Genomic DNA, 72,089 nt, shown 5'->3' on the forward strand with positions numbered 1-72,089 from the left:
GGGAGCTTTCCTTATGCGAAACTTTGCTCCAGAGCCTTTTGTATGCAAGCTAGGAATGAAAAACTTACGAGGTTAAAGGGCTGAGAGCCTACAAACTAAGAAAATAAAAGGTCGTTTTTCACTTGCACACAAAAAGGTTTGCATGCCCCCAGGTATAAAGAGAAGTAGAGGCGATCATGGTGGGACATTTTTCCAGTCTCATCCCATTTTCCTAAACAGACAGGGGCGTCAGAGTAGTCATATATCCTACGTAGAAAACCTACGTTCTCTCTGGGGTTTTCTTGCTGAAGCAGACCAAGGCACATGCCCCCTGGGTTTAGTCACAATCATTGAATCACTCACGTTCATCAAGTAGACAGACTGGAGGTTGATGAGACATTCCTTGTGTAAAAAGACCAGTTAGGGATGGCATTTGACTAACAGCTGTGTTTGAACCAGAGAATGAAAGTTGGTCAACTAGTTGGACCACTCTACCTTCATGAGGAAAACACATCACTTGAAAGAGTGACGAAACAATAGATCCCATACTGTAAATGTAGTCACACCCAAGGAGTAGATTGTAATCTAGAGGCCCTTGGACTACCATCACGTTTAGATGAACAGTTTTCCTTCTCAAAGTTATAGGCAAATTTGGAAGGATCCCTAACGGTCGACTCGTTCCTTTGTTGAAGCCTGTCAGATTTTGAATCTCAGGCAGAAGCGATGGCGAACCTAGCGCTTTCCAAGTAGTTGAGGAAAGGATACTCACAGAAGCCCCTTCATATATGATAGTACCAACCATGATCATTCTGTAAGATTGTACTATGATTCGGAATGGTACATTATATGGTAGGCGAGGTCTCCCTAGTAGATTCCAATTGAAGGAAACGACTAGATTGCTTGGAGGAGGGACTGAATAAACGGCCGGATGAATCTCTGACGAACTTCCTTCCCGTGGTAAAGGAATGGGTAGATTGTCCCCATGTTCATCGTATTCTGTGTTAATGAAAAGAATTTGAACGGTGTCGTTCTCATTCTCTTTGGTGACTGTATCATCTGAAGGTGGACCTTCTGAAGACAAGACTGGGTCGACTACCGTCTCAACCTATTGACTTTGGTCCAGTGTGGACTTAGAGGGTTTATCTTCAATGATAGGTGCTTCGACCGACAACAAGGGTGTGTCAGTCGGATTTTCAACTAGCGGTGGATTCGGCAAGAGTTTCTTGTATCCAGGAGGAAGTCATTGTGGTGAAGCAGAATGGTTATCCAAGGATCTTTTAGCTTCGTCCAAGAAGGGACAACGGTGGAGGGCATGATTGTCTTCACACATCCTACAAGGAAATTTAGATCTTCCTTTCCGACCATTGACTTCGTTTTCACTAGTTGATTGTGTACTCTCAACATGATCGTTAGAGGTTGAAGACACAAGATTGTGGAAGCGGGGAGACCAGTCCCTCAGGATCCATGGGATGCAGGGAAAATCTCGATGATAGTGGTCTCCCTTGCAAATGACACATGGAGATTTAGGTTTGGAAGGTGTAGTGTGTGGATTTTCGCCAGACAATGCATGGTTGCCCCCTTTCACCACTGGCTTCTTCTTCTTCTTCTCCTTCCCTTTCTTCTTCTTCTCAGTTACTTGGTTTTTAGTGTTACTAGTTTTATCAAGCGAAGAGGAAGAAGGAGAGAGAGAAACAAACACAGTAGAAGGTGGGGGAGCAAATTTAGTATCATCTGGTTGTTGATTTGATTGCTGAGGATTTATGGTGTTTTGAATGACGAAGGTCGAGAAAAGCCGTACTGGCAGGCCAATTGTGAGTCTTGGAAGGGACAATGTAGCCATGTGTGGAGCACCAACATCTCCCCAAGAGGAGAAGGGACTAGGATTTCCCCCAAGGGGAAATCCTTGATTGGTAGACTCCATTTTCTTAACCTAAGATCAACGAGGGAACAATGATGTTATTTCGATTAAAATAAATTTTATGATGCTTTGACACAACTTGCTTTTTCAATTTTTAAGAGTCGAGAAAAAGCTAAAGATGACTCTAGTCACCTTCGATTTTTTAATGAGCCTGAAGTGACAAGTACTCAGATGGACCTTTTCCTTTAAGGAGTCTGAAAAGGAACAAAAGTGACTACTCTGGAAATCTAGACATAGGGATTACCAAACCAATCGAAAAACATGCAGAATACTTTTTACGGTACTACAGTCAATCTTCCCAAATGTTATGTTCAGTGCATTGCAATCAATAGGGTGGTAGACATGGCTTCCTAAGGATAAAGGATATAGTCTATTTTGGTCTCCCAATATATACTCGATGGTACGTGGGAGCACAAGTCTGTACTAGCAGTTGTCGTATCAAAGAGGAGGAATCACCCAACCTACGATGAAAACGATAGTTACCAGGCTTTACGATGCCGGAATACGTCTCTAGCCTAGACTTTTAGATGTTGTGTGTTAGGTTCCAAAGCATTTTTATGTTCATTTATTTTATAGTTGATCTTTCTTAAGAAGTTTGCCTTTAAGGTTCACCACGTGATGTAGATATACAATTCCTAAATGTGCAATCTAAGATGATAAACAATCGTTTACTTTCTTTCAACAATGAAAATCCTAGCTACTAAGGAAAGAGAAGTAAAATTCTTTCAACATAGATCAAAAAGCACACAGTAGATGCACTTTTCCTTAATCAATTACAGCATGTAGTCTAAATGTAAATTCACATGCATGTATTTGTTTTTCAGTTTCCTTAATGTGAGAATGACAAAAAGAAAACTAAGTATAGATCTGAACTATCTTCTTTCAAAACGACAGTACTAACAATTTTCTCTTCAAAAAACGAAAGGAAGACTAAGACGACACTTTGCGATTTCGAATTTAAAACTACTTTCGACACTTGAAATACTAATAATTCAAATCAAATACAATGGAAAAAGTGTAATTGACTATCTAAAAGAGGAATGCTTTACGACACTCTTTTTCTTGACTGAAAACAACAGTTGCGACCCTTTCAAATCAAAAGATGACAGTTTGATTAAGCTACTGTTTGCAAAGGAGAACTGTAAATGATGAAAAATACATAAAAAACATTCACAATTCTTTATCAATGGAGGCTGAATAATGTAAAGGAAGAGGGTTTCAACAGTGATATATTGATCATAGATAGCAAAAATACTGAATAAAGCTGAAGACAATGAAGAAAAAACCAAAATTTGGATGTAGAAACAGTCTTACTCAGTCATCGCACCTGTAACACAGGGAAACAAGGATGCATCTCACCTGCAACACAAGGGAGATGTGATGCATCTAGGTTGCCAATGAGAGACAGTGCAATGGTCCAGGGACGAGACTGAGCTTGGTTTTCACTCACATTTTGCAGCTAAGTTCAGGGATTTAGGCTGAGCTAATGATATTCAATAAACACAAAGTATAGGGGCTGATCTAATGAGGTTAATTGAGCTACCACTAGGGCACTTAGGATATTTTCAAGTTGGATGTTCAGTTCATAAACTACCTGGAGATTGACTCAAGCAGCATTGATCTACTTTGTAGTTGAATAGAAAAAGCAGTTCGAAGGCTAGCTGGCTTAACTTCAGGCTCCGTCTGTAGTTTATAAAGAAAAAAAACAACAGTAACAAAACAAACAAAATATTCGTTCCCCAGCGGAGTCGCCATTTTGTTATCGGGAAAATTAGTATCCATTCAGAGCTGCTAGTCCCACTAAGACGGGTAGCTATCTTAGAAACAAACAAACTAAAGTTACTTGTGTTTTCCTTTATGAGAGATAGATGAGAGAGAAGAAGAGAGTACCAACCTTAGTCTTTCGCCAGTCTCCTTACTTGTTTCCTCTCTCACTTGATAGAGCTTTCTCCACTCCTTTCTCACTTGTCCTGCTTCAAAGAACACCTGTAGAGTCAAAGCAGCAAAATACCTTCAAAGCATAGAGGTCTATAACCATAAACAATATAGGATCAGATGTATATTAACCATACAAATGCATATACAAATTCAAGATTCAGAGATATACAAGTATATGGAGGAAAACTCAAGTAGCTTTATTGATAAAAGTAGTAGAAGAGAGGATTACAACCAAGCTGTTTGATCCAGCATCATCCTCCCAGCATGAAAGCCCTCTTCACCTCATACAAAGCAAGATCACACAACAATACAATGTCTCAAAGAGAAACCAACAACACTTCCTTACAAATTACAAAATTCCAGCCTCTTGGATCTTTAGGATGAGGGATCCATATATAGATGTTTGCAAGAGAGTGAGTCAGCTTCTGGGATTTTGATTAGTGTCATTTCGCTGATAGTTCTTGGTTCCACTTGGAGATTTCATGATCTCTTACTCATCACTGGGCGAATTTAGAAAGGCAAGTGTCATATGAGTAGTTTCTAGAAGATTCTTTGAGTTTCCACCTAGCAAACTTCTTCTGTCATTTTTCTGCTCTCGCTCATCACACCCTACAGAAGGGTTTTTCAGTATGCATCACACCCCCTGTGTGTAACAGGTGAGATGCATCGTACCCTCAGCATGGAGCAGTTTGTATGGTCTAGTTTTGACCACTTCTGAGCAGCTTTTCAGGGAGAACTTCTGGGAAATGATGTAATCAGCTAACCTTGGTCCTTTAGGGTACGAAACAACATTTTTAGGGGTTTGAGATCCCTTGGTTTATGGACATATGTGATTGGGGTTGTAGTGCCCAAATATGTCTATAACAAACATGTTGAAATATATCAAACCATGGCCAATAATGTTCAACCATGGCAAGCCTAGGTCAACTATGGTCAATCATAATCATCTTTAAATATTATTAATATTAATATAAATGATTATATAACATTAATATTAATCATTTAATCATTAATATTGATATATATCATCAATAATAATAATAATAATAATAATTATAATTATAATTATAATTATTATTATTATTATATTCAAATTAATATTAAAAATAATATTATTAATAATACCATTAATATTATTTGTCTAGAAAAATAATATTACTAATTATAATAAAATTTTAAAATGGTTAGCATTTAATGTTATTAACCTAATAACATTAATATTGTTAATAACATTTAAATTATAATATAAATATTAATAATATTTAATTAACAATACCAGTATTATTAAGCACATGGTTGATATAAATAGATTTAATATTAATATTAATAAATAATAATAAAGTAATTAATAAAAAAATAAATATAAAAATTCTATACTATTAATTATATTATTAATATTAATTATGATATTTAAAAAAATTATTAATGATAGTATTAATGATATTAACATTAACATTTTTAATATCATTATTGCTCATTGTTGCCCATGATCAATGATGTACAAGCTTTGTTAGCTATAGTCAACCATGCTTAATCTTGGTCAACTATGCTTATCCCTTTCAACTCAGGAAACCTATTGCTTTACCCATCCCTAATGGTCAAACATGGTAAACCAAGCTTTGTATGGTTGAACGTGGTCAACCATTGTAAAAATGGACAACCATATTATATCATAGAAAATTATGGTCGACCATGCCCAAATATATCAAACCGCATCCAATCATGTTCAACCATGGTCATTCATGGTCATCTGTGGTCAACCATAGTCACAACCATGTTCACAATCTTGTGGTCATCTTTGGTCAACCATAGTCATAACCATGGTCATCTTTGGTCAACCAAAGAAAACCTAGAACATTTCAAGCTCTACCTTGGTTGAATATGGTCAACCATGGTTTGATATGGTCAGTCATGGTCAAGTATGGTTAATCAATGTCAAACATGATCATCCATGTTCAACCATGGAACAAGCAACATCGCAGCATGACAAGCAAGGTTGTCATGTGACAAGCATTAAGCAACATGAAAACCATTGCCACAATGATACATTACATGCAATTTATTCAATGTCATATTGCGACATTGAATAAATTATGGTTTAATATTTTTGTTTATAATATTTAGTTTTGGATTTAGGGTTTATAATCTTAAGGTTTGTAATCATACGGTTTATAATATTAATCCCAGGGTTTATAATATTAATAGTCCCTTTAGTTTATCAATGCGTTGAGTTTAAAATATTAATTCTTAGGGTTTATTAATCCCTTGAGTTTAAAATATTAATTCTTAGGGTTTATTAATTCAACCATGTTTATTTTAGTATTTTTAATATTTATGTTAGGGTTTTTATACCTTGGGTTTATAATATTAGTCCCTTGGGTTTAAAATTATTCTCTTAGGTTCATATTGCCTTGGGGTTTTAGTATTAATCCCTTGGGTTTATTGTTCATTTGGGTTTATAATATCAATCACTTGGGTTTATTATTCCTTGGTCAACCATGGTTTGTTATGATATCAACCATGGTCAACCATGGTCCAACATGGAATTGTGATAAGGATTGTGTCAATATGAATATCAACGATGGTCAATCATATTTATTTTAGTGTTTATAATATTTATCTTAGGGTTTATATATGTTGGGTATATAATATTATTCCCTTGGGTTCATAATCCCTTGGGGTTTTAGTATTAACCCCTTGGGTTTATTATTCGTTTGGGTTTATAATATCAATCCCTTCGGTTTATTATTCCCTTAGGTTTATAATATCAATCATGGTCAATTGTTGTCAATCATATCCAACCATGGTTAACCATGGTTGAATGTTGCATTGTGACAATGATTGTCTCACTATGAAAATAAACCATGTTTATTTTAGTGTTTGTAATACTTATATTTGGGTTTACCAATGTTGGGTTTATAATATTAGTCCCTTGGGTTTAATACTATTCCCTTGGGTGGTAGGGGAAAGCGCAAAATGAGGGTTTGGACCAATACGGGATTATTATTGGTAGCCATGGAGGGGCGAGGATGGGGGAGTTCCACTCCCTCCTACAACCATGTAGTGGAAAACAGAAGCAAGGAAGTGGGTTCAAATCGCTTCAAAAAACCAATGGGGGTAGAAATGGAGAGGATCATCACAGAAAAGCTGGAAAACATTAGTTTTCATGATTAGGAAGAGAATCATGAGGAAGTTAGAGGAGAGAAGAGAACAGGAGGGAGCAGTTAGAGAGCTGAGCGTAGGAGTGTGACAGGATTCTGCAAACCCAAGTCAGCTATTAAACCCCAGGTTGTTTTAAATAATCCAACGCTATAGGATCACAGGGATCACATGGCGACATATGCAGTTATATGTAAATTTATGGGGATATGGCCAACAGAGAAGGCTTTGCACGTTTGATAAGAAACCAAGGGAAACCTAAGGGGGAAATAACCCTCCACCTTGGGTCCAAGGGTTTCTTCACAGTGGTGTTCACAAACCTAGAGGACAAAGACAGAGTGTTCGAAGGAGGAACATACTTTTATGTTGTGGCCAGCCTCTACATGCGACCATGGGTGGTGAATTTTGTCCCGGAACGAGAAACATTCACATAAGTATAGGTATGGATACGACTCTACTCCCTACCTTTAGATTACTGGCTGCTTGAATCCTTAAAATCCATAGGCAATAAATTAGGTCATTTTTTAAAAGCATCAGAGGTGACTCTGCGAGGAAAATACACTTCCTTTGCTCACATATGTGTAGAAATGGACCTATCAGGAGCAATTCTGGATGAAATCATTATAGAATTATATGATGAAGAATGGGTGCAGGCGGTGGACTATGAAAATGTCCCATTCAAATTTCATAAACGTCATGAGCACGGGTAGCTTATCAGAGATTTCCCTTTAAACAAATTGGAGGAAAATATGAAAACCAACACAAGCAAAGACCCCCAAGGATTTACCAAGATGGGAGATAAAGGGAAATGAGGAAAAAAGTACCAAAGAAAAACTAGCGACGATAAACACCCATGTCATAGCAGTTTCAAAATTTTAGAAGAGGAAGGTGGGAACAATGAGATGAACCAAGCATCAGAGGATAATCTTGCAGAGAAGGAAAAAGATTTTAGCATGGAGGATGTACCTGAGAACAAAAAAGTAAAGGAAGATATGCCAAGCATCATGGAACTTGGCAGGGACCATGAGATGACCCCAATTGAAGGTGGAATAGAGGACCATGAACTATAGGAGATTCTTGAGAGGGAGAATCTCGATCTAGAAAAGTTCTTGGAGCAGGGAACCACCAAAGGGGTTGATTCTCTACCACAAGAGGAGTTTGACAGAGTACAACATCTCTTCCTCTGGAGATCTCAAGCAAAGGGTTCTGGAGTCAAAAGAAACCATGACAGCCAGGAAAATAGAGGGGTTAAAATGATGGAGGCAACATCAAGACACTCTTCCAAGAACCCAGGCAGGAAAAGAGGAAGGAAAAGACAGAATGAGTTGCTGACAGAGTGTGGGAAACTCATGATTAACTTAGGTAAGATGAAAGATCTTACTAGTTACTCATTTACAAATATTTCATAATGAAGCTCATGACCTGGAACATTAGGGGTCTAGGAAGTAAAAAGAAACAAAGAAATATTAGCAATAGAGTAAAAGAAGAAAAACTAGACATGGTGTTTATCCAGGAAACAAAATGTTCAATACATAGAATCCTAGAGATACATAGAAAATGGCTCATTAAGTATGAGTATCTAGAGGTTAAAGCAGACAACACGACATGAGGGATTCTCACACTTTGGAATCCCCAGAAAATTGGAATCCTAGATGTTGAAGCATCCAGGAACTATCTTTCAATGGTGATCCAACCTTTGGGTGATAAGGAAATATATATGATCACAAATGTCTATGGTCCTCAAAAACTTGAAGACAAACTCAGGCTTCTCACCTCACTAGAGGAGTTGAGAGAGATACATCTTGTTATGCCCTGGATTCTGGGAGGGGATTTTAATATGATCAGATGTCTTGCAGAAAAAAAGGCAAGATCAGTTGCCTCTAAACTAGATAGATTTATAATCTCCGAGGACCTCTTTCTCACTGGCCCTAACTTGACTGCATCAATCCTTCCTTTTGGAGGCTTAGATCACTCGCCTATCCAACTCGAAGCTTCTTTTACAGGCACTCAGAGGAATAGACCTTTCAGGTTTGAAAATGTCTGGCTCACCCACCCTGACTTCATCAGTAATATTGGTAAATGGTGGGTGGAATATTTTCCCGTTCAAGGCACTAATATGTTCCTTCTACAACAGAGACTGAAACACATCAATCTCAGGCTTAAAGAATGGAACAAAAAGGAGTTTGGCAATATTTTCAAAGCTAAAAGAGAGGTTGAATAGAAACTACAAGGAATCAATCAAATCCTTATCATAGATGGCTTTACCAAGGAATGAAAAATGCAAGTTGACTCTCTTCAATAGGAGTGGGAATATAGATGCCAGCAAGAGGAGATATTCTAGAGACAAAATTCGAGAGTGAAATGGCTTAAAGAAGGAGACAGAAACATAAAGTTTTTTCACAAGTCAACCAAGGATCACAGGCCACATAACAAGATTTAAAAAGTCAGAGACACTCAAGGGAAAGAGCTCAGTACCCACAAAGAAATGGAATGTGCTCTGGTTCAACATTTCCAAAGCATAGCAGAGGAGCCTCTCATAGACAGATCATAATCTATCAACAACTTCACAAAGTACATTCGAAAGCTTGTAACCAGGGAAGAGAATTACAATCTTAACAGGTCAGTGACTGAAGAGGAAGTTAATGAAGTCATCAAAGAAATGAAAAATGGGAAAGCTCCAGGACCAGATGGGTTCAATGTTGACTTCTTCAAAGCATGCTGGGAAATAGTCAAACAAGATATCTTTGAAGTTGTGGAGGACTCGAGAGGATCAAAAATCATTTTGAGGGTGCTTAATGCTGCTTTCATAGCTTTGATTCCAAAGGAGGAAAAATCTATGACACCACAAAGATTCAGACCCATAGCTTTATGCAATGTGGTGTACAAAATTATTTCTAAAGTAATTGCAAACAGACTCAAGCCCCTTCTTCCAATTCTTGTGTTTGAGGAGAAAACCAGATATGTGGAGGGAAGAAAAATTCTAAATAACATAATTCAAGCTCACGAGGTGGTTTATTCTCTCAAGATCAATAAGCATGTGATCATACAACTTGACCTAGCAAAATCTTATGATAAGCTAAGTTGGTCATACATCAGGGAAGTAATAAAAGTGTATGGCTTCGACAACAACTGGATAAGATGGGTAATGGCCCTTGTTACCTTAGCTAGTTTTTCAATCCTACTTAATGGCTCTTCATCCAGAACATTTAGGCCTTCGAGAGGCCTCAGACAAGGAGATCCACTCTCCCCTTTCCTCTTGATCTAGGTCTGGGTGCGAAGATGGACCTTTCCAAGACCTTTTACTTTCGTGATGTGTTAAAATTGCATTTTAAAAGAACATTAACAAATACAACTGCAGACTATAAAGAGGAGGAACATAACAATCATCAAAACATGAAAACAAAGCCATTGATAATGGAGTTTGTCCAGGAGGGACTACATCTCCCAGCCCTCTGTCAAGATGGCATAGGCCGCTGCATTAAGTGTTGTCGATAAGGTGATGTACACAGAGATGATGTCTTGATCATACAAGGAAGAATTCCCTCATGCAGGAGTGGCTCTAAGAGACTTCCGCAACTAGAACTCTCAATCAAAAGACTCCTATCAGTATGACACAAAAACATGCATGGTGTGCATCCCACCAACATGGCACAAAAGGGATGTCAAAACAAAACACATGCATGATGAAATGTAATAAATAAGAGTATCCCAACAACATACAATAAGGGATATCAAAGTATAACATGAAGAGTTATGACAACAAGTACATCATATAGAATATTCCACATCAAATCAGTAAGGATACATGACAACATTAAATAAACGAGATCCTGCATCAATATCAACCAAGGATCCATGCCGCATAATGTAAAAGAAGAAGTACATGGACAATAACCATATACCTCACACCATGGGCCATCTGAAGAAGTGGATATCTCACTGCTGAAGCTTCTTAGACCATCGATCTCAAGGCATCGACGAAAGAATATGGCTTCTCACACAAGAATGTGGAGATCTGAATCAGACTGTCAAAGTGTTGAAACTTGCTTAAACATCGATTTCATAGCATCAATTGCAAGAAGAAGAACCGATCAAAGAAGAATCGATCTTAGAGAATAATTGATGAAAAGAAGTAGAATCGATCATGAAGAGAAGAATCGATCATAAAAATGAAGAACTGCTCTGGACTCTCAGCTCTGTAGCTCGTTGGCTATTGGCTCTGTAGCACTATGGCTTATGTCACTGTAGCTCTATGATCTGTTAGAATTTCAAGCTTTGTGGCTCTACGTATCTCAAGCGTAGCTTTGGCTTCCATGTTTCTTTGTAGCTCTACAGCTCTGTGGATTTGAAGCGCTACTCTGGCTTCATGCTTATTTGTGTACTTAGGCTCTCGGGCTTCTCTTCACGCAGTCTCTCGGGCTCTCTGTTATACTTCTCTTGCCCTCTGTCAACCAGCCTTTAGCCTCCTCGGCTCTCTGCCTCCATGCTCTCGGAACTCTAACACATTCTTCCGAGATCTCAGGCACGCTCTGGCATGCAAGTTCTCTCCCTCCTCCATCCTCGGTTCTCTATCACCCATCGTGTTTTATAACACGTTTGGGAGAAGTTTGCTTCAAAATCAGAGGTATGTTGCTGAAGAATAGAAGATGTTTGTATAGAACAATCGACAGGCGCAACAAGCTTTTAAAAATAGCCTTTTATCATTTTAAAATGATAATACAAAAACCTGAAAAACACTAGAAAACATTGAAAAATCTGAAAGTTCGGATTTCAAATTTTATAAAATCAGACCTATAAATCGATCGGGTCTGCGCTATATCGCAATTTGGGATCGCAGATTGCCGATCGTGTCGGCCAGATAAATCGTTCTTGCGGACAACACCGATCTCCCTAGTATCTACAGATATCTAGAGACAAGCAAGACAAGAAAATTCTACCTTTCTCTAAATATTGTGATTTATAAATAAAAGCCAAGAGGTGTTTTAGACCCTACCTTAAGTCCAACACTATTTTGTGGCAGCCTCACTTCGACCGTCCAAATGAGCTTCCTTTTGAGAACCAGCAAACACAAACAAGCACACATCAAATAACACCTGCATAGCCAATATAATAAATTATATTTATCATGATGATCAAGGAATTCATGAAATAAACCATAGAAGACAGCTTATTGAGAAAAATGAATTTGATTGTATTAATATTTAAACAAAGAACAACTTTACAACCTTGGTGCCTTGATGTTGTACAAGCTCCTCCCAGGGTCCAGCAAGAATCTCCTCTACTTTGAAAAGATTCACACTCTTCCCAAAGAGATCAAAAGGTATGTAATCTCTCCTCTCAAGCTCAATTAGGAAGTCTAAATTCCAACAGCATTTACCCTAAAAAATATTCAGCTTTCAACCTCTCTAGTAACCAGCCCAATGCCTCATTTATAGTGCAGAGGAAGGAAGTTACCAGGTCCACCTTCAAAGGGATAGAGTCCTCCTTCAAAGGGATAAGCTCCTCACATCAAGGGGTTAGCTCCTTTAGTTATGGGATGCATGAACCACCAAGGAGCGAACTAACCACCTCAAGATTCCCTCTAGAAGCTTCCAAAAATAACCCAAAGTGAGTTTTTAAGAATGTACTTGCGCCTTTTTTGACTTTTACAGGGGTCCGCACCCTTTACACAGAAATAGAGCGGGCAGGTCCGTAGGGAACATGACCAGGGGGTGCGGGACCACAGGTAATGCTAAGAGAAAGTGTGGAACCAGAGTTTTAGAGATTTTTAAGAACTTTCTCTCATTTTTCAAGGCTTGACATGAAGAGTTGAGGTTTAAGACTTGCATAGGAGGAAAGTATGAGTGGTGATAGACTCACACTGATTGCAAAATGTCATGGTGACAATATTTTGTGCAACAAATTGCCCCCTAATGTGCGAAGTCTGTAATAGATAGTATTTGTCATCTAAGAAGAGTGAAGTACTTTATCATTTCGAGGATAATCCTGTGGAGAGCCTGGTTGGAACCTGTAAAAACGTTCAATACAAAATATATATATGTGATCATATCATCGCTGAGGTATACATTCCCATACTCAGATCAAAACTGACTAGAAAACTAACTAAATTGCTCTGATATAGGAATGATCTTGTAATACATCACAAGTATAGACATATGTAGACACAGTATGGACACAGCCATCTGTTTATGAATAGTCCACTGTATAATGAATAACAAAATTCCTCGCATCCTGGATGGTGGAAACTAGATCCAGGGTCTTGATTTCTACTTCCCGAAATAGTACTATTCTATTCATGTGAATGAATGTGTTGAAGTCGAACATGGTAGAAACCACTTGATTACCAGTCAATGATGTAAACTGTGAACAAGTGTGAGAGAAACCACCAGTAATGTAAATGGCTCTCAAAGTACTTAGTACAATTAATGAAATGTGAATAGATGAGCTGATGTCGAACATGTCATAGAATCCTTTGATCGAAGGTCAATGATGCAACTTGTCATCGAAGGCGAGAAACCTACCATTGAGGCATGCAGATTCCAAGGTACTGAGGATTTCTAGATCATCTTTCTAGATAATGAGCTGAAGTCAATAGAAAGCGATCCGTTGTAGGCAAGCCCACAACACGAAATCATAGATCAAATTTGAAGAAATATAGTTGCAAGGAATGACTCAGGGATGGTCAATATGGATGACAGATATTTTGCAGATGAATGGTTTATTTGCACTGACCTCTTGAACACATAACGACACTGCAGATGGTTTGGTGACAATTAACCCAAAGCTAATACCCAGAAACTAGCTAAAGACTTTCAATATGGTTTGATTAACTATTAGGCAAAGGATTTCCCAACCCAGGTGAACAAACGGTGTCATGTTCGAGAGTGGTTGAATGCTTTTCTAAGACACAAAGTATAACAAACAGGTTCATTTTTCTCTCTTTTATCCGACCATTTTTGGCAAGTACCTCTTTATTTTTGACAAGCTTGAGGAGGATAACATTTTCTTGGTTATAAGCTCATCCTTTGGATGAGTCCAACTTAGTTTAAATTCGAACCCTAAGAAGGAGTGGTCTATTCCTGTTTGTAATTGAACATGTCATTTACTATTAAATCTTAACAAGTCCAGTATAGGAGAAACTCAACATTTTTCAATTTTAGGGAGTCAGAAGAAAAACTTAAGAAAACTCCATGGTTGTCCTTTTTCGTAAATTTGTGTCTCCCAAGCCCGAAAAAGTATAAAATAATACTTGAGAGAACCAGTTGACCATTACGATCAAGGAGTACTTTTCATCATTAGTGTCTCCGATCCGAAAAAGTAAAAAAGTGAACAATGACATGTCGTTTTATAATCAATATCGAATTTGAAACGACAAAAATCTGGCAATCTTTTCATGTTTATATGGTCAGAAAAGAGCTGTAAGTGGACCATCTTTTTAATTCCGTTTTAACGAGCTTAAAAAAAACTTGGCAATCTTTTCATATTTTACGAGTCAGAAAAGAGCTTAAAGAGGACTCGTCCTAGAGGAACGACTAGTATAAAGGGTAACAACTGATTCCAGCAATGGAGGAACTGATCAAAACATGTAATCGTTAAGAGGTTGGCTAATAAAACCACTCATAACTGCGGTCCCTCAGGAAGGGTAAACAACCAAGTGAAAGCATATGATCAACCAAAGAGATGGGGGCGATGGAATGAAAACAATCAAGGCTCATCTAACAGAATTTAGTGGATAAAAAATGCAATCACGAGATGTAAAACGGGTATGGGTTCATTTTTAGACAAGCTTGAACCATAGGGAACTTTGCTTGGATTCAATTTGATGTTTACACAAGCTTGAAACGAAAAACTATGCTTGTTATAAGTTCACATGCCCCCAGCATAATGACGTGAAATGAGGTACATGCCCCCCAAGCTTCATTGCATTCAACCAGGTGGATGGAATGAAGGTTTACTTTCAAGATCTTGGAAAGACTCGAGGGAGTTGTTTCATTTTTTAGTGAGGTTGACACAGGAAAAATAGTATCCTCAAAACCCTTGTTTCATTTTTTAAATGAGCTTGACACAAGATAAGGAACTATGCTCATGACTCCTTGTTTCATTTTTTAACAAGCTTGACACAAGACAAAGAACTATGCTCATAAAATCCTTGATTCATTTTTTTTAACGAGCTTGACACAAGACAAGGAACTATGCTCAAGACTCCTTGTTTCATTTTTTAACGAGCTTGACACAAGACAAAGAACGATGCTCATAAAATCCTTGATTCATTTTTTTAATGAGCTTGACACAAGACAAGGAACTATGCTCGAGTCTACTCTCTACAATCTACCTAACAAGGAACTATGCTCTAAAATCCTTGATTCATTTTTTAACGAGCTTGACACAAGACAAGGAACTATGCACAAGTCTACTCTCTACAATCTAACTATATAACCTACTGATTCATTTTCTTTTTAATGAAGTTGACACAGGAAAAAAACTATCCTCATACCTGATTCATTTTTTAACGAGGTTGACTCAGTAACAGGAACTATCCTCTGACCAACTGATTCATTTTTTAACGAGGTTGACACGGGAAAAGAACTGTCCTCATACCTGATTCTTTTTTTAGCGAGGTTGAATCAGTAACAGAAACTATCCTCTGGACACCTGTTTCATTTTTCAACGAGGTTGGCACAGGAAAAGGAACTATCCTTGCGACATCTAGTTTCATTTTTTAACGAGGTTGAGACAGGAAAAAAATATCCTCGCAACACCCTGTTTCATTTTTTAACGAGGTTGACACAGGAATAAAACTATCCTCGCGACAGCCTGTTTCATTTTTTAACGAGGTTGATACAGGAAAAAACTATCCTCGCACTCACTGATTCATTTTTTAACGAGGTTGACACAGTGAAAGGAACTTTCCTCAAAACCCTTGTTTCATTTTTAAACGAGCTCGACAGAAGACAAGGAACTATGCTCGCTGACTCCTTGTTTCATTTTTTAACGAGCTTGACACAAGACAAGGAACTATGCTCATTGACATCAGGTTTCATTTTTTAATGAGGTTGAGACAGGAACAAACTATCCTCGCCAACTGATTATGGCTTCCAACTGGAAGAAAGACATGTCAATGGACACACCTTGATCATGGCTTCTAAGAGGTCTTCATTAGAAGGAAGAATAGTTCTCTGGAAGGAACACATGTCAAGGGACTCAAAAGGGATAAGAACATTGTGTTCAAGTAATCCCATAGAGTTTTCCATGTCAATTACTGGATCTAAATCAAAGGAAGATGAGCAAACAGTGAGAGGCTCACTTACATCGGTAACTGAAAACATGGGACCAGTTGCCACATAATTAACCCGTGGCGGGGTAGATACCACTTTAGAATCATGAACATTTAGGGGTGTCATATTATTGGTAGTTGAAACAAGACTAGGGAACGAAAGCTGGTCTATAGTCACAATATTTCCATTGTGAGGGAAATACATCACACGAAAGAGCGTCAATACGACAGCTTTCATTGCATAAACATAGTCTCTCCCAAGGAGTAAATTGAAATCCAAAGGACCTCAAACTACCATAAGATCAATACAAACAGTTTTACCTTCCAAGGTAATAGAAAACTTAGTAAGGATCCCTAAAGGTTCACTAATGGTTCTATTAAAAGCTTTCAGATTCTGCGTAATAGACACAAGCTGAGGGGAACCCAAAGATTTCCAAGTAGTTGAGGATAAAATACTAACAGAAGCACCTTCATCTACCTGTGTGCTGTGTATGTCCCTACCATCAGCCTTGACAATGATTTGGAAAGGATGGAGGAAGGAAGACGAGGTTTTTTCAGTCTATTCCAATCAAAGGAAAAGACCTCAGTACTTGGAGGGGGTTCTGTAGAAGCAGGTGAAATGCCCCCAGCATAGAAGAATCTAATATAACAAGAAGAACTTGAGTAGTATGAAGTTTAGTCTCTAAAGGGAGAGTGGGATCGATCGAATGTGAAATTGAATCGACCACTTGATCAACTAATTGATCATCAACCTGAGTGATATGAGTTTCACTCTCTAATGGAAGAGTGGGATCGACTGTACTTGAAATTATATTAATCACTTCGTCAGTTGACGGTAGGTTGGGAGAAAGTTTACAGTAACCAGTTGGAAATTCTTGTTGTGGAACAGTAAGGTTTTCCAACAATTTTGAGGCTTCATCCATGTGAGGGAAAATGTAAGTTTGATGACTCCCTTTGCATAACTTACAAGGAAACCTAACTTTACCCTCTTTCCCACGAACTTGACTATCTCTGGTTGATAGATCAATGGAAAGTTGATGAGATTCTTCTGACCATACTTCCAAGACCTTTGGAATACCAAGACAATTGATAAGGAAGTGGCCACCCTTACAAAGCCTGCAAGGGTATTTGGGTTTACGATGCATGTTGGAGGTTTCCTCAACACAACTAACACTTATAGCCATGGTTGGTTGGTTGACTTCTTTTTTATCTTGCTTCTTCTTCTTCTTCTTTTTCTTCCCTTTCTTCTTCTTCTTAGCCACCTGGTTACTAGCGTCAAGGCTTTTACCAAGTGAAGAAGAAGAAATGGAGGAAGAAATATTAGGCAAAAAGGTAAAGGGTCAACAGAAGGTTGGTGATGTTGAGATGGTGAACTCTGTTGAGGTGAAGCATTCGGTTGAGGTGGAAGAATTGGAGTATTTGGGGCCAACGAAGTTGAAAATAACCATATCGGTAAACCTATTATAAATCCAGGTAATGACAAAGTAGCCATATAAGGAGGACCAACATTTCCAAAGCAACGAAAAGTACTAGGATTCAAGTACTAGGATTCTCGTTAAGAGGGGTTGCTTGGTTGGTAAATTCTGGAACAGTTTCCATTATATTCTACTTCAGCGAATTTTATTAACAATTTAAAACTAAAATTAACAATTCACAATTCACACCTAACAATTAAAATTCACATTTCACACCTATGGTCTCTAAAAGTAAAAACAAACAAATTAACACGTGCTATTGTGAAAAGACTGAGACAAACCTCCAAGTAATGACCAAAGGAAATCAAATTAAGAATTTCTCAAAAAAGAGACTCAAAACACCCAATTAGCTTAATGGAGATTGATGAGATGAAGAATTTGCTCAAAGAAACTCATAAACAAGGCTTTTTGACAGAACACATGTAGATCTGGGTAGACACTAAAAGCCGAAAATAAAAACTAAACTTAACTAGAAAAAAACAATTTAGGTTTTTCAAAAATTTTAACAGGGTCCGCAGGCTTCTAGTAGAACCAGATGCGGTACCGCTCTGTGCACTAAAGGAACAGTGCGGGGATGTCCGCACTGTCTTGTAAAAGAAAGTGCGGTCCTCTTCAAAATTTCGGAAAAAACAAAATATACTCCAGATCCTAAAAACTACCCAATCCCACACACATCAAGCAAAAACCAGAAACAAGAAAAAGTTTCTCAAGTCAAAGAAAAAGGAAAGGCAAAAAACCAAATTCAAGTCCCCAACGGAGTCGCCATTTTGTCGGCTGGATAAATCGTTCTTGCGGACAAGACCGATCTCCCTAGTATCTACAGATATCTAGCGACAAGCAAGACAAGCAAATTCTACCTTTCTCTAAATATTGCGATTTATAAATAAAAGCCAAGAGGTGTTTTAGACCCTACCTTAAGTCCAATGCTAGTTTGTGGCAGCCATGCTTCGACCATCCAAATGAGCTTCCTTTTGAGAACCTGCAAACACAAACAAGCACACATCAAATAACACCTGCATAGCCAATATAATAAATCATATTTATCATGATGATCAAGGAATTCATGAAATAAACCATAGAAGACAGCTTATTGAGAAAAATGAACTTGATTGTATTAACTTTAAACAAAGAAGAACTTTACAACCTTGGTGCCTTGATGTTGTACAAGCTCCTCCCAGGGTCCAGCAAGAATCTCCTCTACTTTGACAAGCTTCACACTCTTCCCAAAGAGATCAAAAGGTATGTAATCTCTCCTCTCAAGCTCAATTAGGAAGTCTAAATTCCAACAACATTTACCCTAAAAAATATTCATCTTTCAACCTCTCTAGTAACCATCCCAATGCCTCATTTTATAGTGCAGAGGAAGGAAGTTACCAGGTCCACCTTCAAAGGGATAGAGTCCTTCAAATGGATAAGCTCCTCACATCAAGGGGTTAGCTCCTTTAGTTATGGGATGCATGAACCACCAAGGAGCGAACTAACCACCTCAAGATTCCCTCTAGAAGCTTCCAGAAATAACCCAATGTGAGTTTTTAAGAATGTACTTGCGCCATTTTGAATTTTACAGGGGTCTGCACCCTTTACACAGAAACAGAGCGGGCAAGTCCATAGGGAACATGACCAGGGGGTGCAGGACCGCAAGTAATGTTAAGAGAAAGTGCGGAACCAGATTTTTAGAGATTTTTAAGGACTTTCTCTCATTTTTCAAGGCTTGACATGAAGAGCTGAGGTTTAAGACTTTCATAGGAGGAAAGTATGAGTGGTGATAGACTCACACTGATTGCAGAATGTCATGGCGACAATATTTTGTGCAACGGATTGTCGATTTAATCGTAGTTGTTGATCGGTTTCCGATCTGACGGCTAATATTGCATTGCATATCACAATCGTTGCAGCCCAGGGTCCTGGACCTTGGCCTTTGGGTTTTGCCGACGCCGATCGCCGATCGGCTGATCATTCCAATCACCGATATTGATAATCTCTCCATCGCTAGTTCTAAAGTCCCATCATTGCTGATTTCCTGCCCCAGATCCCGATTAATATTAGATCGCTGATTAGGGGTTCCAAAGGCCCGCCTTAAGTCTACCCTTAGTACAATTCTTGATGTGATTCGCCTTATAAAGGCTTAAAACCCATTTTTATGAGAAAAACCTCCTTTCTTCTAAGGAACCAAGGCAACTCGTTTCGTGATAACTTCATCATTTGGACTCGGATTGACAAACTGTTCACACCACCGTAATCAAGAAGATGAGATCTACGCTCTGGTCCTGTTTCGACATCATTCTAATCACTTTTATTTTCGAGTGTTTCCATGCCATGGTGTCTGAAGATCTACCTGGATCAATCCTCCCCACTAAGGAGCTTTTGGTCCTCTAAAAGCATAAAAAGTAATCTACATCTTTCTTTGTACCCTGTCTGCATCACAAATGTCTTGAAAAGGTCTCACTTCCATCTCCTTCACCTTTGTTCCTCAGAGCCTTAAGTGATGAGCTAACACCTGCTACCTCTGCAACCTGTAGTACATTGTTTTGCTAATTACATGCTTTGAAGGACAAGACCAACCAAAGACCCAAATGTCTCATACTTGCCACGAGTTTATAACTCATACTTGGTGGTCAAGTTTACAATAAGATGGACGTAATACTCTAGATAGGACAACAAGGCCAACCTATAATGGTTGCTTCAAAAAGTGACGGAAAACACACCATCACTACAACGCATGATTCACATACATAAGGCCAGACACTATTGTTTCAACACGTGATGGAAACATAAAATCACTTTCAGAGTATTAATATGCAACTCAAAACATAACCAAACATCATTGTTGCTGACTACGTGGTGGAAACACATCATCACGTTTACATTTTAAAATGCAACAAATGATTTACAAAAGAATGACCATGAAACGAAAACATGTCTAGAAACCATTTCTCACTGATATTTGTGAATGGGTCACCTCCTTGAGGTGGTTTTTCTTGTCGAAAAACTGCTTTACCTGGTTCACGCACCGACGCTTTGTCTTTAAGGTGCTGCTCTAGATGGAGCTTCCAGCAAGTGGCTCTTTGATGGCCATTTCTATTGTAATGACTGCAAGATGTTTTCTTCCTCCATATTTGCTTAACCTGTTTCTTTTCATGTTGTCGAGAGGGTTTTTCATGCCTAATGAGTGTTGCCATTCTTTTCAAACACTTATAAAAGGTATGGTTAGGTAAACCACAAAAAATACATGTTTTCCAATGCCTTGATCTTCGTTCATTATTAACAACAAGATCATAATCAAAATGAACATTCGAAGATTGAAAGTGATTATACCTTCCTTTGTTGTCTCTGATGTCAATATGGCGATGAGAGCTTGCCTCAGCTCTCTCCTTGCAACGGGAACTGCCATATGATGATGGGGATGTTTTCCCATCATTCTCTTTCCTCGACGAAGTCTCAGACAACTCTGACACCTTTGAGCACTCTCCTCTAGTGTACTTCAAGCCTGAAAATTGAGGTTCATGCATAACCTCCAAAGGTTGAGTGATGCCTTGGTTATTAGCACCAAGTTCTTTCTCCTCTCTGTTATCGTTGTAAGGAGCCTCATATTTTCCCCTGTAATGGGGATCTCCAAATCTCCAATAGGCATCATACTATGAGAAGATGAAGTCAAAAGGAAATCAACATCTTTTACCTTCTCTTTTGATTTGGAAAGAACTAATAAGGGCTGCTCATCATCTGTTGTTGGTGGTTCGCTAACTGTCTCAGCGCATTCCCCAACTTCTTTCTTGACATACCCAAGTCCTGCTCGACATGGTAATTCCTCTACTTGGATGGGATTGACAATGCCTTGGCCATTTATGCCCAAGCCTTTTCCTTCATATCCTATTCTCTTCAAAACTTTGGAGCCAATTCTTGTGGTATGGTTTTCAAACACAGCGAAATCATCATCAGGAAACATACATGAATATGGAGAACTACTTTTTACGTCACATGGGTTACGTTTCAGCTCTTCCAAGGCCTCGTCCTTTGCTTGTAGCTGTAGTAGCAAACCCTCCTTCTCCTCCTTCTATTCATGTAGACGGATCTTCAATTCATCATTCTTTGTTTGAAGATTATATTTGTTTTGCTTCAGTTCCTCCATGGCCTCTTTTGTGGCTTTCAACTGAAGCTATAACTGCTCCTTTTCCTCTGTTTCTTTCTATAGAGTTTTATACACAATTTCCACTTTCTTGGAGATGTTGAGTATGGTCTCGCACATCGCTCTTTCATCCTCTATCATTGCACTTTCCATTGTTCACACGGCAAATCACATCAACGCAAAGACCTGCTCCGATACCACTTGATCTAGGTCCGGGTGTGAAGAAGGACCTTTCCAAGACCTTTTACTTTCGTGATGTATTAAAATTGCATTTTAAAAGAACATTAAAAAATACAGCTGTAGACTGTAAAAAAGAGGAACATAACAATCATTAGCACATGAAAACAAAAGCCGTTGATAACGGAGTTCGTCCAAGAAGGACCATGTCTCTGGGCCCTGTGTCAAGATGGTGTAGGCCACTGCATTAAGTGATTTCAATAAGGTGATGTACATAGAGATGATGAATCGATCATACAAGGAAGAATGCCTTCATGCAGGAGTGGCTCTAAGAGACGTTCCACAACTAGAACTCTCAATCAAAAGAGTCCTATTAGTATGACACAAAAACATGCATGGTGAGCATCCCGCCAACATGGCACAAAAGGGATGTCAAAACAAAACACATGCATGACGACATGTAATAAACAAGAGTATCCCAACAACATACTCTGATCTGTTGCAATTGAGCTCCAATCTACCATTCCCTGGATTGACCTGTAGCCTCGCACCCAGAAAATGATAAGGTACCAGAATATCAGAAAACCAGCCCTTCATTTTCTCTACTACATCGTCTGTGCTGGGTTTATATGCAAGAGGAGGTTCAAAGAAATATATGGTCTCCACTGGAAAAATGACAGTAAGATCAATGTTGGAGAGAAAGAGTGTTCCTGTAGGGGTGGGCTTTGAAGGACCAAGCTTAATGAGCTCTCCTACTTTAATATCTGATTCAGATATTAGAACTGGCTTATATACTGAAGTCATTTCCATGACTATTAGCAGAAGCAGAATTTCCTCTCTGCTGATGTATTTAATTTTATTGCTCTGTTTCTATGTTTTGGAAAGGGTATTGAAAGCTTGCTATTAAGTACTAAAATGGATAAGATGGGAGCAACTGAATTGGTAAATAAGGTTCAGGCGTTCTGCATGTCTCACATTGTTGAGCTGCAACAGAATAAAAGGAAACTTCAAAGGTGAAGCAGTTCAGTCAAGCCAATCCTTGAAAGTTTTGGGGGAGATTTAGTCCAACACGAAACAATAAACTCACTTGCTTTTCACTTCCATTCTATGTCAGGATTCGGTACATTGAACAGAGGTGGCAGCTAATTATTGGCCAAAGCTGCAAACAAATTTGCAACGAGCTTAGCACTGTTCCTTTGAAGCTGCCAGCTTTTATGATCACAATCCCCATAATTCGCCAGCATTTGTGTTCACAATCCAAACGCCTCACCAGCTTTTCCTCAGTCTGTCGTCAATGTGAAGGCAGAGGTCATGCTCACAAGTTATCCAAGAATATATAAGAGGGCCTAAAAATTTACCTTGCAATGGACCAACTACCAGGGCAGTATATTTTCTTTCAAACATCAACCGTAGTATGAGATGGGAAGAGACACATGATTTTGGAATATTAAATGACTTTATTGTCGGCGAAGAAACTACTTGGCTACATGAAGCATTCAATGAATATGGGATTATTCTAGCTAGAAAAGACAAATGGTTGAAGAATATCCATAAATTTATTAAATTAGTTTTAGTTATATAAAATAATTTTCTGATGAACATGTCAGTAAGAAAGATAGCTGGATTGTTCCAGCTATATAAATGGTGGAAGAATATTCATAAATTTATTAAGTTAGTTTAGTTATATATAAAGTAAATTTGATCAACATGTTGTTAGCAAAGATACCTCTGTTAATAAGGTTAAAAAGAATTTAGTATAAGTTATGGATTTGTTTTTTTTTTAATAATATTAAGAATTAGAAATTATTATTTATAAAAAAATATTAATTACTAATACTACATTATAATATTAATGTAGTTGATATAGCTAAAAATTTGGTATCTATTATTTATAAATATATATCAATAAAAATAATAATAAAAAAATATTATAATAAAAATATTATTATTATAAGTAATTTATTAAATAAATAATTCATTTATTATTAAAAATAAAATCTTTCATAAAACAATATTAAATATTGTTTTACTAATATAAATGTTATTAATTAAATATTGTTAAATAATATTTATGACTATAGTCCCCTTATTGGAATTGGGGACTTTAATCATTTTGCTAATTAATTATTTTGATTGGATGGCCTAAATTGAAAGATGACAGTATATTCTCGTCGTTGCCACTCAATCAACGAATAAAAATTTAACTCATAACTTCCTTGCATATCTAAATCATGTGTTTAAACCCTGTTTAAAATTATTTTTTACCAAATTGTGATTAAAAATTTACCACACCTCTTATTAATAACCATGTATGATAATTAGTGATAAAAATTTGAAAACAAAATTTATAAAACATAAATTAAATTCTTGGAAGTATGACTCTTCACATTCTTGAACACATAACTCCATTAACCATTTATATTCATGGCCCCCTCAAATCTTTGTAACGTTTTTGATGGCCCCGACACCTAAACAAAATTTATAAAACATAAATTGGATTATTCCATGCATATCTCTTCAAATTCTGAAACGTTTAGTTCCATTAATCGTTTGTATTCATGGTCTCATCAAATGTTTGTAATGCTCTTGATGGCCTGCCCACCTACTCAACAACAAATGACATGCATAAAATGGAGGGCTAATGCATGCGCTTGTTTGTTTCTGTTTCCTAGTAATTAAGGAGCCATCGAGCTCATCCTCAAAGGCTCAAATACAAACTTGGAGACGTATTTTTTTTCATGGTGATTAAAGTGTCATGGATGTCACAAGCTCCTATTGATACCAAATTTAGGAATAGTATTTATCATAATCTACTATATTATCTTATTTTGTGATTATTTATCATTTGTATGGTTGTAGTTGTATAGAACGCCCGTGGAAGATTAATGCCAGATTATTATCAAAGGTTCACCTGATTGGACTTTGTTAATTTGTTGACAATGTCTTCCTTAGAAGGCACCATCCATCACTAGGGCACAAATGCAACTCTACACACATGGACAAATAATTAGGGTTTTTTAGTATATGTGTGTTGAAAAAAATTGTAGTAGCAATTGCATTTATATTTATAGATGTTTTTACATACATCTTTCAACTGGTCTTGTAACTGATAAGAGTGATGTATATATTTTTGAGTGTTTTTATTAGAAATCATATGTGGGAGAAACACCTTCAATTCTACTCATTGAGGAAAGATCACTTGCAATGTGGGTAAAGATATTTTTTTAATTAATCATCCAAAATTTATGGATGGTCATCCTAATTAATTACATAATTTTTTTTTTGAGTTCTTACTAATAATTAAATTTGTAGGTGAGAGATTATGGGGATCAATGAAAACCCTGGAAATTATAGACAATAAGATGGAAGGAAAGTATGATATGAAATCAATCACTGTTATTGCCAAAGTGGCCCTTAGGTTTTTTTTAGTGTAAGCCTTTTGAGATTGTTATAAAACATCACTGCTTCAGTTTACATTTTACAGTTGAAAAAATTGCAGCGGCAATTCCATTTATACCTGGAGATGTTTTTACAGGTATCTTTCCACTGGTCTTGTGACTCAGAAGAATGATGTATATAGTTTTGGAGTGTTTTTATTAGAAATCATATATGGGAGAAAGACCTTCGATAGGGATCTACCCATTGAGGAAAGATTACTCTCAATGTAGGTAAAGATTTTATTTTTAATTCATCATCCAAATTATAGACAGGAAGATGGAAGGAAAGTATCATATGAATTCAATCACTATCGTTGCCAAAGTGGCCCTTAGATGTCTTGAGAGTTCATGTTTTAGGCCCAACATCAGCAAGGTAGTAGGTGAGTTGAAAGAGGCTTTCATGTTTCATGATTATAAAAAAACCTGTAAAATATTTCAGTTTTCAATGAACAAAACTCATGAATTTGTATGTCTTCAAAATTGCCAATTCTGTTCGAATATGGCTTCAAATATGAATATATTGAGATGAGGCATAATGTTACAGTGTACGAAGTGAGTGGTGGTGAATCTAAGATTGCATCTAAGGAAACCTCTGGCATCATTAGAAATGATATTAACCACTCTGAAATTTTAAACCTTAGAAATATTCATGGTGTGATACGCAAGCCATTGAACTAGCCCTGAGCTCATATATTCTCCATAATACAACGTTGGCAAAGCAAAACCATAGTTTTGCATCGACTCTAATAAATAATGTTCTTGTTTTTCAGCAAAAAAATCGAATTTGCAGTGAGTTGCCATGATTACAATATGGCATTGTTCCTGGTAGTAATTCAAGTTCAGAAAACCTTTATAAATAATTTTAAAAATGAGTTTGAATGAATGGGAAATGTCATAATTGCGTGTAATAGCTTCTTATAATAATTTTGCAAATTAAGATTACTTTTAATGATTTTTAATTTAATTTATAAATAAGTTATTTTAAATAGATAATAACATTATCTTTATCCAGTAAATGTATCTCTAAAGGTGTTTATATATATATATATATGTTTAATTTAATTTTATAAATTTTAATATACAGTAAATCTAAATAATATATTATATAATTGATTTATAAGTTTAATTTAATTTTTATCTTCATGATAATATATCTTAATGTTCATTAAAAAAAACTTAAACATTTTACAACTTTTTTCAGATTGTTATAAAACATCAATCCATACATAGTAATTTCTAAATTTGTAATCAATGGCTATGAGCTATGATAATATGAAATGCCTATGATGAAAAAAGTATAATTTCTTAATAATGAAAACAAAAATATTCTTATGCTTAATCCTCTCCGCTTTTCAAACAATTCTGGGTTTTGTTTGGATTTTAGTCCTTATTTTTATTTTTGCTCACGTAAAATCACTAGTATTTGAGTGAAAATCACCCAACCAATATCAAATCTCATCCAACACTCAACGTCACTAACTTGTATTTGAGTGAAAATCACCCAACCAATATCAAATCTCATCCAACACTCAACGTTCATTCATATCAAAATTTAAACCAATAATGGATTGAATCTCGGTTGAACCAATTTGGCACCATGTATTACTCGTTTAAAGTTTTATGTTTTAAGCTTTTAGTTTAAAGTATCCTTTAAGATTTAATGTTTTGGTATTAGTTTAAGTTTTGAGGTTTTTATTTTAGGTTTTATTTTTATTTTAGATTTTGTTTTAATTTTTAGCATGGATGTTTTAGTTTCAAGTTAATGCTTTAGGTTTAAGGTTTACAATTTAGTTTAGTTATGTTTTAGATTTTTAGTATTTTTGAACATTATTTAATGTTAAGATTAATATTAATATAAAGATGATAATAATAATATTATAAACTCTTGGAATTCATAATATAACATTTAAATATTAATAATATTTTAACATTAAATATTATTAATATTAATTATTATATAACATTAATATTAATCCGTTAAAACATTAATATTAATAAATATCATCATAATTAATCATAATAATAAAAACAATATTATTAATAATATTGCTAATAAAATATTTTATTAATAAAAAACAATATTATTGATAATATAATTAATATAATAATATTCATAATGTATAAAAAAATAATATTGTTAATGTTATTAATCTTAATTATTTTTTAAAATTATTAAAAAATTATTAGTATTTAATATTATTAATATATTAAGATATGTAGACGATACTTAATCGATTTGGTAACATGATCTGGTTAAGTTAAATCTTTTTTTTTCAACATCTTAATAATCAATCTAACTCCATTCAGTTTACCATGGAGAAAGAATCATTTCTAAGAAAGAGGATGGCTCATTTTCCCATCAGGTTTTTTAGAAGAAAACCCACACTAAGCAGTATCTTCATGCCAGGTCCCATCATTTCCCTACTCAAAAGTTGGGGGTTCTTTGCACTCTAGCTACTCGTGCTATGAGGGTTTCTGATGTCGACCATTTTTCTAAAGAGAAATCCCATCTCTTGGAGGTTTTCGTCAATAATGGTTACAGTAAGAAACAAGGCCTTAAAGCCTTCCTCAAAGCTTGCAAAAGTCATAAGGCTAAGAAAGACCCTTTTGATCGTAGTTTTGGAGTTCACCTCCCCTTCATCCAGGGGACGACTGATAGGATTGCAAGAATCCTTAAGAAACACAACGTTCCCTCAACCTTTCGACCCCTTAATACCTTAAGAAGTTCCTTAAAATCAGCTAAATATCCTGTGGACCCTAAGGATTTGAAAGGCGTTTATGTCATCCCATGCTCCTGTGGAACATCATACATTGGTGAAACAGGTAGATCCATTAATCAAAGGATTAAGGAACACGCTGTCAATATCAAGCATGCAAGGACTCACTCTTCGGCCTTAGCAGAGCATGTTGTGAAGACCAATCATCATATATGTATTAAGGAGGCGAAGGTCATTGCGAAGATTTCTCACTTTCATCACTGTAAATTTAGGGAAGCCATAGAGATTGAAAGGTGACCTAATAATCTTAATAGGGACGACAGATGGAAAATCTGTAGCTGTTGGATTGCAGCCCTTACCTCTTAGTTTCCTTCCTTTCATTTCTCCTTCTCCTCCCTTTGGTTTCTTTTTTTCTTAATTTGCCCCCCCGAGGTTGGTTCCTTCATCCCTTCCTTTATTTTTCTTTTTCTTTTTTTAAATAACATAATTAAAATTATATTTGATTATTCATAGTAAATAAAAGCATTCTAATTATTTCTTTCTTTTCATAACTAATTATTTCCTTCTCATTTCATTTAAGCTTAATATTTAACCATTTTAATTTTATTTACTTTTTATTTATTTATTTAACTAAAAAATAACCTAATTAAAATTAAATTAAATTTGATTATTCATTGTACATATAACCAATTTAATTATTTTCTTCCTTCCTTCACATTTCATTTAAGCTTAATATTTAACCATTTTAATTTTTATTTTACTAAAAAAAAATTAGTTTATTTTTATTTTTATTTTTTAAAATTTTTCCTAGTTAGATATAAATTAAAATAAATTAATAAATAAATAGTAAATATTTTTATTTTTAGGGTTAGGTTAGTTAGATATTATTATAATGTCAGGTTAGTTAGATATTATTATATAATGTATTTATTATTGATTCAATTATTGAATAAACTAATTATTAAATATATAAATAAACATTAATAATAATAATAATAATAATAATAATAATAATAATAAATAAATAAATAATATTAAGTAAATTAGTATTTTGGCCCTTTTTCCCATCCAGTCAAAAATAGCCATTATCTAGCCATTTTTTCCCTTAGCTATTAGAAGGTCTTGACTCCCTATTTAACTTTCCGCTATGATCTGATTTTTCATCTTGCCTTGATGATGAATCACACTGGTTGGTTTGAAAGGCGTAGACCTAAATCTATGAATGTGATTTCCCCTGAAATTATTATCAAATCAAAATATGAATCCCAGAAGCTTGAATTTGATTATTATTAATATAAAAATAATATTAATATGATATAATTAATAATATCAATATTATTAAACACATTAACATTGTATATAAGTAGAACTAACATTAATTTTAATAAATAATATTAATAATATTTACTGTGTAGTAATTATTAATAAAAAATTAGATCTAAAAGTATGTACTAATAATGATATTATTAGTTGTAATTATATTGCCCAACTAAGGTTAGAGTGGCCAAATATGGTCACCAAACTCTCTATGGTTGAACGTTGTCAAACATTGTAAAATTGGACAAACATATTCTATCATAGAAAAGTATGATCAACATGCTGAAATATATCAAACCATGGCCAATAATGTTCAACCATGGCAAGCCTAGGTCAACTATGGTCAATCATAATCATCTTTAAATATCATTAATATTGATATAAATGATTATATAACATTAATATTAATCATTTAATCATTAATATTGATATATATCATCAATAATAATAATAATTATTATTATTATTATTATTTTTCGGATACCCATGGTCACTAGGTCCGCTACGTCCAGGGTTGTTCAACATTAAGTGGACCCCACCCAAAGGGGATCAACACCCCTCGGCCTATTTAGTGACCTGACCCCAAGAGCTTTCAGGAATTGACCCTGTGACCTCCCGATTGGCGAGGCACTGATTTGACTGTTTGAGCTAACTCTTGGGGTTTTTTATTATTATAATTATTATTATAATTATAATTATAATTACATTCAAATTAATATTAAAGATAATATTATTAATAATACCATTAATATTATTTGTCTAGAAAAATAATATTATTATTCATAATAAAATTTTAAATGGTTAGCATTTAATGTTATTAACCTAATAACATTAATATTATTAATAACATTTAAATTATAATATAAATATTAATAATATTTAATTAACAATATCAATATTATTAAACACATTAACATGGTTGATATAAATAGATTTAATATTAATATTAATAAATAAATAATAAAGTAATTAATAAAAATTTAAATATAAAAATTCTATACTAATAATTATATTATTAATATTAATTATGATATTTAAAAAATTATTAATGATAGTATTAATGATATTAACATTAACATTTTTAATATCATTATCACTCATTGTTGCCCATGCTCAATGATGTACAAGCTTTGTTAGCTATAGTCAACCATGATTAATCTTGGTCAACCATGCTCATCCCTTTCAACCTAGGAAACCTATTGCTTTACCCATCCCTAATGGTCAAACATGGTAAACCAAGCTCTGTATGGTTGAACGTGGTCAACCATTGTAAAAATGGACAACCATATTCTATCATAGAAAATTATGGTTGATCATGCCCAAATATATCAAACCACGTCCAATCATGTTCAACCATGGAAAACCTTGGTCAACCATGGTCATTCATGGTCATCTTTGGTCAACCATAGTCACAACCATGGTCATGATCTTGTGGTCATCTTTGGTCAACCATAGTCATAACCATGGTCATCCTTGGTCAACCAAAGCAAACCTAGAACATTTCAAGCTCTACCTTGGTTGAATATGGTCAACCATGGTTGGATATGGTCACTCATGGTCAAGTATGGTTAATCAATTGACAATGTCAAACATGATCATCTATGTTCAACCATGATCAACTACAGTCAACCATGGAACAAGCAACATTGTAGTGTGACAAGCAAGGTTGTCGTGTGACAAGCATCAAGAAACATGAAAACCATTGCCACAATGATACATTACATGCAATTTATTCAATTTCATATTGCGACATTGAATAAATTATGGTTTAATATTTTTGTTTATAATATTTAGTTTTGGATTTAGGGTTTATAATGTTGGATTTAGGGTTTATAATCTTAAGGTTTGTAATCGTACGGTTTATAATATTAATCCTAGGGTTTATAATCTCTTATAATATTAAACAGTTGGGTTTATTAGTTCCATGGGTTTATAATATTAATAATCCCTTTGGTTTATTAATCCCTTGAGTTTAAAATATTAATTCTTAGGGTTTATTAATCCCTTGAGTTTAAAATATTAATTCTTAGGGTTTATTAATTCAACCATGTTTATTTTAGTATTTTTAATATTTATGTTAGGGTTTTTATACCTTGGGTTTATAATATTAGTCCCTTGGGTTTAATATTATTCCCTTAGGTTCATATTGCCTTGGGGTTTTAGTATTAATCCCTTGGGTTTATTGTTCCTTTGGGTTTATAATATCAATCACTTGGGCTTATTATTCCTCGGTCAACCATGGTTTGTTATGATATCAACCATGGTCAACCATGGTCCAACATGCAATTGTGATAAGGGTTGTAACAATATGAATATCAACGATGGTCAATCATATTATTTTAGTGTTTATAATATTTATCTTAGGGTTTATATATGTTGGGTTTATAATATTATTCCCTTGGGTTCATAATCCCTTGGGGTTTTAGTATTAACACCTTGGGTTTATTATTCCTTTGGGTTTATAATATCAATCATTTCGATTTATTATTTCCTTAGGTTTATAATATCAATCATGGTCAACCATTGTCAATCATATCCAACCATGGTTAACCATGGTTGCATGTCGCATTGTGACAAGGATTGTCTCACCATGAAAATAAGGCATGTTTATTTTAGTGTTTTTAGTACTTATATTTGGGTTTACCAATGTTGAGTTTATAATATTAATCCCTTGGGTTTAATACTATTCCCTTGGGTGGCGGGGAAAGCGCAGAATGAGGGTTTGGACCAACAGGGGATTATTACTGGTAGCCATGGAGGGGCGAGGAGGGGGGAGTTCCACTCCCTCCTACAGCCATGTAGTGGCAAACAGAAGCAAGGAAGTAGGTTCGAATCACTTCAAAAAACCAATGGAGGTAGAAACAAAGAGGATCAACACAGAAAAGCTGGAAAACATCAATTCTCATGAGCAGGAAGAGAATCATGAGGAAGTTAGAGGAGAGAAGAGAACAGAAGGCAGCAGTCAGAGAGCTAAGCATAGGAGTGCGACAGGACTCCACAAACCTAGGTCAGCCATTAAACCTCGATTTGTTCTGAATAATCCAGTGCTACAAGAGCACAGGGATCACATGGCAGCATACACAGTTATATGTAAATTTATGGGGATATGGCCAACAGAGAAGGCTTTGCAGGTTTGGATAAGAAACCAATGGAAACCTAAGGGGGAAATAACCCTCCACCTTGGGTCCAAGGGTTTCTTCACAGTGGTGTTCACAAACCTAGAGGACAAAGACAGAGTGTTCGAAGGAGGACCATACTTCTATGCTGCGGCTGGCCTCTACATGCGACCATGGGTGATGAATTTTGTCCCGGAACGAGAAACATTCACATCAGTACCGGTATGGATATGACTCTACTCCCTACCTTTAGATTACTAGCTGCCTGAATCCTTAAAAGCCATAGGCAATAAATTAGGTCATTTTTTAAAAATATCAGAGGCGAATTTGCAAGGAAAATACACCTCCTTTGCTCGCATATGTGTAGAAATGGACCTATCAGGAGCACTTCCGGATGAAATCATTCTAGAATTATATGATGAAGAATGGGTGTAGGTGGTGGACTATGAACATGTCCCATTCAGATGCCGTAAATGCCATGAGCAAGGGCACCTCATCAGAGATTTCCCTCTAAGCAAACTAGAGGACAATATGAAAACCAACACAAGTAAAGACCCCGAAGGATTTACCAAGATGGGAGGCAAAGGGAAAGGAGGGAAAAAGTACCAAAGGAAAACAAGCGAGGATAAACATGCAAGTCATAGTAGTTTCAAGATTTTATAAGAAGAACTTGGGAATGATGAGATGAACCAAGCATCAGAGGATAATCTTGAAGAGAAGGAAAAATATGCTAGCATGGAGGATGTACCTGAGAACAACAAACTAAAGGAAGATCTGCCAAGCATCATGGAACTTGGTAGGGACCATGAGACGACCCCAAGTGAAGGTGGAACAGAGGACCACGAGCTACATGAGATTCTTAAGAGGGAGAATCTCGATCTAGAAAATTTCTTGGAGCAAGGAACCACCAAAGGGGTTGATTCCCTACCACAAGAGGAGTTTGACAGAGTAAAATAGCTCTTCCTCTGGAGATCTCAAGAAAAGGGTTTTGGAGTCAAAAGAAACCATGACAACCAGGAAAATAGAGGGGTTAAAACAATGGAGGCAACATCAGGACACTCTTCCAAGAACCCAGGCAGGAAAAGAGGAAGGAAAGGTCAGAATGAGCTGTTGAAAGAGTGTGGGAAACTCATGATTAACTCAGGTAAGATGAAAGAACTTACTAGTTACTCATTTACAAATATTTCATAATGAAGCTCACGACTTGGAACATTAGGGGTATAGGAAGTAAAAGAAAACAAAGAAATCTTAGCAATAGAATAAAAGAAGAAAAACCAGACATGGTGTTTATCCAGGAAACAAAATGTTCAATAGATAAAATCAGATAGATACATAGCAAATGGCTCATTAAGTATGAGTATCTAGAAGTTAAAGCAGACAACACGGCAGGAGGGATTCTCACACTCTAGAATCCCCAGAAACTTGGAATCCTGGATGCTGAAGCATCCAAGAACTACCTTTCAATGGTGATCCAACCTTTGGGTGATAAGGAAATATATATGATCAAAAATGTCTATGGTCCTCAAAAACTTGAAGACAAACTCAGGCTTCTCACCTCACTGGAGGAGTTGAGAGAGAGACATCTTGTTATGCCCTAGATTCTGGGAGGGGATTTTAATATGATCAGATCTCTTACAGAAAAAAAAGGTGGGACTAGAACACTAGGCAGAGACTCCATTGCCTTCCAAAACTTCCTAAACGACATGAGGCTAGTGGACACAGAGACAATAAATGGTACTTTCACCTGGAACAATAAGAGGGGAGGGGCTTCTCAAGTTGCCTCTAAACTAGATAGATTTATAATCTTCGAGGACCTCTTTCTCACTGGCCCTGACTTGACTACATCAATCCTTCCTTTTGGAGGCTCAGATCACTGGCCTATCGAACTTGAAGTTTCTTTTATAGGCACTCCAAGGAACAGACCTTTCAGGTTTGAAAGTGTCTGGCTCACCCACCCTGACTTCATCAATAATATTGGTAAATGGTGGGTGGAAGATTTGCCCGTTCAAGGCATTAATATGTTCCTTCTACAACAGAGACTGAAACACATCAAGCTCAAGCTTAAAGAATGGAACAAAAAGGAGTTTGGCAATATATTCAAATCTAAAAGAGAGGTTGAACAGAAACTACAAGGAATCAATCAAATCCTTATCACAAATGGCTTTACCAAGGAAAGAAAAATCAAAACTGACTCTCTTCAACAGGAGTGGGAATATAGATGCCAGCAAGAGGAGATATTCTGGAGACAAAAATCGAGAGTGAAATGGATTAAAGAAGGAGATAGAAACACAAAGTTTTTTCACAAGTCAACCATGGATCACAGGCCCCATAACAGGATTTAAAAACTCAGAGACACTCAAGGGAAAGAGCTCAGCACCCACAAAGAAATGGAATGTGCTCTGGTTCAACATTTCCAAAGCATAGCAGAGGAGCCTCTTGTAGACAGATCACAATATATCAACAACTTCACAAAGTACATTCCAATGCTCGTAACCAAGGAAGACAATTACAATCTTAACAGGTCAGTGTCTAAAGAGGAAGTTAATGAAGTCATCAAAGAAATGCAAAATTGGAAAGCTTTAGGACCAGATGGGTTCAATGTTGACTTCTTCAAAGCATGTTGGGAAATAGTCAAACAAGATATCCTTGAAGTTGTGGAGGACTCGAGAAGATCCAAAACCATTTTGAGGGTGCTCAATGCTGCTTTCACAACTTTGATTCCAAAGGAGGAAAAAGCTATGGCACCAAAAAGATTCAGACCCATAGCTTTATGCAATGTGGTGTACAAACTTATTTCTAAAGTAATTGCAAACAAACTCAAGCCCCTTCTTCCAACTCTTGTGTCTGAGGAGAAAACCGAATATGTGGAGGGAAGGAAAATTATAATTAACATAATTCAATCTCACGAGGTGGTTCATTATCTCAAAAGCAATAAGCAAGTGATCATACAGCTTGACCTAGCGAAAGCTTATGATAACCTAAGCTGGTCATACATCAGGGAAGTACTAAAAGCATATGGCTTTGACCACAACTGGATAATATGGGTAGTGGCCCTTGTTACCTCAGCTAGTTTTTCAATCCTACTTAATGGCTATCGATCCAGAACATTTAGGCCTTTGAGAGGCCTTAGACAAGGAGATCCTCTCTCCCCTTTCCTCTTGATCCAGGTCCGAGTGTGAAGAAGGACCTTTCCAAGACCTTTTACTTTCATGATGTGTTAAAATTGCATTTTAAAAGAACATTAACAAACACAGCTGCAGACTATAAAGAAGAGGAACATAACAATCATCAGCACATGAAAACAAAAACCGTTGATAACGGAGTTTGTCCAAGAAGGACTACATCTCCGGGCCCTTTGTCAAGATGGTGTAGGTCGCTACATTAAGTGCTTTTGATAAGGTGATGTACACAAAGATGATGTCTCGATCATACAAAGAAGAATGCCCTCATGTAGGAGTGGCTCTAAGATACGTTCCACAACTAGAACTCTCAATCAAAAGACTCCTATCAGTATGACACAAAAACATGCATGGTGAGCATCCCACCAACATGGCACAAAAGGAATGTCAAAACAAAACACATGCATGATGACTTGTAATAAATAAGAGTATCCTAGCAACATACAATAAGGGATCTCAAAGCATAACATGAAGAGTTATGATAGCAAGTACATCACATAGAAGATTCCACATCAAATCAACAAGGAATCATGACAACATAAAATAAACAAGATCTTGCATCAATATCAATCAAGGATCCATGCTGCATAATGTAAAAGAAAAAGCACATGGACAATAAACATACACCTCACACCATGGGCCATTTGAAGAAGTGGATGTCTCACTATTGAAGCTACTCAGACCATCGATCTCAAGGCATCGATGAAAGAAGATGACTACTCACACAAGAATGTGGACATCTGAATCAGACTATCAAAGTGCTGAAACTTGCTTAAACATCGATTTCACAGCATCAATTGCAAGAAGAAGAATCGATCTCATAGAATAATCGATCAAAAGAAGTAGAATCGATCATGAAGAGAAGAATCAATAATAAAAAAGAAGAACTGCTCTGGACTCTCGGCTCTGTAGCTCACTGGCTATCAGCTCTGTAGTGCTCTGGCTTAAGTCATTGCAGCTTTGTGATCTGTCAGAAGTTCAAGCTCTATGGCACTACACATCTCAAGCACAGTTCTGGCTTCCATGCTTCTCTATAGCTCTACGGCTCTATGGATTTGAAGCGCTGCTTTGGCTTCATGCTTCTCTGCGTACACAGGCTCTCAGGCTTCTCTCCACGCAGTCTCTCCACGTAGTCTCTCGGGCTCTCTATTGTACTGCTCTTGCCCTCTATCACGCAACCTTTAGCCTCCTCGGCTCTCTGCATCCATGCTCTCGGAACTCTAACATAGGCTTTCGTGCTCTCGGGAAATCTTTGGCATGCAGGCCCTCTCCCTCCTCCAACCTCAGCTCTCTGTCACCCATCGTGTTTTATAACACGTTTGGGACAAGGCAACTTCAAAATCGGAGGTCTGTTGCTGAAGAATAGAAGTCGTTTGTATAGAAAAATCGGCGGGCACAACAACCTTTAAAAAATAGCCTTTTTATCGTTTTAAAATGATAATAGAAAAACTCGAAAAACACTGGAAAGCATTGAAAAATCTGAAAGTTTAGATTTCAAATTTTATAAAATCAGACCTATAAATCGATTGGGTTCGTGCTATATCGCAAGTCAGGATCGCAGATCGCTAATCATCGATGCCAATCATTCTGATCACCGATTTAGTAGTAGTTGTTGATCGGTTTCCAATCCGATGGCTAAGATCGCATCGCATATCGAAATCACTGCGGCCTAGGGTCCTGGTCCTTGGCCTTTGGGTTTTGCCAATGTCGATCGCCAATCGGTCAATCGTTCTGATCGCTGATATTGGAAATCACTCCATCGCTAGTTCTAAAGTCTTGTCATCACCGATTGCCTGCCCCAGGTCCCGATTAATCGTAGATCACTAATAAGGGGTTCCCAAGGCCCGCCTTAAGTCCACCCTTGGCACGACTCCTAATGCGATTTTCCTTATAAAGGCTTAAAACCCATTTTTATGAGAAAAACCTCCTTTTTCCAAAGGAACCAAGGCAACTGGTTTTGTGATAACTTCATCATCTGGACTCAGATTGACAAACGATTTGCACCTCCGTGATCAGGGAGATGATATCTACGCTCTGGTCCTGGTTCGACATCATTCTGATCACTTTGATTTTTGACTGTTTCCATGCCATGGTGTCTAAAGATCCACCTAGATCAATCCTCCCCACTAAGGAGCTTTTGGTCCTCCAAAAGCATAAAAAGTAATCTACATCTTTCTCTGTACCCTATCTGCATCACAAATGTCCTCAAAATGTCTCGCTTCCATCTCCTTTACCTTTGTTCTTCGGAGCCTTAAGTGATGAGCCGACACCTACTACCTCTGCAACCTGTAGTACATTGTTTTGAAAATTACATGCTTTGAATGACAAGACCAACTAAAGACCCAAATGTCCCATACTTGCCATGATTTTATAACTCATACTCGGTGGTCAAGTTTACAATAAGATGGACGTAATACTCTAGATATGACAACAAGGCCAACCTATCATGGTTGCTTCAAAAAGTGACGGAAAACACACCATCACTGCAATGCATGATTTACATACATAAGGCCAGACATTATTGTTTCAACACGTGATGGAAACATAACATCACTTTCAGAGTATCAATATGCGACTCAAAACATAACCAAACATCATTGTTGCTGACTAAATGGTGGAAACACATCATCATGTTTACATTTTAAAATGCAGCAAATGATTTACAAAAGAATGACCATGAAATGACAACATGTGTAGAAACCATTTCCCACTGATCTTTGTGAATGGGTCACCTCCTTGAGGTGGTTTTTCTTGTTGAACAACTGCTTTACCTAGTTCAAGCACCAACGCTTTGTCTTTAAGGCACTACTCTGGATGGAGCTTCCAGCAAGTGGCTCTTTGATGGCCATTTCTATTGCAATGATTGCAGTATGTTTTATTCCTTCATATCTGCTTAACCTATTTCTTTTCATGCTGTCGAGAGGGTTTTTCATGCCTCATGAATGCTGCCATTCTTTTCAAACACTTGGAAAAGGTATGGTTAGGTAAACCACAAAAAGTACATGTTTTATGATGCCTTGATCTTTGTTCATTATTAACAACATGATCATAATCAAAATGAACATTCGAATATTGAAAGTGATTATACATTCCTTTGCTGTCTCTGATGTCAGTATGGCGATAAGAGCTTGCCTCAGCTCTCTCCCTGCAATGGGAAATGCCATATGATGATGGGGATGTTTTCCCATCATTCTCTTTCCTCGACGAAGTCTTGGACAACTCTAACACCTTTGAACACTCTCCTTTGGTGTACCTTGAGCCTGCAAATAGAGGTTCATGCATAACCTCCAAAGGTTGAGTGATGCCTTGGTTATTAGCACCAAGTTCTTTCTCCTCGTGCCTTGTCTTTGTAAGGAGCCTCATATTTGTCCCTATAATCGGGATCTCCAAATCTCCAACAGACATCATACTATGAGAAGATGAAATCGAAAGGAAATCAACATCTTTTACCTTCTCTTTCAATTTGGAAAGAACTGATGAGGGCTGCTCATCATCCGTTGTTGGTGGTTCGCTAACTGTCTCAGCGCATTCCCCAACTTCTTTCCTGACATACCCAAGTCCTGCTCGACACGGTAATTCCTCTACTTGGATGGGATTGACAATGCCTTGGCCATTAACGCCCAAGCCTTTTCCTTCATATCCCATTCTCTTCAATAGTTTGGAGCCAATTCCTATGGTATGATTTTCAAACACAGCGAAATCATCATCAAGAAACATACATGAAGATGGAGAACTACTTTTTACCTCACATGGGTTACGTTGCAGCTTTTCCAAGGCCTTGTCCTTTGCTTGTAGCCGTAGTAGAAAACTCTCCTTCTCCTCCTTCTCTTCATGTAGATGCATATTCAGTTCATCATTCTCTGTTTGAAGATTATATTTGTTTTGCTTCAGTTCCTCCATGGCCTCTTTTGTGGCTTTAAACTGAAGTTGTAACTGCTCCTTTTCCTCTATTTCTTTCTGTAGAGTTTATACACAATTTCCACTTTCTTGGATATGTCTAGCATGCTCTCACACATCGCTCTTTCATCCTATGTCATTGCACTTTCTATTGTTCACGCTGCAAATCACATCAACACAAAGACCTGCTCTGATACCACTTGATCCAGGTCCGGGTGTGAAGAAGGACCTTTCCAAGACCTTTTACTTTTGTAATGTGTCAAAATTGAATTTTAGAAGAACATTAACAAATGTACAGCTGTAGAGTATAAATAAGAGGAACATAACAATCATCAACACATGAAAACAAAAGCGGTTGATAACGGAGTTCGTCCAGGAAGGACTACGTCTCCGGGCACTATGTCAAGATGGCGTAGGCCGTTGCATTAAGTGTTGTCAATAAGGTGATGTACACAGAGATGATGTCTCGATCATACAAGGAAGAATTCCCTCACGCAGGAGTGGCTCTAAGAGATGTTCCACAACTAGAACTCTCAATCAAAAGACTCCTATTAGTATGACACAAAAACATGCATGGTGAGCATATCGCCAACATGGCACAAAAGGGATGTAAAAAAAAAACACATGCATGATGACATGTAATAAGCAAGAGTATCCCAGCAACATACAATAAGGGATCTCAAAGCATAACATGAAGAGTTATGATAGCAAGTACATCATATAGAATATTCCACATCAAATCAGCAAGGAATCATGACAACATGAAATAAACAAGATGTTGCATCAATATCAATCAAGGATCCATGCCGCATAATGTAAAAAAAGAAGTACATGGAAAATAACCATATACCTCACACCACGGGCCATCTGAAGAAGTGAATGTCTCACTACTAAAGCTTCTTAGACCATTGATCTCAAGGCATCGATGAAAGAAGATGGCTGCTCGCACAAGAATGTGGACATCTGAATCAGACTGTCAAAGTGTTGAAACTTGCTTAAACATTGATTTCACAACATTGATTGCAAGAAGAAGAACCGATCAAAGAAGAATTGATCAAAGAAGAATCAATCTCAGATAATAATCGATCAAAAGAAGAATAATCGATCATGAAGAGAAGAATCAATCATAAAAAAGAAGAATTGCTCTGGACTCTCGGCTCTATAGCTCGTTGGCTATCGGCTCTGTAGCGCTATGGTTTATGTCACTATAGCTCTGTGATCTATCAAAAGTTCAAGCTCTGTGGCTCTATGCATCTCAAGCGCAGATCTGGCTTCCATGCTTCTCTGTAGCTCTGTGGCTCTGTGGATTTGAAGCGCTGCTCTAGCTTCATGATTCTCTACATACTCAGGCTCTTGGGCTTCTCTCGATGTAGTCTCTCCACGCAGTCTCTCGGGCTCTCTGTTATACTACTCTTGCCCTTTTTCACACAGCCTTTAGCCTCCTTGACTCTTTGCATCCATGCTCTCGGCACTCTAGCACAGGCTTTCAGGCTCTCGGGCACTCTCTTGCATGCAGGCTCTCTCCCTCCTCCAGCCTTGGCTCTCTGTCACCCATCATGTTTTATAACACGTTTGGGACAAGGCTGCTTCAAAATCAGAGGTCTGCTGCTGAAGAATAGAAGCCGTTTGTATAGAACAATCGGCGGGCGCAACAACCTTTAAAAAATAGCCTTTTATCATTTTAAAATGATAATATAAAAACCCGAAAAACACTGGAAAACATTGAAAAGTTCGAAAGTTCGGATTTCAAATTTTATAAAATTGAACCTATAAATCGATTGGGTCCATGCGATGTCGCAAGTCAAGATCATAGATCACCAATCGCTGACGCCGATTGTTCCGATTACCGATGCCGATCGTTTCGATCGCCGATGCCGATCGTTCCGATCACCAAAGCCGATCATTCCGATCACTGATTTAATCGTGGCCATTGATCAGTTTCCTATATGATGGCTGAGATCGCATTGCATATCGTAATCTTTGAGGTTGGGGGTCCTGGTCCTTGGCCTTTAGGTTTCCCCAACGCCGATCACTGATCGGCTGATCGTTCCTATCGCCGATATCAGCGATCGCTCCATCGCTGGTTTTAAAGTATCGTCATCGCCAATTGCTTGCCCTCGATCATGATTAAGCTGATTGGGGGTTCCAAAGGCCCGCCTTAAGTCTGCCCTTGGCACAATTCCCATTGTGATTTTCCTTATAAAGGCTTAAAACCCATTTTTATGAGAAAAACCTCCTTTTTCAAAGGAACTAAGGCAACTCTTTTCGCGATAACTTCATCATTCGGACTTTGATTGACGAACCATTCACACCGCTATGATCATGAAGATGAGATCTACACTCTGGTCTTGGTTTGACATCATTATGATCACTTTGATTTTCAAGCGTTTCCATGCCATGGTGTCTGAAGATCTACCTGGATCACCTCTTTATTCTCATGATGGAGGGATTAGGCAAAGCGATTAAATAAGCCAATGCGGAAGGAAGAATCCAGGGTCTCAAAATAACCTTGAATAGGGATACCTTGAATTATCAACAATTTGTGAATGACATTATGTTGTAGGGTACACCCACAGTCAAGGAAGCTAAAGCTTTCAATCAAATCCTGAACGATTTTGCTATGGCCACCGTACAGAGGTAAGCCTCACAAAATAAAAAAATTTCTTTTCTAATACTGATATTGCTATTCAGAGAAATATCACCAGAATTCTCAGCTTTGAAAGAGATCAACTACCCTCCAAATATCTGGGAATACCTCTCACCGACAAACCTCTAAGTAAGGAAGTTTGGGAGCCAATGACTAGTAAACTACAAGAAAAAATCAATAAATGGACAAGTAGATCTTTGAATTTTGTAGGATGGCTAGTGCTCACAAAGGCGATCCTGCAAACCATCCCCATCTTCATGTTTTCAGCTCTTCCTGCTCCAAAAGGAGTTTTACAACACATCAGGAACATCCAAAGAGATTTTCTTTGGGGCAAAGGGGAGGAGAAAAAGAATTGGGCTTCGGTAGCTTGGGAAAAGCTCTGCAAACCCAAGACCCATGGAGGTTTGGAATTCATGACCCGAAAACCCTAAGCAAAGTTTTGGGGGAAAAACTTTGGTGGAGATGGATAAAGCAAACGAGAACCCCTTGGGCCAAGCTTTGGAAATAGAAGTATGCAAATAACTAGAAAGAAAGGGATCATATTCGAATGACAGGGCTCATCAAGGGCTCCCACATTTGGAACAAATCTTGGGAGAATAGAGCCATTGTTCTGATGGATAGTTTCTGGGAGATCAGAGATGGAAACCTAGCTTGGTTTTGGGAGGATAACTGGTAGCAGGAGCCTAACCTATGTAGAGAATACCTAGCCATTCTCAAGAATGACACTGAAAATAAAGGGCTACTCAGGGTGAGTGACTTTTGGGATCAGAGAAGGGACAGGGAAAAATGGAGAACATGGAAGGACCTAGCATATAGTGAAGAGACCCCTTTGAAGGCCTAGGCTGAAGCTCTTGCAGTGATCTTGGAACAGAGAAAGATTTTGACCTTAACATCACCTGACCAACTAAGATGGGGAAGAAACAGTGACGGAAATTTCAATCTCAAAGAAGCCAAAAGAATTTCCACTGGGCTTGACTTTCCAAACCCTATTAAGATATGGAAGGACCTATGGTAGAACTCACATTGGATGAAAATCAAACTGTTCATGTGGTTGGTGCAACATAAAAAAAATCTAACCTGGGAAAATATTAGAAAGAGAGGTTTAGGTGGTCCATCTAGATGCCAATTATGTGGTCTTCAAGAAGAAATGATGGATCACCTACTCAACCTATGCCCATTCACATCTACCCTGTGGAATTGGGTAACCATAATCTTTAGGCAAACTCACAGGGACGAATTCAGAATCACTGGCACTTTGAAGAACTGGAGGAAGTACTTCTCAGAAAATGAAATAATCAACAAATCTTGGACTCTGATACAAGGTTTTTTGATTTGGAATGTATGGAAAGAGCACAATAATAGGATTTTCAAGAACAAAGTTGGCTCAACCCAGAGCATCATAGCTCAGATTATAATACAACTTAAAGAAACTGTGATGACCCTTCTAAAGCAACCCCTCGAGAATCCTCCTCTAAAATAGGATGCTCAGATACTTGTGAATTTGGGTCTCTAGGTTCTTATTCCCCAGGGCATAAGCAAGATAGTCAGACATACAACAGAGGGGAAGGACTTTTTGCAATCGCCTCCTCATGGATTTTTGAAATTTAATATAGATGGAGCCTCTAAGGGAAACCCTGGGGTAGATGGTTTTGGAGGAGTCCTAAGATATGAGCAGGGATACATAAAAGTCATCTTTCATAGTCATTTGGGGAATGACACTAATAATATGGTAGAACTCATGGCCTTAGAGCAATGCCTAGAAATCTTGATTAAATCCAATTTACACAATGCCATCATAGAAGCAAACTTTGAATTGGTAATTAATTCAGCCAAAAAGATAGGCAACGACACAACACCAGAAAAAGTATCAAATCACTGGCAGTTATTGCAGGTCTATCAACGTATACAATCACACCTGAGAGCCCTAAGAACAATCTGATTTGTTCACGTGCGCAAAACAACCAATAGGTTAGCGAATCATCTGGCGAATGAAGGAGTGCTCTATACAAAAGATAACAAAAGCTATGCTTGGGAGTCAACACCCTCAGGGAATTTGCACGAGGACTGCCACAGACAGGTGAGCGTAGACAAGGAATATTTTCAACTTATGAGAGATAAGCAGTAATTAGACCAATGGAAATAGGAGAAGATGAACCAATAACAAGGAAGACGCAAGGGGTAAACAGTGGGCAGGTTGACAGGCAACCGACCAAAGATGGCAGTGAACCCCAATATCCAACGGATTTTGGGCGGATAGCTGCACGAAGAATATCCCACAAAACGGACCCGAAATATTATAAAGCGGTGGTTTAGGCCACTCATCGGGTCCAAATGGTAATTTAAAGAGTGGGCATGTTGCCGGCCCGAAATCCACTCTGGACCATCGGATCGATGAGGGCCAGATTGCGCGGCAGTCGGGTCATAAAAACAATCGAGGGCTAATCCACTAAGCAGACCCGAAAAACTATAGAAAGATGGTTTTGGTTCTTCATCGGGTCCAAAAGGCAATTTATGAAGTGGGCATGTTACTAGCCCGAAATCATCGCTGGACCATCAGATCGTTGAGGGCCAGATTGCACAGTAGTCGGGTAATGTAGCCAATCGAGGGATAATCCACAGGTTAAGGCTTGTTTTGTAGTCATTTAATGTTGATCTATGGGCCGTAGGATATGTGGGTCGTAGGTCATTGTGGGCCATAGGATATGTGGGCTCTTGTCATCAAGGGATGTCGGGCTCTTTGTTGCACGAGACTTATGTTGTTTAGTGAACCCGAAAGAACCTTAGAACTTTTCAAATCTATCTTTCGAGTTATGAAGGAAGGCAGGTTTTCCAAAGCATAGCTTTGAGGATGAACAGTTCATTGGTGGTTTAAGAATCAATCCTTTTATAGTTTTGCTTAAGTTAGGTACAAGGTTGTGTCAACCCAGCTATCTGCTGAGTGTTAAAAAAGTGTAAATTATGTATTTTTTCTAGATTAATGGAAGGCTCCACTCTTATTGCATCAAAAAAAATACCATTCCCTTGGGTTCATAATCCCTTGGGGTTTTAGTATTAATCCATTGGGTTATTGTTTCCCTTGGGTTCATAATATCAATCCCTTGTGTTTATTATTAACTTGGGTTTATAATACCAATAATGGTCAACCATGGTCAACTGTCATCAATCATGGCCTGATCTCGCATTATGACAAAAATTGTCTCCACTTAGGGTTTATATACCTTGGGTTTATAATATTAGTCCCTTGGGTTTAATATTATTCCCTTAGGTTCATAATCCCTTGGGGTTTTAGTATTAATCCCTTGGGTTTATTGTTCCTTTGGGTTTATAATATCAATTGTTTGGGATTATTATTCCAGGTTAGCCATGGTTTATTATGGTGTCAACCATGGTCCAACATGGACTTGTGATAAGGAGTGTCTCAATATGAAACTAAGTGATGGTCAATCATGTTTATTTTAGTGTTTATAATATTTATCTTAGGGTTTATATATGTTGGGTTTATAATATTAGTCCCTTCGGTTTAATATTATTCCCTTGGGTTCATAATCCCTTGGGGTTTTAGTATTAATCCCTTGGGTTTATTATTCCTTTGGGTTTATAATATCAATCCCTTGGGTTTATTATTCCCTTAGGTTTATAATATCAATCATGGTCAATGATTATCAATCATAACCAACCATGGTTGAATGTCGCATTGTGACAAGGATTGTCTCACCATGAAAATAAACCATGTTTATTTTAGTGTTTGTAATATTTATATTTGGGTTTACCAATGTTGGGTTTATAATATTAGTCCCTTGGGTTCATAGTCCCTTGGGGTTTTAGTATTAATCCCTTGGGTTTATGTTTCTCTTGGGTTCATAATATCAATCCCTTGGGTTTATTATTAACTTGGGTTTATAATATCAATCATGGTCAACCATGGTCAACCATAACCAACCATGGTCAATTGTGGTCAATGATGGTCCGATCTCGCATTATGACAAAAATTGTCTCCACTTAGGGTTTATATACCTTGGGTTTATAATATTAGTCCCTTGGGTTTAATATTATTCCCTTAGGTTCATAATCCCTTGGGTTTTTAGTATTAATCCCTTGGGTTTATTGTTCCTTTGGGTTTATAATATCAATCGCTTGGGTTTATTATTCCTCGGTCAACCATGGTTTATTATGATGTCAACCATGGTCAACCATGGTCCAACATTGTGATAAGTATTGTCTCAATATGACAATCAATGATGATCAATCATGTTTATTTTAGTGTTTATAATAGTTATCTTTGTGTTTATCTATGTTGGGTTTATAATATTAGTCCCTTGGGTTTAATATTATTCCCTTAGGTTCATAATCCCTTGGGGTTTTAGTATTAATCCCTTGGGTTTCTTATTCCTTTGGGTTTATAATATCAATCTATTGGGTTTATTGTTCCCTTAGGTTTATAATATCAATCATGGTCAACCATTTTCAATCATATCCAACTATGGTCAATCATGGTTGAATGTCGCATTGTGATCAACCATTGTCAATTGTGGTCAAGCATGTTTGAACGTGGCGTTGTGACAAAAATTATCTCGATATGAAAATCAACCATGGTCCAATGTTGTATTGTGACAAAGATTGCCTCAATATGAAAATTAACCATGGCCAACCATGGTCCAACATGGCATTGTGATAAGGATTGTCTCAATATGAAAATCAACCATGGTCAATCATGTTTACTTTAGTGTTTATAAAATTTATCTTAGGGTTTATATATGTTGGGTTTATAATATTAGTCCCTTGGGTTTAATCTTATTCCCTTGGGTTCATAATCCCTTGGGGTTTTAGTATTAATCCCTTGGGTTTGTTATTCCATTAGGTTTATAATATTAATCATGGTAAACCATGGTCAATCATAGCCAACCATGTTCAACCATAGTCAAACCATATGGATATGGAAATCAACCATGGTCAACCAAGGTCCAAAATTGTGTTGTGACAAATTTTGTCTCGATATGAAAATCAATCATGGTCAACCATGGTTAACCATGGTCCAACTTTTCATTGTGATAACGATTGTCTCTATATGGAAATCAACAATGGTCAACCATGCTTATTTTAGGGTTTATAATATTCATGTTAGGGTTTATATACCTTGGGTTTATGATTTTTATACCTTTGGTTTATTATTCCCTTGGGTTTATAATATCAATCCCTTTGGTTTATTGATGCAAGCGTTCATATTCCTAGGGTTTAATATTATTCAACAATGGTAAACCATGTTCAACCATGGTCAACCATGGTCCAATGTCGCATTGTGACAAGGATTGTCTCAATATGAAAATCAATCATGCTCAACCATGTTTATTTTAGTATTTTTAATATTTATCTTAGGGTTTTTATACCTTGGGTTTATAATATTAGTCCCTTGGGTTTATACTATTAGTCCCTTGGGTTTAATATTATGTCCTTAGGTTCATAATCCCTTCGGGTTTTAGTATTCATCCCTTAGGTTTATTGTTCCTTTGGGTTTATAATCAATCGATTGGGTTTATTATTCCCCAGTCAACCATGGTTTATTATGATGTCAACCATGGTCCAACATGGAATTGTGATAAGGATTGTCTCAATATGAAAATCAACAATGCTCAATCATGTTTATTTTAGTGTCTATAATATTTATCTTAGGGTTTATATACGTTGGGTTTATAATATTAGTCCCTTGGGTTTAATATTATTCCCTTGGGTTCATAATCCCTTCGGGTCTTAGTATTAATCCCTTGGGTTTACTATTCCATTGGGTTTATAATATCAATCCATTGGGTTTATAATATTAATCATTGTCAACCATGGTCAATCAAATCCAACCATGTTCAACCATGGTCAAACAAGGTTGGATATGGAAATCAAGCATGGTCAACCATGGTCTAACATTGTGTCCCACAAAGATTGTCTTGATATGAAAATCAATCATGGTCAACCATGGTTGACCATGGTCCAACATTGCATTGTGAAAAGGAATGTCTCTATATGGAAATCAACAATAGTCAACCATGGTCAAACATGTTTATTTTAGGATTTATAATATTTATGTTAGGGTTTATATACCTTGGGTTTATAATTGTTATACCTTAGGTTTATTATTCCCTTAGTTTTATAATATAAATCCCTTGGGTTTATTGATATAATGGATATTCCTAGGGTTTAATATTATTCAACAATGGTTAACCATGGTCCAATGTTGCATTGTGACAAGGATTGTCTCAATATGAAAATCAACTGTGTTCAACCATGTTTATTTTAGTATTTTTAATATTTATTGTAGGGTTTTTATACCTTGGGTTTATAATATTAGTCCCTTGGGTTTAATATTATTCCCTTAGGTTCATAATCGCTTGGGATTTTAATATTAATCCCTTGGGTTTATTTTTCAATTGGGTTCATAATGTTAGTGTCGGTATCTTCATCCCTTTGTCAGTGATCAAATTCTCTTGTTGCATTGCATGTTAGGTGTCTCACCTGATTAGTTGCATTCCATTAGGGTCATGGATCATTTGATAGTAGTGGTTTATTATACATTTTCCCTCATGTGCTGGCCCATTTCATTCATCTAGATCATCTGCAGTCAATTTTTGTCTTTAAATCTGCAAAACTCATTTTTAGGGTTTTAGGTCTCATCAGGTCTAGGCTTTTGCCAATAAGGTCTTCAAAATGCTCAATAACGGTTAGCAGGCGCACGAGGAGGTCAAATAAAGTTCCAGCAATAATAATTTCTATAATCACATGCTCAGTGATTGATTTTTCCTTAAAACCCTATTTTGGGGAAAAACAGAGTTTTTTATGTTTTCATGTATAAATTTGATGTAATTTCATTTTTTTTCATATGTAATAACCTCAGTGGCAACCCTGGTCACCTTGCCAAGCCTCTGCAACTCCATCACCTGCAAGGAAAACAAAAATTCAAAGCATTCAGTTCATCAAAGGCAAAAATAAAGCAAACTGCCCAAAAACAGAGTTTTAAAAGCAAGTCAAAGGCAAACATTACAAAGTGGGTTTTTATAAGTGAAAAATTAAAATCCTTTGTATATAAACCATTTTTTATTTTTAAAGATTTCATTTGCATCTAAAGGAGAAAGAGTGAACAAGAGAAAGGTCGTGTTGAAGCCAAAGAGCAAAATCACAGCAACTTTGGCAAATTTCAGGGGTGCGGCACATTGGGTTGTGGGCGCGGTGCATCCATCTAGCACGACGCATTGGGCCGCACTCTTCAATGTAAAAATTACACAGGCGCGACGCATTGATGTGGTGTGGCACACTGGTTTTGTGGCGCGGTGCACAGGGTTTGGAAGCCGATTTCATCCACAACCACCTCCCAAACTGCCAAATTTTCTCAATCTTTAGTTGTTTAAGTAAGTCAAACATTCCTCCATGATCAGTGAATGAGTTTCTCTTGGTGTTTATGGTGATTTAATGAGAAAAAATTGAAACCCTACCTCGCAATTTTTTTCAAAAACAATTGCATAGGGTTTACAACTTGTGTTTTTTGCTGCTAACTCCACAACATTTCTCACTCCCTCACTCTTTCATTCCCTCATTCATTTTCTCCCTCTCATTACATTTTCATCAACCCATTCCCCCAATCCCAATGTCCCTAAGTTTATTAATTCTAAATCCCTAATCCCACTATCTTAAACCCTAGTAAAAAATTCCCAAACCCTAGCTATTGCCCCAGAGCTTAAATACTGTTCCCTAAACCCTTATATTCCCCAAAATCCTGTCAACAACATTCCCAAAACCCCTCATACACTTTCCCTCCATAGTCCCTCATACATTCTCATCCTTGACAGCAAAAATCTAAAGACACCATAAATCTCTTGATACTCATCAAAGAAAACTCAAACATTAGAAAACATGGAGTCAGATCCTTCCTATGATCAAAATGAGGAGACACTCAATGATTATTCTAGATAAATGCATGAACCAAGGAGACCTTACAAGGGTGGTAAACATATACGAGAAGGGCCTCCATGTGCTCTTATATGTTTACCAAAGTGACTTAACCATTATGAAGATGGAGCACAAACGATCTGGCCAACTCAAGATGGTACTGGAGCACATGTGTTTTATGTTTTATGTATGCCATCATTTCTCTTTGTTTCATCTTAACTAAATCAAACAAGGATAAAGGTAGGATTCATTGATTTGCAGTGCTCTACCTAGGGTTTATTTAGTTATTTATGTTTTCAGTTGTTTGAAGAGGATCCTTGAGAATTTCATGCCCTCTTCAACTCCTCACTAGTCTAAAAGCTCTCCATCTCACTCAATTTGAAGTTCCAAACCATTTGCCTACCTCGCCCAATAGAGATCTCTGTAAAACTGAGCTTCATTCCCCGGACCCAAATCTGCCTTTTACATTTGAGCCAACAAAACATCATCAAATTCAAACAAAACTCTTCTGAACATATACCTAGCCTAAAATTAGTCTTTACATCAGTCATCTCAAGCCTTCCTTGATAAATTTTCATTGAGATTGACAAGGAGAGATCCCTCTCCCGACTTGGTAGGGCTAGCTACCAGGTTAAGCATGGTTTGATGTTACCCTAGATCCTACCTTTCTCAGCCTGAGGTAGATTTAGGCACTAACACATAATATCAATCCCTTGGGATTATTGTTAACCTGGGTTTATAATATAAATCATGGTCAACCATAACCAACCATGGTGGGATGTCGCATTGTGAAAAAAAAAATTCTGCATATAAAAATCATGGAAAATGATTATCGACCATGGTCACCCATGGTTGAACATGGTCAAGCATGTTTTATAGAATCAAACATGATCAACCATGGTCAATCTTAGGTTTTTAGTATTAATCCTAATGGTTTGTTATTCCTTTGGGTCAAACATAGTGAATCATAGTCAACCATGGTCAACCGTGCTCAAATAACGTTCCCTGACAAAGATTGTCTCAATATGAAAATCAACCATGGCCAACCATGATCAACCATGATTCAACGTCACATTGTGACAAAGAATTAATTATTATTATGTAAAGATGAATTAATTATTATTCTTTTTATTTAATTAATTAAGATTCATATTATTATTATTTAATAATATTTAATTTAAAAAATATTATTATTGTTTAATAATAATTAACTATTCAACTATTATTTATTAAATTTTATTAGTAAATTTTTATTATTAATATTACTATTTTTATTTTTATTATAACTTATAAAATAAAATAAAAATATTTATGGAATCAAGGTTTCTCTGATCCATATCAAGATTTTTAAGATAGGATTTCGGTGATAATCACATCAAAATTCATTCGCCGACACGTTTTGAACCAGCAAGTGTGGTTCATCGTCAGGACAAGATGAAGAACCAGATCAAGACAACAAGTTAAATAGAGAGTGAGTCAAACAACTAGAAATGAACAACTACTTTTGACCAAAAGGAAACGGCTACAACTGACTGGGTAACAACTATATTTGACTGGACTAAGAGATATGTAAAATTAATTAAATAATTAGTTAATTTGTTAGATATATTTATTTCCATTTAAATTTATATGTAACTAAATATATCTATTTATAATTAATTAAGGAATTTTTGAACTAAGAGCTATTAAATTTTATAAGTCATTCAATATCATCTTTTTATTTATAATTTAAAACTAAATAAACTTATAATATTAAAGGATAAAATCTTATTATTCATTAGTTAAATAACTAATTAGTTAATTAATTTTTGATTACTAAGACTATTTCTATATAACCAAATAAGTATTAATTTCTTTTAAAAACTAAAAATATATAAAATCATATTAATACTTATATGTGAGGTATTATGGGATAAATTGGGATACAATTATAAATAAAAGTTTACTAGTTAATAAATTAATAAATTAATTACTTAATATGTTTGTTAAAATTATTTAATTTCACTTAAATGAAAGAAATATATAATGGGATAAATGAGGATTAAAATGAAATGTTTATCAATTAATCAATTAAAAAGTCGATTTGTATTTCTAAAAACAAAATATTTATATTTTTTCTAAAAAGCAAAATTAAAATGTATTTATTTACATTTTATAAAAAATGAATAATAAATTATTATTATTTTTATTATATATTTATCAATGGTTTGTGTCATAGATAGAAATGAAGCCTTTGGGTATATCAACCACATTTACTAAAATAATTATTGTTATTATTAAATAATTATTGTTATTAAGTATAGGGGGTTTTCACAATGCATTATATTAGATATCATTTTTTGGGATTCAACTACATTAAGTAAGTCATTCATCTATGACCATTTCCATGAGAGGTAGTCGCAACTCACTAATCTCTCATGATTTTTGAATAGTCCACTTAACACTCATTGCATTGGGTGATGCTCACAGGGGTGAAGAAGTGGGATTGAAACTAGTGAAATAAATCACATAGCATTAATCATCACTTCCGGGGCTTGCACCCAGTAACCAGGAATTCCTGGGAGGTCACCCATCCCAGATCGCCTCTGGCTCAAACGTGCTTAACTGTGGAGTTTTCCCCACAATCAAGCCCACTTAGCTTGCTACCCCATTTGCAAAATCTTAGCAAGTATTGTGCCTCATGAACCATTCAAGTAGAATTCTCTTCTCTTTTTTGAATTAAGTATTGGGGGTTTTCGCAGTGCATTATATTAGATATGACTTTTTGGGATTCAACTGCGTTAAGTAAGTCATTCATCTATGACCATTTCCATGAGAGGTAGTCATAACTGAGTAATTTCACATGATTTTTGAATAGTCCACTTAGCACTCATTGTATCGGGTGATGCTCACAGGGGTGAAGAAGTGGCATTGAAGCTAGTGAAATAAATCACATAGTGTCAATCATCACTTCTGGGGCTTGCACCCGGTAATCAGGACTTCCCAGGAGGTCACCCATCCCAAATCGCCTCTGACTCGACCGCGCTTATTGTGGAGTTTTCCCCACAAACAAGCCTACTTAGCTTGCTACCCCATTTGAAAAACCTTAGCAAGTATTGTGCTAGAGGGGAGCTAAGATGGGTGACCTCCCAGGAATTCATGGTTACCAGGTGCAAGCCCCTGAAGTGATGATTGACGCTATGTGACTTATTTCACTAGTTTCAATCCCACATCTTCACCCCTGTGAGCATCACCCGATGCAATAAGTGCTAAGTGGACTATTAAAAAATCATGAGAAATTAGTCAGTTATGACTATCTCTCATGGAAATGGTCATAGATGAATGACTTAATGCAGTTGAATCCCAAAAAATGATATCTAATATATTGCACTACAAAAAACCCCAATACTTAATTCAAAAGAGTGAAGGGAACTCTACTTGAATGGTTCATGAGGCACAATAATTGATAAGGTTTTGCAAATGGGGTAGCAAGCTAAGTGGGTTTGATTGTGGGGAAAACTCCACAGTTAAGCGCGCTTGAGCGAAAGGCGATCTGGGATGGGTGACCTCCTGGGAAGTCTTGGTTACCGGGTGCAAGCCCCGGAAGTGATGATTGATGCTATGTGATTTATTTCACTAGTTTCAATCCCACTGCTTCACCCCTGTGAGCATCACCCGATGCAATGAGTGCTAAGTGGACTATTCAAAAATCATGAGAAATTAGTCAGTTACGACTATCTCTCATGGAAATGGTCATAGATGAATGACTTACTTAACACAGTTGAATCCCAAAAATGATATCTAATTATTGTTATTATTAAATAATTATTGTTATGAAGATTATTATTGTTAATTAATATTACTAATATTATTATGGGTTAATATTATTATTATCATAATAATAATTATAATAATTATTATTATAATACAATACTATTATTATAATAATATAATAATAATTATATTATTATAATAATAATATAATATTATTATGAGTTATTATTATTAATTAATGTTACTAATATTATTATCAGTTAATATTATTATTAAAATATTAATATAATAATCATAAATATATATAAATATATAAGAATATGGTTATTATTATTTATAGAGCTGGTCTTTAAAAAAATACACATAATAATTATTAATGTGGTTGATATATCCTATCGGCGTATATCAACCACATTGGTTGTGCTAGTAATAATATTGTTAATTAATAACATTAATTATATTTATAATTAATTATGTTGTTAATTATATTAATAATCAATATAAACATCGTTAATTATTTTATTAATGTGGTTAATTAATTAACTACATTAATAAATGTGGTTGATATATGTTAATAGGCGCCAATGGATACAAATTTAATAATAAAAACCCAAGGGATTGATATTAATAAACCCAAGGGATTGATATTATAAACCCAAGGGGTTAATACTAAAACCCCAAGGGAATATAAATCCAAGTGATGAGCCTCATCATTGGATAACAGTCACACTGATGCCTATAAGTGAAGATTAGGGCTTGACCCTTTTTGACCCCGTGAGCCTTTTTGACTAGTAAGCTTGGACTTTAATACAACTCCAAGCTTACTAAAATCAACTCTTCCCATAATTCCTTACATGTTTTATTTATATTTTGCTTAATGAGATGAGTAAAAGTAAGATGTTATGTCTAGTGGTCTAATGTGCATTGATTGCAAGTTTTTGGGAGCAAATCATGGCAATTTTAGCTAATTAAGGTGTAGGAACTCGAATGAGACAAGAAGGAGAGATTATAGGAGATGGATTTTCCTCATTAAATCCTCACTCATTCAAATATCCCTCAATTAAATCACACTAGCTTGGAGTTGCAAGCAACTAAGTCATGGAGATTATGGGCAGCCAAGCTAGTGATAGTTAAGAACCAGTGCATCTTGAGTTTGGGAGCCAAGCCTCCCTAGATTTAAGGAAATTGTTGGAGATATCAGTTGTATAAATAAGGAGGCTTAGAGCCTCATTAGGATTCAAATTTTTTTATGTAAGAGCACTAAGCATTTTCGAGTTAAAGGATTCTGGCAAAACACTATTATGTAATTATTGATATGATAATGAGAATGAACATTTCCTTGATCCAACACTGGGTTGACTCAGAGGGCTGAAGTTCTTGGGTTAGGGCCCAACCCTAGTAGCAAAGGCTCCTCTTATTGTACTTGTATGCTTAGGTTATTTCATAGATTAATTGTTGAATTGATTTTGGCATTGTTTCATTGCAAGTAGTGGTGAACTTGATTAGTTTTCTTCCATTTGTGGATAGCTTTAGCAGTAGGTTTAGAGAGATAAAAGGAATACCAAAAAGGATGATAGAGGGTGGATTTGGCCTCACTCCTCCCTTCAGGGACCATGGTTTGAGGAAAAACTCCTATTCAGCCCCCAAAAGATAGAATTCTGATTTCTTATGGAATTTAGGGTCTTCTACTAATTAGACTAGCATCTTCTCAGTTTTCAAGAATATGTTTCAGTTGTTATTTCTGATATCTCCAACTTTGTATTAGATCTCATGGTGTTTCACAACATTCTGCAAGTATTTCCATGCATGAACTAGGCAACTAAATAATGGAATTCTGTTTTCTTATGTTGGCTAGAAATATTTCTTGTTTGACATAATCCATGGGTAAATTCCAGTGATGTATGTATTGCAGGAGTTTCAATAGTGCAGGAGATCTCATGTCAGTAGCCCCAGCCTAACCTCATTCATCCATGATCACCAACAGTCACTAAGTACATAAACTAATTCATCATTCCATGATCTGATAATCACCCTCTGAGTGACATCAGTTAAAGATTTATTGTTTAAAGGTATTACAGACTAATGTGTTGGTGTGCGTTCTATGTTATTGAAGCAATGAATTGATCAAATTGCCAATACACAGACAATTAAATGGAATGACAGCAGAGAAATATAGTAAGCTAACACAAAGACAGAGGAAATTAATAAGGAGTTCACCCTATCCTCCAGGGCTACGTCTCTGGTCCAGCTATCAGTGGTGGCCTTGTTTTATTGTGTATTTAAGCAAAGAATTACAATGTAGGAGCTCAATATGAGTCACCTGAAACAGTTTGCTTGGCAGGGTGGTTCTTGGATTCCCCAAGCCACTTGAGTACACAGACTTCTTCTTCCTAGCAGCTCTGTGACCTTCTGGTCTATAGTGGCAAGAGCCCAATGTGGTGCTCAGCCCAGACAGATCCTCTCTGGGATGGCTTGGATCTCTCAAGCCTCTGGTGTTCGACACTGCCTCTCGTTAGCTCGGCCCTTTGTCCTCTTTCTACTTTTGCTTCACTGTATTCTTTCTTTGTGTTCCATCCTCCTCTCGGGATTCGAGTCTCTCTGTCTTCGAGGTTCTTTTTCCCTCTCGATAACTGACTCCAACTGTGTATTTTGTCTCTGTTCATGGCTTTTAGCCATTCGTTCCAAGACTATTCGGTTCCTCTTCCGCCTCTGTCAATTCACCTTTTGCAGCTGTGCTTGGAGTTCCCTATTAGGTGTCATCATCAGCACTCAGGGAGTGGCCACATGTCCTCCTCTAAACGACGCCAGCCTATTTCGTTGGTTTGTTTCTTCAGTTACATCGTGGATGAAGTCTTTCCTCCACCGTGGCAGTCAAATGGATTCCAAATCTTTACAAATCGCGGTGTATTCCCTCATCAATTCTGCTTCCTCCATCAGGCACAATCTCAGCCGTCTGATCTGGGGCCTCTAGATCCAACGCCATACGCATGTTTCGCATGGTTGACTTGCTCGACCGATAGCGTGCGATCAACGGCGGTTTTCTCTCACCTCTGCTTGCCATGCTTTGATTGTTGAGTGGAATCGCTTCGCTTTCCTCCAAAATCGCTTACCATTTAAGGGCACCCCAATCAATACAGTTGTTTCCAGAGCACTGTTCCTGTCTTTTTCCTTTTAGTGCTTTTTCTTTTTTGCCCGTGGTTCTCCAGTTCCCGACGTGGCCGAGTGCTTAGGGCTTCTCCATTTTGGCCCTGTTCGCCCAACGATCAAAATTCACCTATGTTTCCCGATCCGGGGTTCCCAGGGGCTACTTTGACCTCCCGCGTAGTCTCCATGGGCCTCGTTCAGCGCGTCTTGACCGAGGTCCTCGTCATTCCATGCTGGCTGCCATTGCCACTAGTTCAGGGTGTTTTTGATCGTTGTTTTGGAATTCTTTAGAGATTTTTCCTGACCTGATACAGTCATGGTTCTTTGATAGTTCTTTATGGATCCAATTCGGATCACAGCCTTCCCACTAAAAAAGCTTTTGGACCACTAAAAGTTGGTTTTCAAGCATTGACTAAGTATGGGTACTGCTTTCTCACTGTCCAATCTCAATCCACTTTACAATGTTCGGCTTTGAACCTTTGAGCCCAATCTTGAGGTACTCCACATCTCCCTTGCGCGTTGTCCTCACCTTCCTGTCTAGCACTGTGTCTTCCTACAATTCATTAAGATATTCAGGTAGTAGGTCATCAATAGAAGGCAACTGACTTTTCTCTTTAGGGTCCTCAATCATTGAAGGTTCAAACAATCTCAGGCAATCTCGATTTACGACTGAGTAGATGTGCATGTAAGCTAGTAGATCAAGGTGAAAATCATTTTCACCAATCTTCTCAAGTATCCTAAAGGGTCCATACCTGATAGGCTTTAGCTTTTTACCTTCACCTTGCATCTTGTCCTTGCTGATATACAGCTAGACTTGGTCACCAACTTGAAAACTATGCTCCATCCAATGCTTGTCATGCCTAGCCTTGTATTTGGCTTGTCTCTTTTCCAGTTGTCCCTGTACTGCCTGGTGGATCTCCTGGATCTGTTCAATGAACCTAGTTTCCCTGTCCACATCACTATGTCCTTCAACCATGGTATCTTTACCAAAGACAAAATCCAAAGGAGACCTTGGTGTGAAACCAAAACTGGTCTCAAAAGGAGATCTCTGTGTAGAAGATTGTTTTTCTCTGTTGTTGTTAGAAAATTATATATTACAGATCAATAGAACACATAAAATATTGTAGAAATATAAACACAGAAAACACATAAAAAAGAGAGACATAGAAATACGTGGCTCACCCAATTTGGGCTATGTCCACGGAGAAATAACCAGTCCTTCCTTTTATATTATCTAGCAAACTGAAGAGATAGAACCTACAACAGATCTGCTGTAACACCCTCTTCACTCTTAATCTCCTCTCTCTTCCTCACTCAGAATACAGATATACATAGATGCAATACAATTCCCTCATATATAGTGAGCGGTTTCCTTCTAGGGCAAAAAACCCTAAATTAAACATAACTTCTACCGTCAGATCATCTGCCTAATGAACGACCCAGATCGATTGGAAATTACTAGACTTTTACAAGGCAATTTTACATCTATTTTTAGCTTCGGGGGTGCTGCCCCCGAACCCTAGCCGGGGGACCGCTGGCCCCCAGACCCCCTAGCAGGGGGGGATTAGCCCCCTCGAACCCCTGCGAGGGGGACAAGACCCCCCACCACCCCCGCCGTGTGGAGGGGTGTCCAGTCTTCCTGGGGTATACATCCGACTGAAACCTTTGAATACAAAAGATAACCAGGCTCCACATCCAACAATCTCCCACTTGGAGACTGATTATAACAACTCCATTGCTGCTTCATTTGCTAGACAATAACTCCACTTTGGACCTGGCTATTTCTCATCTTCTTCATCATACTTGAAGACCAATTGAAACTAAGCAGATCCTCAGTTTCTCCCTGGTTACAACTTTTGTTAACATATCTGTAGGATTCTGGCTAGTGTGTATATTTTCCAGCTTCAACTGTCCATCTTCCAATGCTGACCGTATGAAATGGTACTTGAGCTGTATATGTTTAGTCTTGGAATGAAATGTAAAGTTCTTTGCAAGATGTATGGCACTCTGGCTATCACTATATAACTTGCCCAACTCCTGCTTCTTTCCCAATTCATCCAGAAACCTTTGTAACCAAATCATTTCTTTACTAGCCTTTGTAGCAGCAACATACTCTACTTCTGTTGTTGAAAGTGAAACAACACTTTGGATTTTTGAAACCCAACTGAAAGTTGTTCCACCTACAGTAAACACATACCCTGTTGTGCTTCTCCTGTTATCTCTATCACCTGCCATATCTGCATCAACATATCCCTGTAAAGCAATGTTTGAACCTCCAAAGCATAATGCTTGATTTGTGGTACCTCTCAAATACCTGAGAATCCACTTCACTTCCAACCAATGTTCTTTTCTTGGATTGTTCATGTACCTGCTTACAACTCCCATTGCATGTGCAATATCAGGCCTTGTGCAGACCCTTGCATACATTAAGCTTCCAACTGCTGATGCATATGGAACTTTAGATATATGAGCCATTTCTTCCTAAGTCTTGGGACATGCCTCCTTACTTAATTTTAAATGGCTAGCCAAAGGTTTACCAACTAGTTTTGTATTCTGCATATTAAACCTTTTCAACACCTTTTCTATGTACTCACTTTGAGACAACGTTAATTTGTGATTCTTCCTGTCTCTAGTTATTCTTATACCAAGGATTTGTTTTGCAGCACCCAAATCCTTCATTGCAAATGAGTTTGCCAATTTTCTTTTGAGCACATTTATCTCGTGTATGTTAAAACCTGCAACAAGCATGTCATCTGCATACAATAACAATATAATATAGTTGCAATCATTTTTCCTTTTGAGATAAACACAATGATTAGAGTGACATCTAGTATAACCTTGTTCAGACATAAACCTGTCAAATTTTAGATACCACTGCCTTGGAGTCTGTTTTAAGCCATACAAGCTCTTCTTCAACCTGCACACTAGTTTCTCCTTCCCTTTTACCTCATTTCCTTGTGGCTGCTGCATATATATCCCTTCCTCCAAATCCCTGTGGAGAAAGGTTGTCTTTACATCTAACTGCTCAAGATGCAAATCTTCAGCTGCTACTAGACTTAAAATAGTTCTGATTGAAGTAATTTTAACAACAGGAGAAAATATTTCATCAAAATCAATACCTTTTGTTAGGCCCCTATACTACTAGTGTAACCCCATATTGTTATTAGTACAACCCACTTATTATATTGATGTACCCATGTAGTGCCCATATTTTTACTATTGTGCCACATAGAAGCCCACTATTGTTATTATTGTGCCCTTACATTATTATTGTTATGTCGGCTCTGATTATGTTATGACCCCTTAGACTCCTATATATAGAAAGGAGGTCTTTTCATTTGTATCATCCAAGAATTGTTCATTTATGTAATGTAAAGGAGGTTTCCCCTCGAAGAGGCTGAATTCCAAGGCATTGATCTATCTTTTCTATCTTTTCTTGAGCTGGTTTCATAACATTTGGTATCATAGCTTTGGATTCTAGGGTTTCACTGCTCCAAACAGGTCATCGTGGCATTTTCGCTATAACTTTTTTTTTACGACGTTTCAAAAGCTAAAAAAAACCCATTTGAGAAGAAATCGCTCTAAATCTTGGGTCCAAATTTCAGAGCTTTTCGCACTATATTTGCGGAGATATGATCTGCGGAATTTGGTCTTTTTGCAGACTCCTGAATTACATTCCAAACAGGTGACCTTCACCACAAGTCTAGATTTGTACCTCTATTTTCCTCCATCTTCTTCCTTCAGCCTGTAAACGCATTTATTCTGCAATGTTGCTTTACCTGCAGGCAACCTGACTAAGTCCCAAGTCTGTTTATGTGCTAAGGAGTCCATCTCTTCTTTCATGGCTTGCTCCCACTTTTTCCTGGTTTCTACCTGCACTGCTTCTTCATAACATTCTGGTTCACCAGAATCAGTCAACATTACATAATATAATGAAGGAGAGTATCGTTCAGGGGGTCTACTTATCCTAGTAGATCTTCTAATATCACTTTCAGGTGTTTGAAGTGCTTGTTGCTATTGTGGTTGTTGTTTTGACTGTTGATCATTATGATTTTCAGGCACCATCACTTTTCCTGTGATATCGTCAAGCACTGTGTATTCTCTGTTTTCTTTTTCTTGTTTCTTTTGCTACAACTGATTCTTATACAAGACCTTTTCATTGAATATTACATATCTGCTCCTAATGATTTTGTGATTTTCATAATCATATAAGTGATAACCAAAATCATTAACACCATATCCAATAAAGGTACATTTCTTTGATTTTGCCTTAATCTTTGTTCTATTTTCTTTGTTAATGTGGTCAAAGGCTTCACAACCAAAAGTTTTTAAAAATGAGTAGTTTACCTTTTTACTTGTCCATGCCTCCTCTGGAATACCACCATCCAAGGAACTTGAAGGCCCTTTGTTTATTAGATAAAAAACAGTATCTATAGCATCTTCCCAAAATTGTAAAGGCAATCCTGCATGCAATCTCATGCACTGTGCACGCTCCATGATTTTCCTATTCATCCTTTCTGACACACCATTTTCTTGTGGTGTTCTTGGAACTATCTTCTCTCTGCGATTCCATTTTCTGAACAGTACCTATCAAACTCTTTGTTGCAATATTCACCTCCATTATCTGTTCTGAGACACTTCAACCTTTTCCCTATCTCATTTTCAACCAAAGATTTCCATTTCTTGAAAGTATCAAATACAATAAATCCAGGTTTTTCTGGTTGCATCATCAATAAAAGTAACATAATAACGAGAGCCATCAAGAGATGATACCTGAGCAGGTCCCCATACATCTGTATGCACAAGCTCTAATTTTTCACTCTTCTTTTCTTTCCCAACTCTAAGGAATCTGTCTCTCTTCTGTTTTCCATAAACACAATTCTCATAGAATTTTAAATCAACATGCTTCAAACCTGGTAACAAATTTCTTGAGTGAAGAATCTGCATCCCCTTCTCACTCATGTGCCCAAGCCTATGATGCCACAATGTTGTATCTTCTCTTGTAGAGGTGAAAGCATTAACAGAATTAGAAATAACATTGCATAAATACAATGTACCAATTTCTTCTGCTTTCGTTGTTACCAGGGATCCTTTAGTGACCTTCTAGGTTTTATCTCTGAAAGTAGTTACGCAACCTTCACCTCCCAACTACCCTATTGAAATCAGATTTTTCTTCAGATCTGGAACATGCCTTACCTTCTTCAATAACCACTGATTTCCATTTTACTGTTTTATGAAAACTGTACCCATTCCAATGATTTTACAGGGTTTATCATCACCCAATCGAACTTGCCCAAAATCGCCTTGAACATAATCATGAAAATGTTTCTTATCAAGTGTGGCATGGAATGAGGCCCTTGAATCTATCACCCATGCATCAATAATATTTTCTAATGAAATAATCAAATCATCTTGCAACACATCACCTATTATATTCACTTCATGATTAGTTTCTTGCTGCGCATCTCCTTCTTTTCCCTTCCGAGACTTGCAGTCTTTCTTCAGGTGTCCTTTCTTCCCACATTTCTAGCACACTATCCCCGATCTGGACTTGGATCTACCTTTCTTGACTTACTGCAATATCCTGGGCTCTTTCCACTTTCCATTTTTCTTCCCCTAGTCTCTGCAGTCAAAGCATTACTTGATGTCTCACCGGAGTTTTTCCATCGCATTTCCTCGCTAAGGATCGTACCAAAAACATCATCAAACTTTAAAGTACTAGATCCAGAGATAGAGTTACTAATGGCCATAACTAAAGCATTCCAACTTTCTGGCAATGAGCACAGAAATAACAGAGCCCTAACTTCATCATCAAAATTTACCCCTACAGAACTTAACTGACTTGTAACTGTATTAAAATCATTTAAATGATTTGCAACAGATCCACCTTCTGAAATATTCATATTAAATAAACGCTTCATAAGAAATACCTTATTTAAGGTTGAGGGTTTCTCATACAGTTTGGCCAATGCCGACATTAAACCCTGTATTGTCATTTCTTTTGAAATATTAAACACTACCGACGCCGCTAGGCACAACCTTATTTTTCCAAGTGCCTTTCTGTTGAGGATATCCCATTCTGTGTCTATCGTACTCATCGGCTTCTTTGTCTTTCCGCTCAATGGTAGGTACAGATCTCTCTGATACAGATAATCTTCCATCTGCATCTTCCACAGTTGGTAATTTTTGCCATTGATTTTTTCGACCCTAAACCTACCATCTTCCACCATTGCTCCCACTCGAACTAGGAACCCTTCTCTCCTGTGAGTTTATCAGCCAAATAAAGCTTCGGTTCTGATACGAGTTGTTAGAAAATTATATATTATAGATCAATGGAACACATAAAATATTGCAGAAATATAAACATAGAAAATGCATAAAACAAGAGAAACACAGATATACGTGGTTCACCCAGTTTGGGCTATGTCCACGGAGAAACAACCAATCATTCCTTTTATATTATCCAGCAAACTGAAGAGATACAACCTACAACAGATTCGCTGTAACACCCTCTTCGTTCTCAATCTCCTCTCTCTTCCTCACTCAGAATACAGATATACATAGATGCAATACAATTCCCTCATATATAGTAAGGGGTTGCCTTCTAGGGAAAAAAACCCTAAATTAAACATAACTTCTACCGTCAGATCATCCGCCTAATGAACGACCCAGATTGACTAGCAATTACTAAAATTTTACAAGGAAATTTTACCTCTATTTTTAACTTCGGGGGCACTGCCCCCGAACCCCCACTGGGGACCATTGGCCCACGGACCCCCCAGCGGGGGGGATTAGCCCCCCCAGACCCTCGCAAGGGGGACAAGTCCCCCCCGCATGGACGGGTGTCCAGTCTTCCTGGGGTATACATCCAGTTGAAACCTTTGAATACAGAAGATAATCAGGCTCCACACCCAACCATTGTAAGCATGTTGCACATAATACAAGTGTTCATCCCAAAGCTTAGGATGTTTGCTGCAATAACCTCTTAGTAACTGGATCACTGTCCTATTAACTACTTCTGTCTGGCCATCAGTTTGTCGATAAAAAACTGTGATTTTCTTTAGTTTGGTGTCCATCAACCCACAGACTCGACCAAAACTTCATACAATGGAAGTGGGTAATCCAAAATGAACCCATACATGTTCAAAGAACAAATTTTCAGTCTGTTCAGCTGTAATCCGTTTATTACAAGGTATCAAAATACACATTTTGTTGAACCTATCCACAACAACATATAAATAATAATGACCTTTCCTAGATTTAGGTAGTCCTACAACAAAATCCATGGAAACACTTTCCCAAGGGTGAGAAGGAACTCGAAATGGAGTGTACAAGCCTAGTTTTCTGTTGTTGGGCTTGCTTTTAGCACACAAAGCACACCCTCTTATATATCTAGAAACTGTCTCATTCATTTTTGGCCAATAACAAAATCTTTGCAGCTATGCAACTATTTTACTTACCCCAAAGTGACCTGATATCAGAGAAGTGTGTGCTTCCCTAATTATCTTCATCCTCTCAGTTTATGGAATGCAGAGTTTCCCACAATGGTATAAGAGTCGGTCCTTTACATGACTCTACTCTTTTGTCTTGACCCAAAGTTGCATATACATCTTTAAAGTCCATATCATGAGCATATTGTTCAATGTAGCTTTCATGTAGCATAGAATTATGCTTAAGTATGGTAGATGCATTTACAATGGGTCTAGATAACATGTATGCAACCTTGTTATGTATGCCATTTTTATATCTGATGACTAATGAAACTATTGTAGAAAACCCATCCATCTGTAATGTCTTGATTGCTGCAACTTAGTTTGGGAGTGGAGATATGGAAGTGGTTGTTGATCAGTATGTATTGTTGTCTCTTTGCCCATTAAGTAATGTTTCCACTTTTTCACACTCTGAACTAATGCATATAATTCTTTATCATATGTAGGATAGTTAACTACTGTAGGGTTAAAAGTCTCAGAATGATAACATATGAGTTTACTGTGTTGTGTCAACACTGCTCCCGTGGCATAGTCATTGGCATCAATTTGGATCTCAAATGGTCTTTGTAGATCTGTTAGTGCTAGTACAGGTGCTATACTAATCTTTTCTTTCAAGGTGTCGAAGGCTTTCTGATGTTTGCCTCCCCACTGAAACACCTTATTCAATCCTGTTAAAGCATGTAAGGGAGCTGCAATTGAGGAAAAGTTAGAAATGAACTTCATCCAATATTGTGCTGCTCCTATGAAGCTTCTCACTTCTGTAGCAGAACTCGGTGTAGGCTAGTTTACAATGACTGCCATTTTAGAGGGATCTATTTTCAATTCACCTCCCCTACTATATGACCCAAGTAGTTTAGAGATGTTTTGCCAAATTCACATTTTGAGAGTTTAACATAAAGTTTTTCTCTTTTCAAAACATCTAATGTCTGCTTAACATGCTTTAAATGTTCTTCCCACGTTTTACTAAAAATCAGAATGTCATCCAGGTACACAATAACAAAATCATCAAGAAAAGGTCTGAGTACATCATTCATTAATCTCATGAAAGTAGTAGGAGCATTAGTTAACCCAAAAGACATAACTAGCCATTCATACAATCCCTGCTTTGTTTTGAAAGCAATTTTCCATGCATCTTGCTCTGCAACTCTGACCTGATGGTATCCACTGTGCAAATGCAGCTTGGTGAAATAAACAACTTCATTCAATTGATCTAAAAGATCATCTATGCGAGGAATGGGATAACGATTTTTTATTGTTATCTTATTTAGTGCTCAGTAGTCAATGCACATTCTCCATGAGGCATCTTTCTTTCTCACCAAAACGATTAGTGACCCACATGATGATGTGCTAGGCCTGATGAACCCTTTCTCAAGCAACTCCTACACCTACTTATTGATTTCCACATTCTCTAAAGCAGACAACCTGTACATCCCAACGTTAGGCAATGGAACATCTTGCTGCAAAATAATATCATGTACTATTCCCTTTTTGGGTGGAAGAACTTTAGGTTCTTGAAACAAGACATCATACTCTAAAACAACTTTTTCTATATCAACTTGTTGTTCAGCATTACAGCCCTCAAATACATTGGTTTTATCAGGTTTCTTTTCCTTTACAACCATCAGTAAGAATTGTTTGCATGAATTTATCATTCTTTTCATCTATCCTGAGTTTATGAGAGTGTAATTATTCTTGAGCTTAGGAGCTCTTACAAAGTATTCGATTCCATCTTTAACAAGTAGATACTTGTTCTCACCTCTATATAAAATATCCTTTCTATCATACAAGTAAGGACTTCCTAAAACAATTCCACATATATCCTAAGGAATTATGTCTAACTCAACCTCATCTACAAATGCTGACCCAAAGGAAAACTTGAGTTTGCACTGTCTAGTCACTTGTAGTTGTGCTTTATCATTGAACCATCCTAATGGGTATGGTTTCTTGTGAGGTGTAGTTGCTAATCCCAATTTCTCTACAATTGCTTTAGAAATTAAATTTACTTGTGAGCCACTATCAAACAAAGTATCAATCTTTTGATTTTTGGAAATAACTCGAATATGGAAAAGCTCATGTCTTTTTCTCTCATTTTCTTCATCAATAACAGATTTGAGCAGAATTACTAGTAGATGCTTCAGGCTTCTTACCTTTTATACCTGTGGCTGCAATAGTTGTTTCATCTCCTGAGTCGGACCCCAAATCTTTCTGAATAGCTGCAGCTGTCTTCTTCTTCTTGCCCTTGAAATTGTTAGGTCTCAGCTCTGGATGCAGAATCCAACATTTCTCATCATCATGCCTATCCTTTTTATAGTGAGTGCATGAAGATTTGCTTTTCTGTGTAGTGTTAGCCTTCCTTTCTTTCCACTTCTGCTTTCTTTTCTCCTTGCTCTTGCTTACAGTGGGTTGGGATGGTCCCCAAACTTTTGTATTTCCATTCTTTCCTCTAGCTTCTAGATGATTAGCTTGTACATATACCTCATCTATACTAGTGGGATTAAACATGAGGATGGTATGCCTCATGTCGTTGTGTAGACCACCAATGTACTTCAAAAGAGTCTCTGGTGAGTCTAATGAGATACACAACATCAATGCTCTCTTTTTGAATTCTTGAGTATACCCTTGCACACTTTGCCCTTTCAACTGCCAAAGAGTTTGCCAACTTATCATGGTTTGTTGCATGTAGGCCAATGGATAGAACTGCTTTTTGATTGCAGAAACAAATTCACTCCAGATAGAGATGGTCTTACCATGTCTTTTCATATCAGCTTGGGTTCTGCCTTCCCACCAAATCAAGGTAGTGCCTCCTAGGCGTAGGCTTGCCAACTGAATCTTACTCTTGTCTGAGTCTATTTTCTTTACCCTGCAATACACATCAATTTGTCTAATCCAATTGTCCAACTTTTCAGAATTTAGCTCTCCATCATATATAGGCAAATCAAATTTAACATCTAGCATGATCAAAGATGCTTTCTTATTATGCAGAGGGCTATTAGGAGGTGTGAGAAAGCTTTCCTCTTTCCCTTTTCCCTTGGAGTGGTCATGAAAGTGAGACTCATCTTCTTCTTTATCTTGTTTAGAACCTGATGAATCTTCAACCTTATGCTTTCTAAAGTCCCTATACATTTCTTCTACCATAGACTTTATAGCTAGGAAACTTTCTATGAATTGAGGGTTTGGCCCCACAGAACCTTCCTCTGACATTTTCTTCCGAGGATAGACTCTCCAAATTTTAGGATTAGTTTCCACCAACTCTCCTTCTCCTAATTTGAGCTTTGATCTAGTGAGTATTCAATAGCTAAACCAACACAAGCTTGTCTAAACTTACAACCTAGAGCTCTGATACCACTTGATTTGATAATCACCCTATGAGTGACATCAGTTAAAGATTTATTGTTTAAAGGTATTACAGACACATGTGTTGGTGTGTGTTCTATGTTATTGAAGAAACGGATCGATTAGATTGCCAATACATAGACAATTAAATCGAAAGGCACTAGAGAAATACAGTAAGCTAACAGAAAGACACAAGAAATTAATAAGGAGTTCACCCTATCCTCCAGGGCTATGTCTCCGGTCCAGCTTTCAGTGGTGGCCTTGTTTTATTGTTTCTTTAAGCAGAGAATTACAATGCAGGAGCTCAATATGAGTCACCTGAAACAAATTTTCTTAGCAGGGTGGTTCTTGGATTCCCCAAGCCACTTGAGTGCACAGACTTCTTCTTCCTACTAGCTCTGTGACCTTCTAGTCTACAGTGGCAAGAGCCCAATGTGGTGCTCAGCTCGGACAGATCCTCTCTGGGATGGCTCGGATCTCTCAAGCCTCTAGTGCTCGATGCTACCTCTGGTCAGCTCGGCCCTCTGTCCTCTTTCTGCTTTTGCTTCACTGTCTTCTTTCTCTGTGTTCCATCCTCCTCTTGGGATTCTGGTCTCTCTGTCTTCGGGGTTCTCTATCCCTCTCAATAACTGAATACAACTGTGTACTCTGCCTCTATTCATGGCTTTTATCCATTCGTTCCAAGACTGTTCAATTCCTCTTCTGCCTCTGTCGATTCACCTTCTGTAGCTGCGCTTGGAGTTCCCTGTTCGACATCATCATCAGCGCTCAGGGAGTGGCCACATGTCCTCCTCTAAATGGCGCCAGCCTGCTTCATCAGTTCGTTTCTTCAGTTACATCGTGGATGAATTCTTTCCTCCACCATGGTGGTCAAACGGATTCCAAATCTTTACAAATCGTGGCATATTCCCTCGTTGATTCTGCTTCCTCCATCGGGCGTGATCTCATCCAACCGAATGGGGGCCTTCAGATTTAATGCCATACACACGTTTCGCGTGGTTGACTTGCTCGACCGATAGCACGCTGGCAGCTTTCTCTCACCTCCACTTGCCACGCGTTGATCATTGAGTGGAATTGCTCCACTTTCCTCCAAAACCGCTTACCATTTTAGGGCGCCCTGATCAATACCGCCAGTTTCCAGAGCGTGGATCCTGCCTTTGTCCTTTTAGCGCTTTTTCTTTTTCGCCTAGAGTTCTTTGGTTCCCGACACGACCGAGTGCTCGGGGCTTCTCCATTTCGGCTATGTTCGCCCACCATGCTAATCGTGCATCAAAATTCACCTCTGTTTCCCGATCCAGGGTTCCCAGGGGCTACTTTGACCTCCCACACAGTCTCCATGGGCCTCGGTCTGTGCACCTTGACCGAGGTCCTCGTCGTTCCATGCTGGCGACCATTGCCACTGGTTTAGGGTGTTTTTGATCACTGTTTTGGAATTCTTTAGAGATTTGTCCCAACCCGATAAAATCATGGTTCTTTGACAGTTCTTTATGGATCCAATTCAGATCATTCCATAAGAACAACTTTCCAGGTTTGTTGAGCAAATCCAACCATCTCACAAACTTTGGTTTGAGCTCTGAGGAAGTCCTAGCCACTCCCCCGCCTTTTTTCCTCCATCATTCATCTTCCCTAAGCCTTATCCCACCTTCAAACCCCTCCTTATGCTTTTGGATGGATCCTATAGGAATAGAGGGGATCATGTAGGAGCATTAGGACATCCTATAGGTGCATTAGGACATCCTATAGGACGACCTATAGTGGCCTGTTTTGAGGCCAATGTGAGGAAAATACATCTAGAAAGTTAGGAGAAGACCCCTATTTTCCTCCTAAGCCATATGACCCTTCACAACAATCTGTAACCCACCTGACATACCACCAAGAATATTTAGCATTCACATTTTCACAAGAAATGACAAAAAGGAAAAAAGAGTTATTGTGTTCATTCATATGCCCAACTAAAAAGTGTTTTATTATCTCAGATTTCATGCCTAGGATAGTTAGGATTACACACATGTTAGCTTAGAATTCTTCTGAAGCAAGATCTTTTAACAAATAATTGGATGAGTGGTGTGTTTAAAGCATTTATTTTAGTATTTCCTTATTCTAGTAGACAATATTTCAATTCTCTCAATTAGGGTAAAATTCCCCTTTCTTCATTGGTAATCAAACTTATTCTAAATCAATAGAATGTTGGTTTGAGAAGCCAATGTATTTTCAGCTTAGTAGTGACAAAGAGTGGACGCATTGCATCTGTTTGTGTATACAACACTGTCACCTCCAAGTTTGTATAAACCCCATGTTGATAAAGTAAAGTTGGTAGCCCAGGAGTTGCAACATTCTTGCTACAATACTGGTGCTCATCACTTTCTGGTGTCGTTGCCGGGGAGGTTTCTGAGCATATGTGATTTCTTCTTTCTTTCTTCCATTTCTTATCTCTTTCGTTATGATATTAGCTTTCTTTCTTTTTTGCAAGAGTAATTGTAAGTTGGTTCGGTTTCCTTTCCATTCTGCAAGTAAGATTTCATTCAACAATTAGTTCCATTCAGTTTGTTATTTCAATTCTACAATTAGTATTAAGGCTTGAAAAACAAAACAAAACAAAAACACTTCTTTCATGCCTCGTAGGAATAGGGATAACTTAGGAAAAGTTCTTCCAAATACCCCCACAACTTCAAACAACCAACCTTCCCTCTTCTTTGGTGACTGTGAATTGGAGGACCCCTTAGGCAAGCAACTAGAGATTTTTGAAGAGCCTATAGGGGGAGAAGAAGAAGGAGAACCCATTCCAACTGACCTAATGGTTGAAAAAGGAAATGATAAAGGAGATAGAGAAATAATTAAGGGTTATTTTCCTTTTAGAGAAACCAATGGGGATGCCTAGATGAAAAACATAAGCCTCTCTGATCTTCCTCACTTCAATGGCCTGACCTCAGAAGATCCAGATACTTTCTTGTTTGAGTTTGTTATCATATGTAGAACTTATGATTACACCACTAATGATCAGAAGTTGAAATTATTCCCATCCACTTGTTTGGTCAATTCAGTGTGTGCTAAATTGCTACATTAATTATCAATCCAGGAGTCGTAAACTGATGAAGTGGGGTGCACTATATGTGCAAGATAGCCTATTTCTTATATTTTTGTCGTTTTTTTTTAGTTTTTATTTTTTTTTGGGGGTTTTTATAATGTGAATGGAATTCCTATTCCCAAGTCTCTAGAAGGAAAGTATGGTTATAAATTTTAAGGTGATTTTTTCCTCTATAATGGTTCCCAAACTTAACACTTCAGAAGGTCTTAGAACATACTAGTGATGAAAGTATTACTTGAACAAGAATGAAAATGTGCTGCTATCTAAAACAAGCAAATAATGAACTACTGATCGTGAAACTATCATCTCTGCTGTTGTCTAAATACAAAAAAATGATTTAAGCTACTGCACTCAAAGAAATTAAAAATTGCAAGGAAAATAAAACTAAAATCAAATTACACATTCATAATTCAATACCTCGCCAGTAGTCCAGCTATGGCTTTCGGAGGTAATCAACAATGTCATGAGCAATATGATATATAATTGTAGGAAAATAAAACTAAAATCAAATTATGCATTCATAATTCGATCCCTCGCCAACAGTCCAGCTATGGTTTTCGGAAGTAACCGACAATGATATGAGCAATTTAATATCTAATTGCAGAAAAGTAAAACTAAAATCAAATTACACATTCATACTTCAATCCCTCACCAGTATTCCAGCTATGGCTTTTAGAGGTAACTAACAATGATATGAGCAATTTAATATCTAATTGCAGAAAAGTAAAACTAAAATCAAATTACACATTCATACTTCAATCCCTCTCCAGTAGTCCAGCTATGGCTTTCGGAGGTAATCGACAGTGATATGAGCAATTTAATATCTAAGCTAACTAATATTGCAAGGAAACAAAACTAAAATCAACAAAACAGAACTGGAATTAAAAACTAGGAAAAGCAAAGTCAGCAGAGAATTAATCCCATGTCATTAGTCATTGTGAAAATTATATGCAGATACCCGGGCTACCTACTCTATCCTGAAACATACATGCACTGATCAGTGTT

This window comes from Pinus tabuliformis, chromosome 2_1 (genome assembly GCF_031772625.1).
Source record: "Pinus tabuliformis cultivar Carrire ecotype Pingquan chromosome 2_1, CPIR1, whole genome shotgun sequence".
In the NCBI taxonomy this organism is placed as follows: Eukaryota; Viridiplantae; Streptophyta; class Pinopsida; order Pinales; family Pinaceae; genus Pinus; species Pinus tabuliformis.